Genomic DNA, 72,089 nt, shown 5'->3' on the forward strand with positions numbered 1-72,089 from the left:
GAAGAGGAAGGGCTGGCCAGTCAGGAAAGGAGGGAGGGGTGATGAGAAATAGATGGGGATGGGGTGGCTGAGAGCCTTCCGTCCAGGATCCAGGGGGTCGCAGAGAACTGTGTGTCTAGGGTCCTGGGCCATCTTTAGGAGAACTCAAAACACCTGCACATCTGATGGTGGAGGAGAGGGTGATAGAAGAGCTTATGGACTGTTTCCACTTTCAGAAAACTTTCCTTGGGTGCACATTTTGACAAATGAGGATCGGTGTTTAGGAAACATCCCAGAAAATCCTCATGTGTCTAGAGGGGGCTCGAACCAAGAGAAGAGCAGGTGGAGGCGATTCTTGCCCCAGGCAGGGCTGGTCCAGAGGTTACAACAGCAGCCTTCCCCTGAGCTGGCCCAGGGCCCCATCCCAGAGCCAAGAGCCAGTTCACTTCTCCCAGAAAACTCCTGGGAAACCAGATCCGGGCTGTGGTTGCCAAACACCAGCAAATGTAAAGGATGTGAAGGCAGAAACAACGGGGCAGGAGAAGATGTCAAAACTCAATACCCACGTGCGTGGCTGGGTAACGAGACAGGTACACACTCACGTGCATCATGGTGGCATGCTCAATTGCTCAGGCGTGTCTGACTCTTTGAGGCCCCATGGACTGAAGCCTGCCAGGCTCCTAGGTCCACTGGGGTGGGTTGCCATGTCCTTCTCCAGGGGATCTTCCCAACCCAGGGATCAAACCCATGTCTCCTGGGTCTCCTGCATTGGCAGGCCAATTCCTTACCACTGTGCTACCCGGGAAGCCCTATGTCATGGTTATTTTGCATCAAATGGCAAACCTTATCCCTAAGAGTCAAAGATGATGTTAAAGTCAGAACAATCATGGGAATTTTTAATTCTACGAAAGAACTTTCAAGAAAGAAAAATTGTTCCCATTGATGTATTTATTTTCATCTTAGGGCCATGCAAGGGCCATGACCTCTTACTATCAAATATCAGAAGTCAGAGTATCAGTGGAACTCAAGCAAAAGATCTTCTTCAAGGACCCAGTGTTAGAATGACAGACCAAAGGCAGGATGGTCAGAGGCTAAGGTTTTCACGTCCGCAGTAGGCGAGCTCGGGGTGGGGGTGGAGGGCAGGGGGAAGGGGTGAGTGTGGAGGCCGCTGCCCTGTGGTCTTGTGTCTCGGCTTCCTTCCCCTTTCTCTCCTCCCACTCGCTGTCCACGGGCTATATTTGTCATTCCTGCCACACCCATTCTTAGAATAACCTTCCATTGCCAACACCCAAGTCCCTCTTCTTCCCACCCTTCGGGACTCTTGAAGAGCTCATGGCAAACGCTTCTGTGTTGACAGCTGTTTTCAAATTCCCAAGCATCCAATATCTGTGCCCTAACATAGGTGGGCGACACATGGGTGTGAACGAGATAGGCACCTCCCAGCCTTGGAGAACGGCCAGGCCAGAGGAGGAAGCAGACAGAGGTCTGCATAACAGAAATCCAGGCTGAGCCCGCGAAGGTCCTAGAAAGGTAGAGGTAAAAATACTGGTGTGCAGGTGCAGCGAGGCGCCGAGATGAACTCTGCAAATAGACAGGGTGGTCCTGGAGCAGGCCTGGCGTGCTGCAGTCCATGGGGTCACAGAGAGTTGGACATGACTGAGCAACTAAACTGAAACTCCTGGGGAAGACAGAAACAGAGCAAAATGGCAGGGGCTTGCATTTCCTAGCTCTGAGGTTCCCTGTGAGGATGCTAAACGGAAAAGTTAGAGAACAGATGTGCGGATCTTCACAGAAGGTTGATGGAGAGTTTCAGCACCCACTTGCACAACTGCAGGGGCCCCAAGCTCTGCACACACCCCAGCTCACGCTCAGCTTCACGTTCTCCAGGATCTTCGTCTGGAGGTACAGCACCCAGCCCAGACATCCCCCGACAGCTCAGAGGGAGACGACCAGAAGGAGGGCAGAGATCTTAAAGATCTCCCTTCCCTGACTTGGAATCGAGACTCGAACCTCACCTGGGAACCCTCCTGGGCTCTACGGCCACCCCAGGCCCATCGGGGTAGGGCTTCCAACCAGCCTGTCCATCAGAACTGACTCAGGACAGAAGGGGAGGTGAGGAAGTGCAGAGAGAGAGAGAGAGAAGGGAGATGAGTCTTTCCAGGACCTGTCCTTGCACAAACCGCTTCCCCTCCCCGGGCCTCAGTTTCCTCATCGGTAAAATGAGAAAGGTGGCCCCTGCCGGCTCCCATGTGACAGCCTGAGCTCTGTTTCCTGCCCTCCCTCCTCCAGGATGTCCTTCTCTTCTGATAAGATGGGCTGTCTCCCAGTCTCTGGAGCCCTTCTCTCCATCTGCTGTCCTCCTCTCCACTCCTCCTCCCCTGCCCCCTCCTCTCCCACCTTCCCTTCCCTTTCGCTCCCTTCCTGGGGTCTCTGCTCTTTTCAATGCCCCCTCCTTTGCTCATTCTGTCTTGAAACACTGGCTTTTCTTCCCCTGCTTTGGCTTCACTGGGGAAGTAGCCACGACGGTGCACACAGCTGCTACTTTGGGGCCGGCTTTTCTGAGGTTTCCCTCCTTCCTCTCTGGCAGACTCATGCGCGCGCGCACACACACACACACACGCACACAGACACACAGACACACAGACACACACACACACACACACACACACACACACACACACACACGAGACAGGAAGTGGGCCTTTCAAACTGTCTGCTCAGCACTTGCCAGACAGCCTTCGGATTTCTCAGTGGCGGCAAGCAAGAGCCATTAACCCCAGCCTGACTTGCAAAAGCGAATTTAGAATCCCTGAAAGGCCGGCAGACCTGGGTGGAGGAAAGAGCCTCCTTTCTTTAAGAAAACAAAAACCTCTCCTGGCAGAGACATGAGCCGTGCTTGTTGTGAGACGGAAGCCAGGAGGCACCTGGAATAGGGTCTAATCAGCGGATGCAGAGTGAGAGTTGCAGCCGTCTGCTGCAGAGCCCGCTTGCTCCCTTTTAGAACCGTTGTCAGAGAAATGGGCTTTTTTAGGAGACACTCCATCTGGGAAGACAGCGGAAACAATGCTATGCATGTAAAGTACATCTCCCTTTGGATCTTTTTGATCGGAGCTTTCTTCCTGCCGTCTTTGTCCTGGAGTGGATCCTGGAAGAATGCAGAATGAACCCTCACATTGGAAGGGCTCACACAAGAGAGGAGGTGGCCTGAGGTGACCATGTTCCCCTTCACTCCCACTGCCCTCCTCCCCATGACCACCACCTCTTCTTCAGCCTCCCTGGAAACCAGTTTGAGGAGCCGCTGCCCCTCAGAGCCCCCATCTCCCATCCCCAGAGATATACCCCACCACACAGGAGTGGATGTTAAATGCATGCAATGAATTTATCTATTCATATCACTGAATAGATGATAGCTATGACAAACCTGCTTTAGCAGGCAGATTCTTTACCACTAGTGCCACCTAGCTCAGTGGTAAAGAAACCGCCTGCAATGCAGGAGATGAGGGTTTGATCCCTGGGTTGGGAAGATCCCCTGGAGAAAGAAACGGCTACTGGCTCCAATATTCTTGCCTGGGAAATCCTATGGACAAAGGAGCCTGGCAAAAGGAATTCATGGGATTGCAAGAGTTGGACACAACTTAGCTACTAAACCACAACCTTGACAAACCTAGGCAGAGTATTAAAAAGCAGAGACATAACTTTGCCAACAAAGGTCCATACAAGCTATGATTTTTCCAGTAGTCATGTGCAGACGTGAGAATTGGATCCTAAAGAAGGCTGAGTACCAAAGAATTGATGATTTCGAATTGTGGTGGTGGAGAAGACTCTTGAGAGTCCATTGGATAGCAAGGAGATCAAACCAGTCAATCCTAAAGGAAATCAACCCTGAATAATCACTAAAAGGACTAATGCTGAAGCTGAAGCTCCAATACCTCCAACACTTGATGAGAAGAGCTGACTCATTGGAAAAGACCCTGATGCTGGGAAAGATTGAGGGCAGGAGGAGACAGGGACGACAGAGGATGAGATGGGTGGATGGCATCATCAACTCAATGGATATGAGTTTGAGTAAACTCCGGGAGATAATGAAGAACAGGGAAGCCTGGGGGACTATAGTCACAGGGTCACAAAGAGTCAGACACGACTGAGGGACTGAACAATAGTGACATTCCTATCACCTATGTTAGTCTTGAGTTCTCCCTGCAGGAAGCACCTTCAGCCTTTGTGCTCTGGGGCACTTACTCAGCATTTCATAAACACGTTTATTACTTTAATCCTTCTAAATTGCATGTCCAGTCTCTCAGCCAAACTGCAAGCTGCTCAAGCCTGGGACTGCATCTCATCCACCTCTCTCATCCTGGTACTTATCAGTATGTCTAATTCATAGTCAGCGGATTCTGTGTTTATTTTTTATTTTGATCTATTACACAAATAAAACATGCTCACGGTAGGGTTGCATATTTATTGGCAGAGTAAATCACCACAGTACACAATTTGCAGGATCCACAGCAATTAAAGAAACACAAAGAGAAGATATTCTTATATGTGTATTGCATGGCTGTTGTTTAGTCGCTAAGTCACGTCTGACTCCTTGCGACCCCACAGACTGTAGCCTGCCAGGTTCCTTTGTCCATGGAATTCTCCAGGCAAGAATACTGGGGTGGGTTGCCATTTCCTTCTCCAGAGGATCTTCCTGACCCAGGGATCAAACCCCGCATCTCCTGCAATGTCAGGGGGATTCTTTACCACAAGGCCAGCTGGGAAGCCTGTGTATTATATAAAGACAAATCAATAAAGGTGATAAAATACTATGTGGAGACGATCATAGGAAAGGAGTGTGCTTAGACAGTATTGGAGGGATATTGTGATCTGGTTAAAGACTTTGGGTTACTACCTGGTGACATCTAACAGGATGTATAAAGCTCCTCATGGTGAGACTTCCCTGGTGGTCTAGTGGTTAAGACTCCATGCTCTGAATGCAGGGGGCATGGGTTTGATCCCTAGTTGGAGAACTAAGATCCTACATGCCTTGTGAAACCAGCCACACTCCGGGAATCACCACCCGTGTCCAAGGCAAGGTGGCTGTCCGGTCCTCTTGGGAGTGAGCATGTGCAGCAAAACCCGGAGAGTCCTCACAGGCTGAGGCTGGCAGCTGCGGTGTAGACTACACCTTCCTACATAGTGAGGTGGTTCCAGGGAGGACACCCCTGGACGGCAGGAAGGGTGTGGCCTTGGGAGGAGAGACTTGGACTCAGTTTGTTAAATTAAAACTGATGTTTGCAATTTACTTTTCTGATAATGAAATTGTGCATGTTTATTACAGTAAAATTGGAAAGTAGATACAATCAATAAATAAACAAATCAACAAACACCTATCACACCCCTTGATTACCTCTGTTATTACCTCTGTTATCATCTCAGTATGGAGTTTCAGGATTTCTTCTGTATATATAGGTGTTAGATGTGTGTGTCTCATACAACTCTACTAACCTGTACATTTAAAACTGGTTAAGATGGGGGACCTCCCTGGTGGTTCAGTGGTTAAGACTCTATGCTCCCAATGCAGTGGGTGCAAGTTCGATCCCTGGTCAGGTAACTAGCTCCCACATGCCACAACTAAGAGTTTGCATGCTACAACTAAAGATCCTGAGGATCCTGTGTTCCACAATTAAGACTCGGTGCAGTCAAATAAATAAATACATATAAATATTAAATATTGTTATGAAATATTTTAAACACAAAGATCAGTTAAAATAATAACAACCTACAGAATGGGAGAAGATATTAGGAAATCATATATCTGATAAAGGGCTAATATCCAGAATTTTTAAAGGGAATTCATACAGCTCAACAAAAACAATAAAGCACTGACATTACTTTGTCAACAAAGGTCCGTCTAGTCAAGGCTATGGTTTTTCCAGTGGTCATGTATGGATGTGAGAGTTGGACTATAAAGAAAGCTGAGTGCAGAAGAATTGATCCTTTTGAACTGTGGTGTTGGAGAAGACTCTTGAGAGTCACTTGGACTGCAAGGAGATCCAACCAGTCCATCCTAAAGGAAATTAGTCCTGGGTGTTCATTGGAAGGACTGATGTTGAAGCTGAAACTCCAATATTTTGGCCATCTGATGCAAAGAGCTGACTCACTTGAAAAGACCCTGATGTTGGGAAAGATTAAAAGCAGGAGGAGAAGGGGACAACAACAGAGGATGAGATGGTTAGATGACAAAACCGACTCAGTGGACATAAGTTTGGGTAAACTCCGGGAGTTGGTGATGGACAGGGAGGCCTGGCGTGCTGCAGTTCATGGGGTCGCAAAGAGTCGGACACGACTGAGCAACTGAACTGAACTGAACTGAATGCAATTAAAAAGGGGGCAGGGACTTCCCTGATGGTGAAGTGGGTAAGAATCCACCTGGCCAGTGCGGGGGTCATGGGCTTGATCCCTAGTCCAGGAAGATTCCACATGCAGTGGAGCAACTAAGCCATGGGCCACTACTACTGAGCCCAAGTTCTAGAGCCCGTGAGCTGCAACTACTGAAGCCTGAACACCTAGAGCCTGTGCTCCGCAACAAGAGAAGCCACCACAATGAGAAGCCCGTGCACCACATCTAGAGAGGAGCCCCCACTCGCCGTAACTGGAGAAAACCTGCATGCGGCAACGAAGACCCCAGTGCAACCAAAAAAACCAAAATAACTAAATGAAAATTTCAAAGGGAGGGAGCAAAAGATTTCAGTAGACAGTTCTCCCAATGAGATATACAAATTGCCCAAAGAAGCACACGAAAAGATACTCAACATCATTAATTATCAGAGAAATGCAAATCAAAATCACAATGAGGTATTAGCTCACATTCAGGATGGTCACTATAAAAAGAACAAAAGATACCAAGTGTCTGCAAGGATGGAGAGAAATTGGAACCTTCGTACACTGTTGATAGGTACATAAAATGGTGCAGCCATTATGGAAAACAGTAGGGAACTTTCACAAAAAATTAAAAATAAAACTACCACATGACCCAACAACCCCACTCCTGGGTATCTATCCAACAGAATTCAAAGCAGGATCTCAAAGAGATATCTGCACGTCCATTGCACATTATTCATTGCAGCACTATTCACAATAGCCAAGAAGAGGAAGCAAACTAAATATCTACTGACAGATGAATGGATAGAGAAAATGTGGTCTATACAGATATACATACATATATACATATAATGCGGCCTTAAAAAAAGAAGGAAACTCTGACATATGCTACAACATGGATGAATCTTGAGCACATTATGCTAAGTGAAATAAGCTAGTCACAGAAGGACAAATATTGTTATGATTCCACTCATATGAAGAGTCGGAAGCAAATTCATATAAACAGAAAGTAACGTGGTAGTTGCCAGGGATTGGGAGGACTGGGGAATGAAGAGGTATTGTTTAATGGGTTTAGAGTTTGTTTTTCAAGATGAAAAAGTTTTGGAGCTGTTCACACAATAAGGCAAATACGCTTAACACTATTGAAAACAGAAATGGTTCAGATGATAAATTTTTCGTTGTATGTTTTTTCCCACAATAAAAAAGTAACAAAAATCTGTGTACCCACCCTGGAACATTATCAAATCCTAACATTTTACTATGCATTCTTCAGACTTTATCCAGGAGCAAAAGGTGGCAGACAATGGTGTGGCGGGGACTCCTGTCTCCATGACCTGTTTCTCTCTTCAGAGGTATCTGCGTTCCTGAACTTTTTTTTTAATCTTTCCTGTGCATGTCTGATATTATGATCACATGTAAATATATCTATAGACAATATATAGCATTGCTTTGTCTACACACTACTTTTATATAAATGGTAACATAGATGGGAAGAAAATGGAAACAGTGACAGACTTTATTTTCTTGGGCTCCAAAATCACTGCGGACAGTAATTGCAGCTATGAAATTAGAAGACGCTTATCCTTGGAAGAAAAGCTATGGCAAACCTAGAGAGCAGGTTAAAAAACAGAGACATCACTTTGCTGACAAAGGTCTGCATAGTCAAAGCTACAGTTTTCCCAGTAGTTGTGTACAGATATGAGAGTTGGACCATAAAGAAGGCTAAGTTCTGAAGAATTGATGCTTTTAAACTGTGGTGCTGAAGAAGATTCTTGAGAGTTCCTTGGACTTCAAGAAGATCAAACCAGTCAATCCTAAAAGAAATCAACCCTGAATATTCATTGGAAGGACTGATGCTAAAGTTGAAGGTCCAATACTTTGGCCACCTGATGCGAAGAGCTGACTTATTAGAAAAGACCTTGATGCTGGGAAAGATTGAAGGCAGGAGGAGAAGGGGACAACAGAGGATGAGATGGTTGGATGGCATCACCAACTCAATGGACATGAGTTTGAGCAGACTCCAGGAGATAGTGAAGGACAGGGAAGCCTGGCGTGCTACAGCCCACAGGGTCACAAAGGGTCGGACACAACTGAGCAACTGAACAACAACCATGATGGACCTATCCTTTGTGCAACATCACATTTTAAAATTGATATACACTGATAAAGACCCAATTCATTATTAAAACTTCTGTACAGTATTGCAATGTTTAAATATACTGTGTTTACTTATCCACCATCCTTTTGGTGAGTAGTTGAGTCATTTCAAATGCTGTACTATTATGACAACTCAACACAAAACAAACAACCCAATTGAAAAATGGGCAGAGGGTCTGAATAGACATGTTTCAAAAGAAGACATACAGATGGCCAACAAGCACATGAGAAGATGCTCAATATCACTAATTACCAGGGAAATGCAAATCAAAATCACAGGTATCATCTTATACCTGCTAGAAGGACTGTTATCAAAAAGAAAAGGAGGAACAGATGTTGCAGAGGATATGGAGAAAAGGGAACCCTCACGCATTGTTGGTAGGAATGTAAATTGGTGCAGCCACAATGGAAAACAGTATGGAGATTTCTCAAAGAATTAAAGATAGAACTACCATATGATCCAGATATTCTACCTCTGAGTATTTATACAAAGAACACAAAAACACTAGTCTGAAAAGATATATGCACCTCCGTGTTCATTGCCACATTATTCACAACAGTCAAGATCCGGAAGCAACCTAAGTGTCCACTGATGGAAGAATAGACAAAGAAAATGTAAGATATATTCTCAGCAAAAGAAAAAAAAAAGAAAGAAAATGTAAGATATACACACACACGCACATACAACACAGCAGAAATACCACACAGCCATAAGAAGTAAAACCCTGCCATTTTCGACAACACAGGTTGACCTTGATGGCATACGTGAAACACTAAGTGAAATAAGTCAGATGGAGAAAGATAAATACCTTATTTCTCATTTCTCATCTGTAGATTTCACTCATATGTAGAATCTAAAATCATGAATAAATGAAATTAAATAAAAATAAACTCATAGAGAACAGATTCAGGGTTATCAGAGGGGAAGGGGTTGTGGGGTGGGCAAAATGGGTGAAGGGGGCCAAGCAAATGTGATGGAAGGTAACTAGACTCATGTGATCACTCTGGAGTGCATAGAGATGTTGAACTAAAATGATGTACACCAAGGAGTTATATGTACACCAAGGACTTATATGTATATCTTATATGTACACCTTATATGTACACTTATACATGCACTTGTACACCAAGGACTTATGTGATAAAATATTTAAATATATCAAATAATTTATTTAAATTTAAATTATTTATTTATTTATTTTATACATGCTGTTCTTTTGAAATATCCCACCCTCACCTTCTCCCACAGAGTTCAAAAGTCTGTTCTGTATTTCTGTGTCTCTTTTTCTGTTTTGCATATAGGGTTATCGTTACCATCTTTCTAAATTCCATATATATGTGTTAGTATGCTGTAATGTTCTTTATCTTTCTGGCTTACTTCACTCTGTATAAGGGGCTCCAGTTTCATCCATCTCATTAGGACTGGTTCAAATGAATTCTTTTTAACGGCTGGGTAATATTCCATGGTGTATATGTACCACAGCTTCCTTATCCATTCATCTGCTGATGGGCATCTAGGTTGCTTCCATGTCCTGGCTATTATAAACAGTGCTGCGATGAACATTGGGGTGCACGTGTCTCTTTCAGATCTGGTTTCCTCAGTGTGTATGCCCAGAAGTGGGATTGCTGGGTCATATGGCAGTTCTATTTCCAGTTTTCTAAGAAATCTCCACACTGTTTTCCATAGCGGCTGTACTAGTTTGCATTCCCACCAACAGTGTAAGAGGGTTCTCTTTTCTCCACACCCTCTCCAGCATTTATTGCTTGTAGACTTTTGGATAGCAGCCATCCTGACTGGCGTGTAATGGTACCTCATTGTGGTTTTGATTTGCATTTCTCTAATAATGAGTGATGTTGAGCATCTTTTCATGTGTTTGTTAGCCATCTGTATGTCTTCTTTGGAGAAATGTCTGTTTAGTTCTTTGACCCATTTTTTGATTGGGTCATTTATTTTTCTGGAATTGAGCTTCAGGAGTTGCTTGTATATTTTTGAGATTAATCCTTTGTCTGTTTCTTCATTTGCTATTATTTTCTCCCAATCTGAGGGCTGTCTTTTCACCTTACTTATAGTTTCCTTTGTAGTGCAAAAGCTTTTAAGTTTCATTAGGTCCCATTTGTTTAGTTTTGCTTTTATTTCCAATATTCTGGGAGGTGGGTCATAGAGGATCTTGCTGTGATTTATGTCGGAGAGTGTTTTGCCTATGTTCTCCTCTAGGAGTTTTATAGTTTCTGGTCTTACATTTAGATCTTTAATCCATTTTGAGTTTATTTTTGTGTATGGTGTTAGAAAGTGTTCTAGTTTCATTCTTTTACAAGTGGTTGACCAGTTTTCCCAGCACCACTTGTTAAAGAGGTTGTCTTTTTTCCATTGTATATCCTTGCCTCCTTTGTCAAAGATAAGGTGTCCATAGGTTCGTGGATTTATCTCTGGGCTTTCTATTCTGTTCCATTGATCTATATTTCTGTCTTTGTGCCAGTACCATACTGTCTTGATGACTGTGGCTTTGTAGTAGAGTCTGAAGTCAGGCAGGTTGATTCCTCCAGTTCCATTCTTCTTTCTCAAGATTACTTTGGCTATTCGAGGTTTTTTGTATTTCCATACAAATTGTGAAATTCTTTGGTCTAGTTCTGTGAAAAATACCGTTGGTAGCTTGATAGGGATTGCATTGAATCTATAGACTGCTTTGGGTAGAATAGCCATTTTGACAATATTGACTCTTCCAATCCATGAACACGAAATGTTTCTCCATCTGTTTGTGTCCTCTTTGATTTCTTTCATCAGTGTTTTATAGTTTTCTATGTATAGGTCTTTTGTTTCTTTAGGTAGATATACTCCTAAGTATTTTATTCTTTTTGTTGCAATGGTGAATGGTATTGTTTCCTTAATTTCTCTTTCTGTTTTTTCATTGTTAGTATATAGGAATGCAAGGGATTTCTGTGTGTTAATTTTATATCCTGCAACTTTACTATATTCATTGATTAGCTCTAGTAATTTTCTGGTAGAGTCTTTAGGGTTTTCTATGTAGAGGATCATGTCATCTGCAAACAGTGAGAGTTTCACTTCTTCTTTTCCTATCTGGATTCCTTTTACTTCTTTTTCTGCTCTGATTGCTGTGGCCAAAACTTCCAACACTATGTTGAATAGTAGTGGTGAGAGTGGGCACCCTTGTCTTTAATAAATTTAAATTATTTAAATGAACTATTGTTTATTTAAATAAAATAAACAAAATAGTTCACTACTGTGAACAATACTGGATGGAGTCATCTTGTGTACATCCTTGTCTATGCATCTCTAGGATGAAAAACTGTGCGCTGGAGGGAGTGAGTCTATCCAATATCACCAGGATACTGACAAATGGTTCTCCAGGGCGTGTGCCCCCAACTTCCACCCACAGCAGACGAAAGCACCAAGCGCTCCCACCACACCAACTGTGTCTGTCAGGCTCCCTCAAGTCTGCCAATCTGCTGGGTGTGAAATAGCATCTCACTGTGATTCTATGTGTCCCAGGTCATTAGAAGAGCTGACTGTCTTCTCACAAGCTATTGATGATGGGTTTCCTCTCCACTGATGTTTTGCCTGTTTCTCTGTTTTGTTGTTTGTCTTATGCTAATTGGGAGGCATTTTTATGAATTCTGGATACTAAGGCTTTTCTAGTTACATGAGTTGCAAATTCTTTTCAGACCATGGTTTGTCTTTTACATTTATTTATTTTTTGCTTATTTGTTTAACAAAAGTTTTTCTGCATTTTAATTAGAATCAAATACATCAACTCTTTATTTTATGTTTATATTTATTGTGTTGTGTTAATGAAATCCTTTCTTACCCTAAGGAGACTTTTCTGTCTTCCCTGGGGAACACAGTAATGATTCAGTAAATATTGACTGAATAAGTGGATTATTTCTAGTTTCTTGGTCTCTAGAAAATTTCACAAATCCAACTTTTAATTTATTTTGTATAAGCCCTATGCTCATATAAGTAATCTTTTATTGCAAAATTGGACTTACATGTAAAAGGTGGTGCTACCACTTGTCCTAATGAGGCCAAGTGGAAGCAAGCCTTTTTTTTTTAACGGGCACAGAATCTGAATAAATATTTCCACAGAATATAAACAAATGGCCAGCAGATATAGGAAAATGTGTTCCACATCACTTGTCATCAGGGAAATGCAAATCAAAAAGCACAATGGGATATCATTTCGAACCTGTTAGAATGGCTATCATCAAAAAGATAAAACATAACAAGTGTTAGCAAAGATGTAGAGAAAAGAGAACCCTTGTGCACTGTTGGTGGGAACATACATTTGGGCAGTCACTTTGGAAAATAGTATGGAGATGCCTCAAAAAATTAAAAATACAAATACCATGAAAGTGAAAGTGTTAGTCTCTCAGTTGTGTCTGACTCTTTGTGACCCCATGGACTGTAGTCCACCAGGCTTCTCTGTCCATGGGATTTTCCAGGCAAGAATACTGGAGTGGGTTGCCATGCCCTCCTCCAAGGGATCTTTCTGACCCAGGGATTGAACCGGCGTCCCCTGTGTCTCCTGAACAGCAGGCAGATTCTTTACCAGCTGAGCCATCAAGGAAGCTACCATATAATCCAGCAAGTTCACTTCTAGGAATATATCCAAAGGATTTAAATACAGGGTCTCAAAGATATATCTACCCTCCCATGTTCACTGCAGCATTACTCCCAATAGACAAGTCATGAAAACAACTATGTGTCTGTCAACAGATGAATGGATATATATATCTCTCTTATAGTTCAATAAAGCTAAAAAATTTTTTTTAATTTAACCAAAAAGTTTTTACTTCCTAGCTCCTCTCCTGGAAGCTTGCCTTTTGTAATACACCAGCAAAAATAACCATTCTTCTTCACAAGAGATACAGTTGAGAAAGAGGATTCTTAAACATAGCAATATTTAGAAAGCAGAAAGTAAGCCTTGTTAGCGAGGGCTACAGCAATAGAACAAGGCACCTAGAACAGCCCACACAGTCAAAAATTGTGTTGAGCATCTATTATGTACATCAATTATGTAAGGAGAGTTGTAGAACTTCTTTCTTTAAAAAATGTAATCATTGGGTGTCGCGGCACAATAAAGTTCTTAACGCCAGAGTTATTGCCATCTATGGCACCAAGTCAAAAACTCCAACTTATTAATGTCATCCCACTGCTTTCCCTTTGTAAAACCTTTATCGAGGAACTTCCCTGGTGGTCCAGGGATTAAGACTCCATGCTCCCAATTCAGGGGGCCTGGGTTGTATCCTTGCTTAGGGAACTAAGATCCTGTATGCCACAACTAAGAGGTTGCATGATGCAAATGAAAGAAACTGCAGGCCACAAAGATCAAACATCCCACATGCCACGACGAAGACCTAGTGCACAGACAAATAAATAAGTAATCAATATTTTAAAATCTCCTTTCCATTTTCCACCACCCCATCCCAACAAGGCTTCCTCATTTCACACCTGGTTTATCGAAATAGTCTCCTAACTAGGTTTCCCACTAGTTTCTCTCCTATTCTTTGAATGCCAGATTAATTTTCCTCATCTCCTTGTTATCCATTCTCTTTCATTCAAAATTTTCAGTTCATCCTCACTATATACATAGAACATACTGCTGCTGCTGCTGCTGAGTCGCTTCAGTAGTGTCCGACTCTTAGGGACCCCATGGATTGCAGCCTACCAGACTCCTCTGTCCATGGGATTTTCCAGGCCAGAGTACTGGAGTGGGTTGCCAGTGCCTTCTCCATAGAACATACTAGTTCAGACATTGTTCCTTTGATGAATATTTAAGTCATTTAAAATTTTCCACCATTATGAACAATACTCTTATGAACAATATTATTCATAATGCAAACTTTTGGAGGGAGGCTCTAGAGGGAGGGGACCCAAGTATGCATATAAGTGATTCATGTTGTATAGCAGAAGCTAACATACTTGTAAGGCAATCATACTCCAACAATAAAATTTAAAAAAATAATGCAAACTTTCTAACCGGGTATTTAAGGGCCTCCAGACTGGCACTTAGCTTTCTTCATGTCCTACCAAGGTCTGTGTAAATTTTCTTCTTTGATTGGGTCAATCATACATTCTCACAGTCCACACCCCCACTCCCTCTCCTCACCCTCTAAAGGATCCTGCCAAGGATCAACCCAGGACCCAGCTCCTCCCAAGGCTCTTTACTGATTGCTTGGTGGTTACCCTTGCCTCAGATGCCTTAAATACTTACCCCCAGTTCTCACTTACTGCCTTGAACCTTTTTAAAAGATCTCCTACTTGCCAAAGTAGATTAAAAGTGATCTGTCAGCAGGACTGTTGTCTTAGAAGGTCTCTGGAAGGAGAATCTTTGAAGCAACTAACCTGGTTCCTTATGAGATTCAATAAATAGCTGCTAACTTCCATGTAGCCCTAAATGCATTAAATATTTCATATTAAATTTACAAAATTTTAAAAGTCTTACTATTCTCCTATAAGTTGGATTATCCTTCCCAAATGAAATTAATTCGTTATAAAAGAAGAAAAAAAAATCAGTGCAAAAAAAATTTTTTTAAGAATGTAAAAGTCATCTAAAATCTCAAGTGCATGCATGCTCAGTTGCTAAGTTGTATCCAACTTTTTGTGACTTCATGGTCTGTAGCCCACCAGGCTCCTCTGTCCATGAGATTTCCCAGGCAAGAATACTGGAATGGGTTGCCATTTCCTCCTGCTGGAGATTTTCCCAACCCAAGGATAGAACCTAGTCTCCTGTGTTGGCAGATAGATTCTTTACCACTGAAGTACCTGCAAAGACCCTGATGCTGGGAAAGACTGAAGGTGAAAGGAGAAGAAAGTGGCAGAGGCTAAGATGGTTACCTGGTATCACTGACTCAATGGACATGAATTTGAGCAAACTCTTGGAGATACTGAAGGACAGGGAAGCCTGGCATGCTGCAGTCCATGAGGTCACAAAGAGTCAGGCACAACTTAGCGACTGAACACCACCACCAGCACTTGGGAAGCCCAAAATTTCAGGGACCAGTTCTTAAATGAAAGCATATTCATTACTAAAGAATTGCACATTGTAAAATTCCCCACAGGAATCTACATGTCCCTCAGACACTCTTTCTGAGGCAGGTGAAAGAGCTGGAGAAGAGAGACCAGCTGACGGGCATACAAGGCTTGGCAGAGACCCACGTGTGCAGACACGGGAACTTGCAAGTTACCACCTCACAGGCTGGCACTCCTCTGCCCCCAGATGGAGAAGATCAGCCAAGAATAACCACCTACCACCCTCTATCTGCAATTTAGGAAACTGCTTCTGCCACCTTTCATCACTGGCCCTTTATAAGTACTGCTTGCTGCAAATGCTTGAGGAAGTAATGGAAAGGGAAAAAGAGGAAAATTAAAATCACCATTCAGAGATAACCATAACTACTACTCATGTATAAACACACACACACAATTTGTGCTCATACTGTATAGGCAATGTGAGAGGCTGTGTGGGTCAAGTTACAAGTGTGACTGATGGAACGTGACTCTGGGTCTGGAACCCAGCTCTACACTCACAAGCTCTAGAATCCTGAACAGAAGCTCTGGGTTCCTGTTCCCTGCCTGCAAAATTAGAATAAGTAATGATGTCTGCCCCACAGGATTGCTATGGGCTAAAATGAGATGTTATATATAAGTGTGTTTAATAGCATGAGACACATAGAATATGCAGCTATGAATTATCACAATGACATTGTTCTTCATCTGACCTTTTCCTTTAACACTCCGTCATAGCCTATTGTCAAACATTCTTTGAAAATACTATTCTTAGAATTATAGGGTTCTGTAGCTTTTTTTTTTTTTTTTAACATAACACTTTACCAAGACCATGTCCTTCCCCAGTGGTGCAGCAGTAAAGAACCTCCTGCAACTAAGGAGATGCAGGTTCGATCCCTGGGTCAGGAAGATCCCCTGGAAGAGGGCATACTTCAGTATTCCTGCCTGGGAAATCCCAAGGACAGAGGAGCCTGGCGGGCTAAAGTCCATGGGGTGACAGAGAGTCAGACATGGCTTATTGACTAAACAGCAACTTACCATGACATACTATATATTTCAAAATATTATTTTTAATGTCTATATATTTAATATTCTATTTTCTCAATATACTACAATTTATCATTTTTTCCTGTTGCTGGACATTTAAGTTGTTTCCTGTTTTGCTGTTGTTGAGTTGCCAAGTCATGTCCAACTCTTTTGTGAACCCATGGACTGTAGCCTACCAAGCTACTCTGTCCATGGGATTTCCCAGGCGAGAATACTGGAGTGGGTTGCCACTTCCTTCCTATTTATCACTATTATAAATAATACTGTCATGATATACTTAAAACTTGGGTCATATTCCTGGTCACTTTTTTAGGATAGATTTCTAAATATAGAATTTCTAGAAAAAGAGGGTATAAACATTGTTCAATGTTTCTTTTACCAATCTACTATCCAGAACCAATAGCCCAAGTTTACCTCATCAGTTCTGTATAACAGTGGACCCTAATGATGTCCTTGATAAATATTTTAGTAATATCTCTTTTTCTGCTTTGCTATTTGAGAAAAGGAAATTTTTTACTTCATTTAATTTTGATAACTTGTAAGTTCAGAATCTTCTGCTCATGTCTCAATTTTTGTTTGTCCCCCCCAACCGCTTTTTTAAGTTGAGTTGTAAAGAGGTAGTTTTTGAGAATTCCCTGGTGGTCCATGGTTAGGACTCTGAGCTCTCACTCCCAAAGACCCGGGTTCAATTACTGGTTGGGGAACTAAGATCCCACAGGTCACATAGTGTGGCCAATAAAGAAATACATTTTTAAAGAGGTATTTTTCCATATTAATTGATAAATCTTCTTTATATATATTAGGAAGTTAATTTTTTCCTCATACTTTTTCCAGTTTCCTTTAGGCTTAAGTTTTCCTTTACTCATCTCTTCTGCATGGAGTTACTGAGCATCTGCTGTGTGCTGAGCACTGTGGCAGGTGCTGGGATTCAGCAGAGAACAAAGTCAACTGAAGTCTCTGTCCTTGGCGGCCCTACCTCTTAGTGGAAGCTTCTAGTTGAGGGTGTCATTTCAATGGACACAATCATCTACTTTCTAGAACACCTGTTTTCTAGTTAGATAAGTACCTATAATTACTTAAACATAATTAGTCCATTAATGCCACCTTCTCTTCAGAAAACCATTGTATTCACATGAATATGAAGCAAGAGACACCCCAGAGCTCAGCCTAATGGAGAAAATTTGATAATATTTTCAAACAAGTATGACTGAAAGAAAACCTTTAAACTTTCAGCTGGGACTTGAGCACATTCAGTGGTTATTTCCTTGTTTCCGTTCTATGCAGGTGCCTCTAAAATTTTAAACCAAAAAAAAAAATTTTTTTTTAAACATTGTACATCCCACAGTCTGGGGTTGGAGACATGGGGGTGTGTAGGTGGGGCTGATGAGAAAAGAGAAGTTTGGGGTCTTGTCTTAGCTCAGCCTTCAGTATTAAAGTACCATAACCTGGGTGACTTACAGACAACACAAATGGACCTCTCACGATTGTGCAGCCTGCAAGTCCAAGACCAGGATGCCAGCAGGGTCAGGCTTTGGTGAGGGCCTTCTGTATTGCAGACTGCTGATCTCTAGTTGTACGCTGACATGACAGAAAAAGATGGAGCTATCTTTCCAGCCTCTTAAAAGGGCACTAATCCCACTCATGACATCCCCACCCAAATACCTCCCAAAGGCCTGACCTCCAAATACCATCACAGTGGCAAATAGATTCCAACATGTGAACTTTGAGGCAACACAACATTTAGTCCATAACAGATCCCATAAGCAGACAGGAGTGCCAGGATTGTGCCAGGAGTGACTTTATGGAATGATGAAACAGTCAATTTCACAAGAGATTCTTTTCCCTCAATGGGGAAAGGAATGGGACCCTCAATAGTAGCAAAACTGCCTCTTCAGCAACCTGTGTGCACATGTGACTCAGGACCAAATGCAGACTGCCCACCAAATCCTCAGCATGTGGAAACAACTCCAGAGAAGGGGATAGAGGGAATCCTGAATTGACAGAGATTGTTTCTTAAGCAGCAGCAGAATAGGAAATCAAAAGAGAAATTTAATGGAATCATAGAAAGATAGAGTTCTAGTTCTTATACATCTGAAAGGTATCACTGTGTTTCTAAGAGGAATCACAAGGGGGTGGTGAGGGATAGGGATCATCGTTTAAACACTTAAATTAGAATTTCCCACAGTCCTGGGGATTCCCTGGAGGTCCAGTGGTTAGGACTGCAGGGGGCACAGGTTCAATCCCTGGTCAAGAAACTAAGATCCTTGTAAACACTACAAGGTGGCCAAAAAATGTCCCACAGTCCTTGAGGAGAAACTGAAAGTGCAAATGGAAAATTCCATTAAATTAGCCTAAGTTAAAGCTAACTTTTAAAGGTGCAGGTTGGAAAACCTAATCTGCTCCAATAATTCCAACATGGAGGTCATCAATTCCTTCTTCAACTGTAGGCCACACATAAGTACCATATACATAAATGAACTCCAGATTAAACATGACTGCAGGCAGTTATGCTTACCTAAACAGAACCAGATCAAACATAACTGACTCCAAAAGTTGCCCAACACAGACAAGCAAAACAAGGTCTCTAGAAAGTCCTACTCAGCAGATTCCTCCTTCATTTCCTCTCCTTGCATAGCACAGGCTCAACTCTGCAGCTTCCCTTAGCCTTTCCCTACCCTCTTTATCAGAAGCCAGGCTGTATCACTCAGAGCTTTCTCCTAAGAGAAGCAAAGCTGGCTCTAGCTAGGAGGAAGCAAGCAGAAGAAGGGTCAGAGAACCCAAAAGAAGTATCAGAAAATATGCTCAACATCACTAAGCACTAGGGAAATGCAAATCAAAACCACAATGAGAACACTTCACATCCATCAGGATGGCTATTACCGAAAGTAAGGAAGGGATGGAGGAAGGAAGGAAGAAGGAGAAAGGAAAGAGAAAGGAAGGAAGGAGGGAGGAAGAAGGAGGGGGGAGGAAAGAGGGAAAGAGAAAGGAAAAGAGAAAGGAAGAAGGAAAGAAAACAGCAAGTGTTGGCAAGGATGTGGAGAAATAGAAATCTCTGTGCATTGTTGGTGGACAAATATGAAATGTGCAGCTGCTGTGAAAAATGGTATGAAAAAATAAAAACAGAACTGCCGTATGATTCATTGATTGTATTTCTGGATATGTTACCCAAAAAGTGAGAGTATGGACTCAGAGAGATACATGCACATCTGTGTTCACTGTAGCATTATTCACAACAACAAAAATGTGGGAGCAACCCAGGCTTCCATCAACTGAGGAAGGGGTAAAGGAAATGTGGTGCATACACACAACGGAATATGATTCAGCCTTAAAAAGGATTAGGGTTGAATTCCACCTTGAGAGGGAAATTTCAACTTATGCAACAACGTGAATGAACTCTGAAGACACGCTAAGTGAAAGACAGGACAAGTACCACCACATGAGGTACCTAGGGTAGCCATATTCCTAGACACAGAAAGTAGAATGGTGGTTGCCAGGTTCGGGCTTCCCAGGTGGCTCAGTGGTTAAAAAAAAAAAAAAAAAAAAAAAAAATCAACCAATTCAGGAGAATCAAGAGATGCAGTTTCAATCCAGGGATCAGGAAGATCCCCTGGAGCAAGAAAGGGCAAGCCACTCCAGTGTTCTTGCCTGGAGAATCCCATGGAAGGAGGGGCCTGGCGGGCTACAGTCCACAGGGTTGCAAAGAGTCAGACACGACTGAGCACACAAGTACTCCACGGGAGAGTTTATTGGGTGCAGAGTTTTAGTTTTGGAGATGGGTGATGGTAATGGTTGACAGCAGTGTGAGTGTATTGTTGTCACTGAACTGTGTGCTTTAAAAAAAAAAAAAAAAAACCAAGCAAACACCGTTAAAATGATGAGAAAAGAAGAAGAAAGGAAGGAGGGATGGGAGGGGAAAGCAGGAGCCAGAGTTGGAGGAAGGCCCCTCCCAGGTAAACCGAACGGAAACAGGGACACACACTAGACTGGATTTGGCACGTGGAGAGCTAGAGTGAAATCTCCTTTTCTGAGGGCTGAGGGCACAGGGGAGCTGAGCCCAAGGGAACTCGAGAGATCTGACTTCGGGCAAAAGTAGAATGAAAACCAGGCAGTTCTCAGGGTGTGGCACCAAGCTAAGGCCCCCACTCCCCTCCTCCGTGGATCTGGGAGCGGAGGTGGGGGGTGGCCTTCCAAGGCCTCAGAGTAGAAGTCAGGGACAGCCGGGAGCCTGCAGTGACCACTTCAAGCATCGGGGCGTATCCGAATTGCCACTCCGTCCATAAAGGCCGTTCGGATGTCCCCCAAACCATGCATTCTCAGCGCGGGCCCTAGCCTCCTCCGCAACCCAAAGGGGGCAAACACTGCTTCTTGCAGGTGGAAAAATCTTCTTTCCATGCACCAAGCACAGAAGTGCATATGGCAAATTCACACCGCGGATCTGTGGTGTCATAATTTGGGGGGGGGGGGGGGGGATGGAGGTGATTGGGGGCAAAATGTCCCGTGAAGAGGGAGAGGGGCCGTGACGCAAGCACGCCAAGGCTGAGAACCACGACCCTAAAGTTAGAGGTGGAGCTGAGGGATGTGACCCCCCAATTCCCGGGGTCCGCACGGCCCTCCATGGTCCTCTCACAGCTCCGGCGAGGGAGCACGGGCGACCTCACCCGGTCCAGCCTCTGCGGCCGGGTGCCCTGTCGCCGGGGTCGCGGTCACGGCTACCGCGCGCGGCCGCCCCCTTCCCGCGCGCACAGGGAGAGGGATGGGGGCGCGGCCGACCCCCGAGCCGCCGGGGCGGGGCCGGCCCGCGGGAGGGCGGGGCCGGCCCGCGAGAGGGCGGGGCCGGCTGCGGGAGGCGGGGTCCGCGGGCGGCGCCCGGCCCGCTAGGAGCCCCTGCGGCTCCGCCCGAACGTCCGCCTGTCGCCCGGCTCCTCCCGCCGCCTCCTCAGCGCGCTTCTCCGAGGTGCCCGCGCGGCGACGCCCGGGGCAGCTAGGGAGCCGCTGCGGCCGCGGAAATCTGTACACACCGCAGCGCAGCCCCGGTAGCTGGGTCTCTGTGGCGCAATCGGTTAGCGCGTTCGGCTGTTAACCGAAAGGTTGGTGGTTCGAGCCCACCCAGGGACGACAGCGTTTTTTCCTCTACGGGAAAATTCATTTTAAAACGGCAACCGGGAGATTTTTTAATGGAGCAATAGTACGATACTGCGACGCTTCTAGGACAGAGGAAGACGACGTCCAGTTAATGGTGTTCGGTGCCGGTGAATCTGAGAGCGATGCTGCTGCGGCGTGGTTTGCTCATTCTAGTTCAAACGAGTATGTGGGGGAAATGTGCACCCATGGTCCAGGAGACCTGCCCGACCTTGTTCATCAACAGCAGACACTGCAATGGCAAAAACAAACCCCAACACGCAATTGCTCATTGGCAGGTGAATGAATAAATAACCATTGGTTTCTCTAGGAAAACCTGATACCACCCGAAAGCCAATGTGGTTAATGCAATTTTGCCTTATGTGCAGCCAGAAAGATTGGAGGAGTCGTGCAGATGCAAACAGGCAAGAGGCACTGTGGGCTGAATTAAGCTGTGTACTGTCTAGCTTTTGGACCCAGCACTTCAATCTAGGCAAAGGCCTTAACTGTTCACTTTGTTTAGACTCCCAACAGAACTTTTCCAGAAATTAGAACGGGTAGAGGTTCCTGTTAAAAAATCTCAAACGACGTGTTTTCAACTCATCGCACAGAAGACACAAATATTTTTCAAGCAGACGATTCACACACGATTTCCTCTTTTTTCCTGATTTTATTGAGAAATAATTGACATTATATCACTGTATACATACGATTTTCTATAAAGATAGGAAACCACATGACAATATGATAACATGAGGCTGTAATTCATTCCTGCCAAGATTGAGGTCACCTGGTGTTCAGTAGGTAGGTGCTTTTTCTCTGGGATGTACCTACCATGAATAGACTTTAAAGACCCAGAAGAAGGAATCATTAAACTATCTCACTAGGGTGTCTCTTAGGGAATGCTTTGGCAAATGCTGGCTGACAACTATTTATCAAGTTACTGTTGATGATAAAATATCCTCTACTGCCTTGTTAGGAGCCCTCAGGAAGAAGACACAACATTGCACTTTTGGTGGAATTCCAGGCAGAATAACAGTAGCCCGTCCGCCCCCTCCCCGACCCTTACCCCCCCACCCAAATGTTCTTAGGTAGGAGCCTTTCTGAAGTTCCTGGAAATTCCATACTTTCCACCTACACTTCAGGATAGCTTACAGTGGAAACAAGAGAATGGGGGGTGGAGGTGGAATTATGTCATAAGATCACTTACAGACTGTTCAAATTGAGTCTCACATTTTAAGATGAAGAAGCTGTAATATTTGCTGTTAACTGAAGTGACAGATCCTTCCACTTTGAAGCTGAGTATATTTACACTATGCTCTAAGCTTCTCAAAGGAAGAGACCATATTAATGATCATTTTAGGATCCAGAGGATTTCCTTCACCCTGTTTCCGCATGAAACCTTTTTAGAGGTTATAAGCACTTACCAGGAGTTCTTTGAATGGCCCAGTCTGCCTTACACCCCTCTTCCTGACCAGATGTCTGTCCATCTGCCCAGCGTGCCCTCCATCTCTGCTTACCTGGGTCATATCTGCTGAGAAGCTACCCCTGGAGAAGCCTCCCCTGACACTGCCTCCATCTGATATAGATGCCTGTCCTCCACGATTCATCATAGCACCCTGCAACCAGGGAGTTACTTGTCCCCTGAACAGGACCATGATCTCTTTAGAGTAGGAACCACACCTTCATCAACGCTGCTTACTCACCTAGCACAGGCCCGTCCCATGGCACACACCCAGGACCAGAGCCATCCCTGCCTTCCTGCGTACGTGGTTCACAGAGGCTGACAGTCACATAAAAATGCATATGACCGAGTCAGCATGAGGAACACAGAAAAATGTCCCCTGGTCCTGAAGAAAGAAGTCAACTTAGATGGGCTGAACTGTCTTCATGGAGGACTTGAAATGACCCTGCAAGATCTGGACAGGGCACAAGGCAGGGGAGGGACATTTTAGGCTGGGGAGATTTCAGGACAAGATGAGGGGGTGGCTGGGGTTGTGGGTAGGCTATGTGTATTTAGGGTGCAGTGAAAATGTTCTTAGCTTGCGAAAGGGCCCTGAAAACTGAGGGAAGAGGCTGGGCTTGACTTTGTAAAGGAGTCACTATTAAAGGTTTCTGTTTGAGGACAGAAGGAAATCTATTTTTGGTGGTCAGGCTGACAACAGCATCAATAAGAAATAAGAGATCAGAGGACAGTTGAGACGCAATTATATTTCAAAGGAGAAGCAGTGAGGCTCTGGGCTAAGGTGAGTAAAGGAAAGAAGGCATGGATGAATTCAAGGGAAGACTGGTTGAGACTTTGGGACTGAAACAGGAGGGAAGTGTGAGGGTGAAGCCCACATTTAAAGCTTGTTGTGTTCAGACCCTAAGTCATGTTTGACTCTTTTTGACCTCATGGACTGCAGCACACCAGGCTTCCCTGTCCTTCACTATCTCCTGCAGTTTGCTCAGACTCATGTCCATTGAGTTGGTGATTCAACCATCTCATCCTCTGTCGTCCCCTTCTCCTCATGCCTTCAATCCTTCCCAGCATCAGGGTCTTTTCCAGTGAATCAGCTCTTTGCATCAGGTGGCCAAAGTATTGGAGCTTCAGCTTCAGCATCAGTCCTTCCAATGAATATTCAAAGTTGATTTCCTTTAGGATTAAAGCCTGGGGGACCCAGAAAAATGGTGATGCCTTTGCTTGATGTGGTACTTTGGAGGATTCTTAAAGAAATCTTGAAATTCAAAAAATTATAAACTGTCCATATTTTTAGCTTATCTAACCTGTGGTCAGTTCTCCACTATAGAGTTCATTGAGAACATAGTCTCAGAAACAGTCATTTTTTCTTTTAAAGTTTAACTAAATTTTAAGTTAAACTTCATTTATTTAAGATGGGCTTCTCTGGTGGCTCAGCTGGTAAAGAGTCCACCTGAAATGCGGAAGACCTCAATTTGATCCCTGGGTTGGGAAGATCCCAGGGAAAGGCTACCTGCTCCAGTATTCTGGTCTGGAGAATTCCATGGTCTGTATAGTTCATGGGGTCACAAAGAGTCAGACGCGACTTGCACTTTCACTTTCATTTATTTAAGATCATTTCCAGCAGACCACTTGGGGTTTCACAGAGCCCTGTGAAAATCTGAATGGGAAGCTAAAGCTCTTCTCCCCAGAATGTACACATTCACTGAGAAATTTTTATTTACAGCGTCCAAAGGAGTCACAGAGCCTCTGGAGCAGGTTCTTGGCCCTGTTTTGTATTTTATTCAATTTGTATTCTAATTACTGATAAAAGTCATAAAGCCTGTCAAATCCAAAATGTTTAGGTATGGAAAAGTTACTAAACTGAAGATTTTAAAGTAACACAAAGAATTAGAAGAGTCTAATAGTATTGACAAGTCACAAAGAGAAGCCAGTTCCTTTATTTTTTCCTTGCTGAGAAATTAAGTACATTTGTAAAATTAGTAATAAAGGACTTGAGACAAAAAGAGCTGCCTTGAGGTTTTAACACTTAACATTTTATTGTTGGGGCTTCCCAGATGGCTCAGGGGTAAAGAATCTGCCTGCCAATGCAGGAGATGCGGGTTTGATCCCAGGGTCAGGAAGATCCCTTGGAGGAGGGCATGGTGACCCACTCCAGTATTCTTGCTGGGGAAATTCCATGGACAGAGGAGCCTGGTGGGCTACCTACAGTCCATAGGATCACAAAGAGTCGGACATGACTGAGCATGCATGTTTTATTGTTAACACTCTGGAATCACTGGATGTACTCTGTGAAGGGCTTTAATATACTGACGCTTTCAGGGTCCCTTCTGTAGGAATTTACACCATCACCAGATACCAATTTACATTTCTTTCCTTGGGAGTTACTTTAATGACTCCCAGCAAACTGTCATATTTGCTGTAGAAATTGAACCTTTTATTTTTTTTGGTAGTAAAAACAAACCAAAAACTATTGTCTGTCAAAGATGACTCAAACTAGTTATTCTGAAACAAGTAAATCAAATACACACTTTAAGGAGATCCTCAACTGCCTTAGTAATAAGCTGAAAAAGTAGAGCATAGATTATTATATGCACATGTTGAGTGTAATGATAGTTTGTATTTAATTATCTAATATATTCACTTGTACTAGCATATATAGGCCGACCTGATCATTGGAATTCACTATACTACTACTACAGAGGTGACAATCTGCAATGGATAAGAACTCAATATAAAATTAAAGTTTTAAAGATAGAATTGTTCTATTAATGACCATCCACAGAGATGCTTTATGGTAACGACAAGGTCTGTATCCGTGGGACTCCAGATTACAACTCAAACATTTTGCCATCCTTCTGAATAGGCCTGGCTTACCTCGCCTTAGACCTTGGGGGAGCTTTAAATATCAGGTGAGCTGTAGACACACTTGAACTTCTCAGCATATGTAGATCGTCTCTGCTTCCAAACCCAGTGGGAAGGTTATAATAAAGAGAAAACTGGCAAGAAGGGTGCTTGACCCAGTTATTAAGTGCCTGCAGTAACTAAACAGAAAATGATTTTCATTTTGAGATTTGAAGTATTTCATAGAAACCTCTTTTCTCCCAATGACCTCTTGCTTCTTGGTTACATTTAATCTCCTGATTAAACTTCTCCAGTACCAGATTCCTTGTCACTTTGGCACTTGGCTGTTGTGAAGAAGTTATTTATATAATAATAAGTGCCTTTTGTGGGTCTGCTTTACTCAGAAATGTCTTGGTGTACCTGTCAGCCACCTGTGTCTCTTTTGTGCTTCTTGAGGGAACATGGATGGGAGAAAGGGGGGTGAGGATCTCCTGGAGGCAAAAAGCAAAAAGAGGGCCAGAAAGACAGTCTACCATTTAGATGCCTCTACCAGCTACACAGACTATCCACACACCATCTTGGCCTCCTGGTTCCTGTGTCTCCTCACTTTTCCTCAGCTCCTCACCCAACCTTGGCCTTGTACCTCCCTTGTCATCCTTCAGACCCTGTCATCACAGATCAGTGCGCTGTGTCTGAAAGCTCAAGTTCAAGCACACCACTTTCTAACCAGCTTACTTCCTCCATGAGTCCCACTCTGGCATTCTCTGAACCCACCTCCAGTCCATGGAGGTTTGCCACCACTTTTTGAATGACCATCCCTTATCCCATGTCCCTCCTAACCCTCCCTCCTTATCCTTTACTATAATCATGTTCTTGCCTAAAACCTGAACTCCTTTCTGTGTCCAGTTTGTCTGACAAAGCCTCTAACTTCAGCTAACTCTTTAACTTCCCCTCTACTCTCTCAGTCCTGCACCCGAGCCCCACACACAGTTGGAGAAAAATAAACAACCATTTTAGCTGGTCTCAGTAGAGTTTACAACCATAGACTTCTGGAGGGTTCTGAGCACTGCCTAGCGAGCCTACTGCATGGGCCTGTTCATTTAGCCCCGGAGACTCAAACCTCTCTTTTTCCATCTTCAACTCTTTCTCCCCTCAGGCCCACAGCTTTTACTGTCTCCTCGAGAAAAGAATCACAAGACCTTCCTCATCCCCGAATCTTCAAATCTTCTGATGACAGTACCTATATACTTTGTTTTCTCTGGTAATAAAATGGATAAACTCTTCTAGCTCTTAGGGTCACACCCTCTTCCGATCTTGGATCTCATCCCAGAGAAATCTGCTCCTGCAATTGTCCGTTCTCTCATTTACAACATCCATTTGTCTTTCTGGAGCACTCGGGCTCTCACTTAAACATGTGATAACATCTCCCACTTTAAAAACATGAAAAACCTTGACCTTGCATTTCCCCACCAGGTATCAAGCAAATGGTTCAAAAGAATGGCATGTGTATCTGCCCTTTCTCACTGTCCCTTCTCGTTTGAACCCATTCACTCTTGTCCTCACAGCTGCACTGAACTGTCCTGGCTAAGTTACCAAGGGCGTCCCCGGTACCAAGGCCAATGTCGGGTCTTGGTCTTCATGTTTCTCTACTGCTCAGCGGCACCTGGCAAGTCAGCAGCCTTCCTTTGACAGTTCCTCCCTTGATTTTCAGGACACCACTCATCTGGTTTTCCTCTTAAATGCCCCTCTTCTTTCCCCGGAGCTGTTTTAACTCCCTAAATGACCCCACCCTCCAGGTGGTGCTGGTGGTAAAGAACCTGCCTGCCAATGCAGCAGACAGAAGAGATGCGGGTTCAGTCCCTGGGTTGGTTGGGAAGATCCCCTGGAGGAAGGCATGGCAACCCACTCCAGTATTCTTGCCTGGAGAATCCCATGGACAGAGGAGCCTGGCGGGCTGCAGTCCATAGGGTTGCAGAGTCAGACTTGACTGAAGCGGCTTAGCAGGCAGGCACTACATCATGGCATCAAATAGGATCCGTGCACTCATCATTCCTAGATGGGTATCTCCAGCGGTCCTCTCTCGAGCCCCAGTGCTGTAGATCCACTTTCCTATTCTCCCCACTTGGAAGTCTAATAGGAATCTTACACTTAACACATCCCCCCCCCCCTTTTTTTTTTGGCATTCAAGATCTTTTTAATAACAAAGTAGAGTCGGGGGTTAGTTCTTATAGCCACGGTTGGCCTCTGCTGCGCTCCAACTTCCAGCCCTTGGCGTGTACAAAGGGTTTGGTGTGGCTATGCAGGGTTCCTGGGGCCTTGCCGAAATGCCTGTACACCTCTCTCCGCCCTTGAGAGGACCAGAGAGGACAGGGCCATAGCCCTTAGTGGAGTCCAGGGCCAGCCGGTTGAAGGTGAAGGATCTTGCTCCCTGGCCTTGAGGATACGACTCCAGGTACAGCTGCTCACTCGGAAAGCACACACCTTCATTTTTTGGCACTTCCTGGACATGCACATCAATGATTATAGTTCCCACGATCACAGATGTTTTGCCTTCCCAGCTAGGAGACCCTATCTTCTGATAACCCAGGAAAGGGAATGCATCCAAAATTGAATAAATGCTTTCCTTAAAAGGTTTTCCTTCCCGAGTCCGTCCCATCTCAGTAGACAGAACCACCCATGTGTTCAGGCAATGAAATCTGAGCTCCCTCTTTGCATCCTCTTTCTACCTCCCAGTTAACCATCAACTCCACATGTTGGCTCCGCCTCTGAAATGCAACAGTGGTCCAGCTATTTATCACCTCCACAGCTGTCTGAACTGAGAGAGCGCAAACTAGCACTTCCATTCTGACAACTGTAGTCAGTGATCTTTAAAAACCTCGACTAGATTGTGCCAGTCCCTTGTCTGGAAACTTCTGGTGGCTTCCTGTTAGTCTCGGGGACCATTTGTGATCTGGTTTCTGCCAACCTCTTTAACCCAATGTTCTAATTTTCCTTCCATTGCTCACTCTGTTCACACTGGCCTCTTCCCTGTTCTCAACCATGATAAGCACCCTCACGCCTCAGGGCTTTTGTTCTTCCTGGATAACGCCCTTCCTTCACATGGTCAATTCCCTAACTTCACTTAAGGACCTGCTCAAATGTCACCCCCCTCCAAGTCCACCTGGTCTAAAAATAATCCTCTCATCACTTATCTCAGTTTTCTTCATAGCATTTAGTACTGACATTAATCAATTATTAGTCTGTATTTGTGAATTTGCCTACTTGATAAAATCTGTAACCCTAAAAATCAATACCTGCAGTGCTTTTGTGGTCATTTGTGGATGTGTACACAGCATTGAAAAATCTGAACAGATTTTGCAGAACATCTGGTCTGTGCCACAAGGTCCTCGATGTGTGGTACAGATCTCTTGGTGTGAACTGAACATGCTCATGGACATCTTGGATAGGACCAGACTTCAAGGACTGCTGGCATGGACTCAATGTCTTATGGACATTTTTTGTGCTTTTTGTTGGTTATTTTGTGGTTTAAAAGAGCCCTGAAGTGTGGTGCTCAAGTCCTAGCTCCTGTTCCCAAGCTCAAAGAAGTTGTGATGTGCCTTATGGAGGAAAATATGTGTGTGGGACAAGCTCCATTCAGGCATGAGCTATAGCACTGCTGGCCCTGTGTTCAACGTTAGTGAAACAATAATATCTATTACATAAGGTATCTTTAAACAGAAAGACACAAAAAACATCATTTGTTGATCAAATGATGAAGATGTTGTGAGCAGAGGTTCACAGGAACCTAACTGTATTCCCACCAGGAGCAGTGGTTCAGTAATTGTTAATGCAGTGTTCACGGCAACTTTACAGAACTACCAAATAACAAGAGTCAACCACATCTATTTCCTATTGCCACCTAACATTATAGATTAACCTTCTTGTTTAAAAGGCAAATGACTGAAAGGCAAGAATTTCCTTTTATTATTTTTTTATTGCCTTACATCTGAGGTTTACAAGAATGCTTGACATTCAGCAGAAACCTAGAAATATTTGAATGAATAATTAATAACAAGTAAAGGATGGATAAGCAATGCCTCAAAGACACTCAAATGGCTAAGAGTTACTGAAAATATTCAGCCTCACTAGTCATCATGGAAATGTAACCAAAATCAGCCAAGGTTCTCCCTCCCCCGCCCAATGCTACTTTCTAGAGCTGATGAGGATTCAGCAAAACGACTCGTCATTATTAAAAGGCCAAAAATAAAAGTGCATATTCTTCAACCCAGCAATTCCACTCCCAGAAAATAAAACCTGGACCTGTGAAAATTTTTGTCAATAAGTATAAACAACAATAATAAAACAGTACAAATCACTTCAAAATATAAATTGATGAAACAGTGGTAATACAATGTAACATTATGTAGCTATCGGAAAGGTGTCAAAAACTAAAGATGGAAAAAAATGCTCATTAAACATGAACACAGATCATTAACAAACAGACACAACAAAAGCTTTTATTTCTTAAAAGTCTAAGAAATGCATTTATGGTGCATAAATGCATAAAAACATGAAAATGTCTGCAGTAGTTATTATCACTAAATGTTAAGATGAATACTCTGAAATCTTGGTGTTTTCTTGTGTGTTCCCAGTTTCTCCTTATAATAAACACGTGTCACTTTTGCAATCAGAAAAAAGGGAAGGGAGGGAGGTTTGGAAGTAAATTTGACGAATCAATTCTGAAGTTCTAAGTCCCTAGCAAAGTATTCTTTCCCCAAGATGGCCACCCTTAAACCTTAGTAACTCTGCTACTAATTCAAATCAACACAGCAGGAGGTGTTGTTTGGGCACCCGAAGTTTAAATGAAGCTACAGGTGGAACATGTAAGTTCTGCACCTTTTACTGCTGTAGTGACCACTCTACTCATTCCCAGCTCTACAACTTACTAGCTCAATGGCGTTTCCTTAACTGTTAAAGGTGGTTAAGAGTACTCTGCTCATAGGAACGTTGAGGTTTAAATGAATTAACATTTCATTTACAATAGAACCCAACATATGCAAGCCTTATATGTACTGGCTATTTCTGCCAAAACATAACTATTAGATGGTGTGTTCCACTTTGGCTACAGAAATAAGTGTCTTAGGGGAGAAAGATGATATTTATAATCTCTTAGCACATCAACACAAACATACATTACTTTTTCCTTTTATAGATCATTTTTTGATCACAACATTATGCAACATTCTAGTTAGGAGTTTCCTGCCATCTTTTCTAAGGACAGAAAGAGGCAACAAATTGTATGGGGGGGGGGGGGCAGTTTACATTCTATGCCACTCTACTGGTACTAGAAACATGCTTAGGCTCTTATCTAAGACCACAGCACCACTAGCAAAAACAGTCACATGTTCACATACCATATACAGTCACTTAAGTTTGTATCAACTAGTGTTTTTCCTGAACCAACAAAACTAAAATTTGAAATGTAGAAATTTAGTGTACCCAACTGTACAAATTGCTAGAAACTATACACTACTTATCATTTTTAACATTTTCAAATCCTCATTCACCTAAAACCACAAAAGGAAGCCAAAAAGGAGAACACATTCAGCATCTTTTAAACTTATAAAACAGATCACAGGTTTCATGGGCATGCCACTACTACTGCTAAGTCGCTTCGGTCATGTCCGACTCTCTGCAACCCCATGACTGTAGCCCGCCAGGCTCCTCTGTCCATGGGATTCTCCAGGTAAGAATACTGGAGAGGTAAAACCTTCAGTAGCTTACATTTTGTTCGTGACAAGGCCAGTGTGTCAAACATTACCTAGAAATACAGTACATTTTTCCAAAAGTGGTAATAAATATTAAACTAAAAAGAGCCAAAAGCACTCAACAATTCTCAAACAAATATTCATCAAAATGAGGTAAGTCTAATGCATCATTTGCTAAAGAATTAAACGCTGAAGCAGAAAAAAACTCATCAAAAATATCAGTCTTCATGGGACTTTCCGAGTTCAATGTTCTAATAGAGGCATTATTTGTGAGTGAATCTGGCTGAAGTTCACTCTGGTTTTTCTTGGTGGGGCTACAGTAATTATGCTCCTGCCTCAGATGTGTGTTGTGGGGAATACTGTTTAATCCATTGGGAACTGGTGCCAGGATGTGACTATCTCCCATTTCTAAATATCTGAAGTCAGCCTCCCCGTTTTCTGAAAGCTCTGTTGAAACCACACTGGTCGGGGACAGTAATTCTGCTAGAATTTCTTCATGCGTCTGACCACCATATGGGGAAACACCGGGAGCTGTGGCACACCCTGATTTATTATCGGCAATGTCAATTTGACGCTGCAGTTCTTGCAGCAAGCCTTCTATTGACTCACCGTCATTTGGAGACCCACAATGGGATACCTGTTCTGAAGGTTCACTTGGAAGTGTTCCATTTTGGGGGGAAGACATCAGAGCGGCTAATTTCTTCTTTTTTGCCTTAAGTTTTTTAAGAAGTTTTAGACGGAGTTTATGAATCTGACCCTCAACTGTGTCTCCATGGTTTGGTGAAGAAACACCATTTTCATTTCCATGAGAATTGTGGTTGAGGTGAGCTCCACAGGAGGCGCTTTCACATCTCTTCAAAACTTGCAAATCACCAGTGCCATCAGCACGGGGAGGGGAAGCTGTGCTGGCTGGTGACTGATGGCTTGGAGGAGAGTTCCTCACCAGAGGCGGCTTAGCTGCCCTCCTGTGAGCTTTCCTGGAGGCCTGGCTGGCCTTTTGTTTCGAACCTTTAGTTTTAAAGCCACCAAAATTACTTGCCCCCTTAACTGAAGGCTGCAAATCAGTCACAGTGTTTCTGTTATGAGTTGAAACACATGATGGCATAAAAGAAACACCCTTGCTTAATAAGCCTTTAACCCAACTTCCCACAAATGGTTTCTTATGATTCTCTTTCAGAGGTGGATTCTGTAACGGCTTAGCTATTACAGTTTGAGAAAATGCTGTGGTTTCTTTTTCCTTCCAATCAGATACCTGAGATGTAACATGCTGTTCTGGATGTAACTTCTCAGTTTCTGGTGCAAGAAACTGTTTCAATGAAGCATTCCTCTCTAGGGCAACTGTACCCTCAGTGTCTACTGACTTTACTTGCTGTGTAAGGTCAGCAGCAGGCTGAGTAACTACAGTATCTTCTGTAGTCACCTGTACTGATGGCATAGTTAACAGTTGGGATGAAAAGTTTAAATCCATAGACTGGTTGTGGGTAAGCTTGTCCTCGGATGGGGCCACTAAAAAAGCTGTGAGTGGCTCCTCTGACTGCAAAGTGTTTGCTTCAACAACCCCTGTATTTTCTGCCACAGGTTTGTGTTCTAATAAAAAACCTTCAGAGTTGGACTGTACTTCTTCAAGTGTCAAAGGTAAGATACTGCTGTCAACTGAACCTTTCAGATCTGGAAGGGAATCATGTCCAGGAGCTACAGCTTCATCCTGTGAGAGGGTATTAGGAACCATGGACACATCTATGGGATGCATTCCTGAGGATGGTTCAGCTGAGGCAGCTTCGCCTGCAGAACATGCTGCTGGAGATGCTTGCTTCTCGTCGCCGAAAGTGTACTGGTCACTAGTCTTTTTAAGTGGATGGCAGGCAGATGCTTTATCTGTCATCTGGGATATTTTTCTTTCCCAAATAACAATATGTATCTCCGAAGCAGGAACCTGAAATGTCTCATGCCTTTCAGAACACAGGCCTTTTAAGTCATCACATTCTAGCCAACTTCCTGGGGAATGGGGAGTCAAAGTGAAAGAGGTTAGACATTCAAACAGACCATTATCCTAGGTTAACTTTCTTCTGGCCTTTTTAACTGCTATTATTACTGAATACCTACCAAAAGAGAACTTGAAAACATGGCCTTATCCTTATGTCACCATTTTTCTCTGCTGAATATCAAGTCCTTGGCTTTGGATAACAAAAGTTATGGACTAACACGCAGAAATGTGAAAAACTGAGGCAGTGTTTACTCTTTTCTAAAATGCTCATAAAAATCAAGACAGAAGTATCTTCAACTTCTGGAATTGAGAATGCAGTATCACCTGATATATCTAACAATATCAGAAAATAGATTAAGTTTTTCATATATATGAATTTTCAAGATAAATGAAGCTTGTTACCTCAAGTACCAACATTTAATTTGATTATTTTATTGGTGGGGGGCGGGGGGCAGTTAGGAAAAAAATAAAAGCTTAGGTTTTTGGGTGTCTGCTCTTTAATTTCTGAGCTCCTGTTTTCTCATTTGTCAACTAGGGATGAGGTGATCAATGACAGGGAAAGACATTAAATACCCCCTCTAAAAGACCAAAAAATCCCAAACAAAACTATCTGCTAAATATGTTTATGTCGATACAGTCTTATAAACAATCTGAACCCACTACTTCTTATCCTATACCCATTAAAACTTTTGAGAATATTTTCTTTGCCTAGGTCAGTGGATCTCTACCACACACATATGTTAGAACCACCTGATTACTATTTGGGCTGAACCCTCAGAGACTGATTCACTGCTCTAGAGAAGAGCCAGGACACTTTTTATAAGCTGACCATACAATTTTTATATATTTGTCAAAGTTGGAAAACACCCAACCTCTTCTCTCTGAAGAGGATTTTTCATTCTGTAAAATGCAATTAGAAAACTAAAATTTTTTTTCAAAGTTTTTTTTAAGTTATTGAGAACTAATGCCCCCCTAAATTCTGAAGTAGGGTAAAACTTTAAGGTAATATCTATATTTATGAGTTCCCATTTGCAAAGTGCTTTATAAGCATATTGTGATATGTATCCAAACTATCCCCAGGAAGAACATTCAGTGAAAAACAGCAAACTATAAACCAACAGTAGTCTCTCACCTCAATCTCTGTTTAAAAAAGCAATATGCATATGCATGTGCATACTCATAAACATGCTGATATAAACAAGCAAAGGCAGCCATGAGGAGTGATTCTAAAGCAGGGTGATAAGGTAGAGGGTGGGGTTATAACAGTCAAGGACGAGAAGAGAGAAAAGAATGTCAAGGCAACGTTTGTCTTAAAAGAACAACAAACTAGAATTCAGTCCCTATGCCTATTATCATAAAAGAAAAATGTTTAAGCACTTACCATCAGCATCTAAAATCCATGTTATAAAATGATTATTTGCTTGGTACTGAATTACAGAGGTTACTTGATAAAGACAGCCTTCAGAATGAAATGAATAGCGCTGCAAGTCATTATGGGGTAAGCCTTCCACAAAGTGCAACATGAATACGAGAGAGACTCTGCAGGGAAGAAAGGCAAGAGAAGTCAAATGAATGTGATGCCATGTGTCTGGCTGCACAAAAGACGGTCTGAGGCAAGTGAGTCACACGGAACACTCCCAAGGCCAATTGCACTGCTTTTTCTTGAGAACCTCCAGATGTGTGCCTTAATTAGAAATGGAGAACTCATTCGAAGACGTGTGTAACACTACACCCTTCTCAGAATGGTGTCACTGACAGTTGGAGGCCATCAAGCAGTAAAGCTCTAACACAGGCCATTAAACAAAACTTGCTCTGTAAGCCGCAACACCGCTTTGGCTTACAGAAGATCTCTTGAAAACTTCTTCACAGAATCAAAAGAAAAAAATCTAGACCTTTGAGAATTTTCTTTGGCACCAAGTGCCCAAATTAACTGCTTTTTTGTTAGATGGGACAGGTAATATGAGAAACAAAATAACAAACCTAAAATATTCAAATAAACATTTAAAAAAATCAAATAAGCTAATATAATTTGGCCTATTTCTCTGTTTTCTCAGGAAGTAGACAGACCCATCAAGTTAAAATTCTACTTACAAAAAGTTTACTTCTAAGGAAGTAGAAAAGATAACATACTGGTTGATTTACTATAAATTTCAAAACATCTGTAATTTCAAAAATACATTACTATAGTAACATGACAAACCAGAGAACAAAACCCAGAATAGGCCTTAAATAACTAAATTTAACAGAACTTTCAGGATTTACAAAAAATGTTGAGTATCTCTTTCCCCAATATTTAAACAGATGTCAAAACTTACTTAGCTTATCAACATTTATTCAGCTGAAATAAACTTGAATCAGTGTCCAAAAATGTAGATTATCCAAACTGACAAGGGATAATTTGGGATAATTTGTAAATTATCCCTTGTCAATCTTTCTATTAGAGAATAATCCAGTCTTTACATACCTATAAATAAAAAGTCCTGCAAAACTGTCTATGTCAATAAACTCTGTTTTTTGCCACATATTGATCTGCGATGACACAAGTGGGGAGGAGAACTTAAAAACTGTGAAGCATTTGAGTGTTTAGAAAATTAATGGGCATTTAAAGAATTTGGAGAAAATTCACAATGCATATATAACAAAGCAAATGAAAACACAGGCAATCAATAACTCTAGGAAGAATAAAGAGCTATGAAAGAGATGAAACATAACCACATATACTCCTTGGCAGGAAAGGAATGTAAGTATACTCCTAATAAAAAATGAAGTACTGATTTAACCAAAAAATGTAGTCATATTGGAAGGACAGGGAGAGGTTAAACACAGGTAGGAACCAGGTGGTGGTGTGAGAGCCCCAGTTCTCAATTATTTTAAAAGGAGAAGATTGTATAAAGGTGGCAAAGGTACACTGTACTGAAATGTCAAAGTGAACGCTACCTTAAAGGTTTAAAGCAGGTGCCTGGAGATGGACTCGGAGGGGCGCTGTTCTTTTCTCTTTTTAGGTCTTGGCACTAGTAGATTACCTGAGATTTTGTTACTTGGATGAAAGCAAAACCTTTAGGAAAGGTTCTGAGAGATTTCTTGGCACATCCAAGGCCATCGGAAAAAGGGAGGAGAAGGTTAATGTCACTGGTTCTTTACCATATCAAATGAAACCTCAAAACATGTCCTTTATGTAGGGACAAAGTTACAGAGGAGGTACGTGTGTGAGTGTATTAACAAAAAGAGAGAAACTGCCTAACGTGGAATTGCTGCTGCTGCTGCTAAGTCACTTCAGTCGTGTCCGACTCTGTGCGACCCCAGAGACAGTGGCCTACCAGACTCCTCTGTCCCTGGGATTCTCCAGGCAAGAACACTGGAGTGGGTTGCCATTTCCCTCTCCAATGCACGAGAGTGAAAAGTGAAAGTGAAGTCGTTCAGTCGTGTCTGACTCTTCGCGATCCCATGGACTGCAGCCCACCAGGCTCCTCCGTCCAGGCCAGAGTACTGGAGTGGGGTGCCACTGCCTTCTCCGAACGTGGAACTGATCTGTGAGTTTTTAGAGATGGGGCTTCTGATAACACTAAAAAAGAAAATTCTGATCAGTCCACCCACTGAGGAAAAACAGAAGGGTTGGTGATATACAATGAAGATACATCTGCTCAAGGGCAGCAGAAATCTTACAGAAGGATGAAGAATTAGCACGTTGAAGTCTGGGAGAAGATGGAAACTCAGACAGATGAGCCTATGGCTCATTTTGAATCATCTTAATTCTTGAAATCAGGTTAAGGAAATCCCAGAATTCTAATGACTCCAGGCACTTGATAGAGGTGAAGAAAATGGAAGTTTAATAAACTTAAAAAGAGAGAGAAGACAAAGAAAAAAAGGAGGAGAGATAGTAGGTGTGGAGAAAGATAATTACCCTAAGTCAGCTCTGCAGTGGTGTGTCACTTGAACAGCTTACGAGAGCTCCTGACAGAGAGAAGCACTTTGGCAATTCATAAACCTATGTTAACTCAAACTTCTGAAAAGCAGGTTGCAGTCATCACTTTCAATACTACACACTGGAAAAAAAAAAAGTAAATCCACATTCACTTTGTTCTAAAAATAGTAAGGCAGTTTAAACTCACTTTTCTAATACCATTTTTCTTATTTGTGACTTATTGTTGCAATTGTTACACGGACCAAAATGGGCAGCCTTAAGTGGGTGCCACTCAGGGATGACATTTGTAAAGGTGACCAGATTCTTCATACATCTATTAAAAAAAAAAAAAAAAAAAAGACATAATTTTGATTAAGTTAAATTCATTCATGTTACCTTAAATCAATGTCTAAAACAGAAGGCACTTTCCTTTATTTACTCATACTTTCCTATTCCCACAAATCTATGTAAATGTTCTTTCCTAACCCTCCCTAGTAAAGTTCTCTGTAAGAACTCTCCATATTAATTATCTATAGTTTCTCAGCTATGAGATGAAAATGTTAAAGGCAGGGTTTCTCAAAGGTAATACTGCTGCTATATATTTTGCACTGGGTTATTCTTTGCTGGAGGGCACTGACCTGTGCACTGGAGGATGCTGGGCCTCATTCCTGGCCTCTCTATACACGAGAGGCCATAAGAGCCTCCAGCTGCAGCAACTAGCTATCTCCAGACACTGCCAAACATCCCCATGGGGCAGGAAAGAGCCCCGAGTGAAGGGCCACTGCTTTAAGGCTTTCAAATGTATTAAGAGTTCATCCTTACTCAAAAAATTCACCATCTGACTATCTGTTACTAACAACCAAAAATGAAAAGGGGCACTTACAAAAACATATTCGGGAATAGCAACAACTTAATTATTTTGATCCTTAAAAAATATAAGAATATCAGTTGTGAAAACATTAGGTTTTCACAGTTTACATGAGTTCTAAATTTTGCACTTAAGCCTGAATATTTGATAGCAACAGCATCTGCAAACATGTTTACAGATGCACACTACAATTCAACTCGATTAACAGTATCTTTAAAAGAGCAATTATTTATTATCTAAGAGACACCACCTTCTTTTATAAATAACAACTTAAATAACTTATGTGTGAGGTAAGCACAGGCTGTTACAAAGAGATCAATTCTCAGGGAAGCTAACATTTTAAAGGCAAAGCCACATAAAGGTATCAACAAACGCACTGACTGTTATTTCTGCTATATTCTCAGTTTCCAAAGATAAATATTACGTAAAGGCTCCTATTTTTCATTAATAAAAGGAGTTTGTCTCAGCAAATAAGCATTAATGCTCCACATGACATCTCACATTCCTTAGCACGTACTACATATAAGGCACTGAGCCAAACACTCATCTACCAAAACATCCCTGTAGCAGGTGCTCTTTTCATCCCCATTTTAGAGATGAGGCAAATGAGACACATCAGATAATAAACCCAACAGACACGAAATGAGTTCAGGGAGCCCAACTCCAAGGTCTTTAACTGCCTGCAGAAACTATCTTCTGAATCAAGTCAAAAGCTCTTAAACTAGCACTAAAAACAGCAGCACACAAATGAATGAGTTTGCTGATATTCTTCCACCAGATTAAGTGAAAGTAAGTTTCAATGAAATGCCACTTCATTTTAAGCTTTCCCCCTTGAACTACTTTTACTTTTAGAGCAAAAAACTTTAACCAAAAAAAAAAAAAAGGGAGGGGGTAAGTGGTTGGATGATTCTTTCCCTTGAGCTCTCAGAGTTTTTCTATACAGCTCCAAAATGCACTTTTCACTTTGTATTCAAAGCCAACAGATCAAAATAACTGCTAAGTCACTGGCCCTCTGTTATGTTTCCATGTTACTTCCCTAACTAACTGTCTGAATTTGGCCAGAATAAAGATGATTTCTGCTGAGTTCCTGGCACAGAGAATATGCTCAGTGAAAAGCTGTCAAACAACTGAGATACAGATTCTGGAAAAGCTATCATCAAGTTGACTGTCATCTTCAGGCTTGTTTCTGTTATTTATATTACTTAAGACCCAGGTGGAGATTAGGCAGCATATCTCAGTGAGCAGGAAAAGTCTGAGGGAACAGAAAACCTAAGCCTGAGTTGTTCCACTTACTAGTCTGTCACCTCAGGCATCAATTTAACCCCTTACAAGTTTCAGTTTCCATACATGTCAAACGAGGAGAAAGTCAGATAATTTATAAAACTCAATGCCAGGAGACCTAGAAGCAGATGTTTGTTCTAATACTCACACAAAGTTACTTAAGTCCTAGGTATAAGTGAAATGCTAAGTCTTACTCTGTTCCCTGACAGACAGGGAAGCCTGGTGTGCTGCAGTCCACAGGGTCACAAAGAGTCGGATACAACTGAGTGACTGAACTGATTAAAAAAAAAAAATGCTTCCTGGTTCTACAGCTTGGATTTCCTAGAGCATTCTCTCACACTCAGCTCTCCTTGACTAATCCCTAAATAGTCTCAATTAAGATAATGAATATCCAAAGTAGTATTTTTTCATATACATTTATTCAATAACTTGGAGACTCCAAATTTTCTAGTTTACTAACAGGTGAATTCAAGAAAAGAGGAAAGGATTTACCTCTATTATAACAGTATAAATGACCAACAGAACCAGCATGGTCATATTTTAACTGCCAGCCAGCCAGTGACTTTCTCTTATGTGGACACAGCGAGGGTGTTGTGTCTGATAAATTTTCTCTCCCTGACTCCTCTTCCAAAACCTAATTTCTCTATTTTTTTTAATATGGTAGCTGTATGGAAGCAAAATAACTTTGCAGCTTCTTTCTTCTCCATGTTTCGTCCTGAGTACCAATCTCAGGGTCATGTACAACAATCGTGATCTCTCTAATCCTCACCTAGAGGCAGCAGGGAAGTAGAAAGCATGGCTGAGACAGTTCACGTGTAGAAGGATTCTGGTGGTGGCTGGTCTTTCATAGGACTAAGGGAAGGAATGGGAGAGCATAAGTTACCTCTAAGATCTGCTGCCAGACTCTGGGAGCCTAAAATCAAGTTTCCACAATGTTGAAAACAAGCAAACAAAAGCCCTAGTCTCTAATATAGGAGTAAACAAAACACATATGGTTTTGCAAAGAATTCTAAGAGGTGTACTTACTCAGCAGGGAATCCAGGGGAAGTGGGGGAGGCAGGGGACTGTGCTACTTCACCATTAGTCCCCACTTCCCACTAAAGAACTTCTTAACAAAATTCCTTCTAGTAATCTATCAAACCATTTATTATTATTATTATTGGTACTCTTTTAGTATGAAAAAGCAAGTAAATAATGCAGTTTCTGGGGCTCAACTGTCTCCTTTTAATCTTAGCAGTGGAGAAACTTCAATATACAAAAGGAAATTTTATCAAGGGTAAAGACAGCAATGCTACAAGTGGAAGCAAGTTTTCTTCATATTTCATTACTTGGAGACATTTTCAACAGAATGAATCCATTAAAGAAAATAGAAACACTAACCTGTTTTGATATTTGTGCCCACAGTGTGAACATTCAAAATTCCAAGAAAAAGAGTATGTGAAGAGCTGTTCAATGTGGGGTTCTATTTTTAAGAGCAGGGGAAATGCAAACACAGGGCTTTCCATATCACCTTGAAGAAGAAAAAGAAAAATTATTGCTCATAATGAACTGAAAAAAAATTACAAATCGTCATCTTTTCTCACTATATTCACAGTATGAATATATGGGAATATGTATATATGACAGAGTAAGTTATTCACAGTTGGGCAAGAGAAGTTTTCGAAGCACTTTCTAAAAATGTCCATCATTTTAATTAACACTCACTATCTTTCATTTGTCTTGGTGACACTTATGAAAACACCTAAGACAAAGATACAGAAGACTCATATGGCCCCCTAGATAGCTTTCTTGGGGAAAAAAGAAATCCTCAGAACTGTGACAGTTCTAAAGCATCATAAAAACAAAGCAAAAATATATAGATTTGTTTGATACAGATGCTAAAAATAATATAACTGGAGAAACACTGTAGGATAATAATTTCCGAGTTGGACAAAAGGCCAACTCTACTCTGACTCTTGTTCTACAAAGTGGTAAGGGCATGACACACCAGGCTCAGAGGACCAGACTCTGCAGCCACTACTCTTCTTAATCTTTTAACAATTAAACTTCAACAACTTTAAAACTAAAGAACATCTGAATTTTGTTGTCATCAAAACAAAAGCTGAACTGTGGATTCTGTCTTCCGACTTGGAGAGCAGCACATTAGGAGGAGGATTTAGATTCTCCTCACATTCATCCTTCAATTGCTTTCCCTCCTTTCTATCCTCCGGGGAGCTTAGATGCTGCCTTACTGATTTGGCCCAAGGACTAATCCAAGCCCTGCCATTGCCTCCCTCCCCAGGGACAGCCTCACTTCCGAAGTTCGCTTCTCCCCAATCCTGGACTACAGCTGTCTGGAACATAGTCGAGAAGAGTCATCTCGGCTGTACTGAAAGGCAGAATAGTGGGTCTTCCTGCCTAAGAATCAGTGGTCTTAGGCACCACTCTATCAGTATCAGTGGTCACAAAGGTTATTTTACAGTCCCACTGCTATTTTTGAAAAAAAAAAAAAAAAAAGAGAAATCCAAAACAAAATGCTTTTCATAAACAGAAAGAAATAACAAATTAATCTCCTAAAAATGAACATCAATATGCATAGAGTGTGTAGTATAGCATGAGTTTGTAATTAGTTATCAGCCTTTAAATGCTCACTCTGTTGAAACTAATATCAAGTGAAAAAGTAAATAATTTATATTACATTATGACAACATAATCTTTAGCTCGAAAAATACATAGTTCTCAACAAATCAAAATATCACAAAAGAGCTCAAAACACAATTGAATAAGTTGTATGATTACAGACCATTTTAGATAATGTACATAGCTCCTAAAATGATCTTAATTATTTTTCCTTTGATTATCAGTTTTAGGTTTCTAAAGCATCCTACTAGAGAAACATACAATACCAAAGCTTATTTCTAATTTTGATAACCTCCTGTCTAAATTAAGTGGTCTCTCTGTCTCTACTGCCTTTAAGCCCAACTCCAGCTCAACTATAGATCTTCCTCAACTCATGACAGGGTTATGTTCCAATAAACCTATACATTTTAAGTGGAAAATATTATTAAGTTGAAAAGGCATTTAATCCTCCTAACCTAGCAAATATCAAAGCTTAGCCCAACCTACCTTCAATGTGCTCAAAACACTTAACATTAGACTACCGTTGGGCAAAATCACTGAATACAATATTTATTTTATAATAAAGTACTGGATATCTCATGTATTTTATTAAACACTACACTGCAAGTGAAAAGCAGGATGCTGGTCTGGATCCAGAATGCTTGTAAGCATATTGGTTGTTTACCCTTGTGATCTCATGGCTGGCTGGGAGCTGCAGCTCACTCCCACTGTCTAGCATCACAAGTGAGTATCATAGGGCTTATCACTAGTCTAGGAAAAGATCACAATTCAAAACTCAAAGCACAGTTTCTACTGATTGCATTTCTCTCTTTAACACCATTGTAAACTGAAAAAAAATCAAAAGTCGGACCACCGAAAGATGGAGGCCACCTATATCTCTAGTTTGCCTATTTCCCTGAAGTATCTTGTTCATCAGGATGCAAACTTTCCAGTGACTCCTTGCTGTCTAGCTATTCAGGTTTTCTCTTCTGTTACTGGCTCATTAATGTGTCTGGCCACTTTTCTATCAGGTTTTTTCTTTTTTTTAAAAACTGATGTACAAGAATCCTTCATAAGATATCCTGGATATTATTTCTTTGTGCTATCTTTACACAGAGGTTTTAAACTTTGATGTAACTGTAGTCACCAATCTCTAGTAAAGTAGTGACCTATATTTTCTTCCAAAGTTTTACAACTCTGCTTTTCATGTTTAGGTCTTTAAATATGTGAATACTGGAAGTTTCTTTCTAATTATGCTGTGAAGAAGGGCTCTAATCCCACCCACACCCTCTCCACCCAATCAGGAACCAACCATCACCTGGGAAGAAACCAAACTCGGGTGGAGTGGGGGGCGGGCGGGTTTGGATCTGGACTTTCTATTCTGTTCTATCGGTCTGTCTCTCCTGACACTGGTACACAACACTCAAAGACTAATTTACTCTCTACACTTACATAAATAAGTAGACACCATAAAATACTGGCTTTTTCCTTAAAAAACAAAAAACATACATACAATGAAGGAAAAGAAATATCAAATTGAAGATAGCAGTTACCTTTGTGGTGAGGTAAGGAATAATTGGGAAAGACCACAAAAAGGGTATTAGTTGTAATATTTCTTAAACTGTGAGGAGGGAGAGCAAAGAGGATAGCTTACAATGTGTTTTTTTTTAAAAAAACAATAATGAAAATGATGAAGTGTCTGGCTGACCTTAAAAATGTAACCAACATTCCAAGCCAGTATGGGTTCTACTTCTCTTTCTTTAGTGGTTTAAAATACATGTTAATATTCAGAATGAGGACACACACACTTTAAGATTCCGACGTGCTCCCAGAAGCAAACGTCAGGTTTCATTAGTCAGACCTTAAGCACTAACGTAGCCCCTCTCACTGCTGACTGAGTAGTGCAGACACAATGAGAGGATGCTACTGTACCGGAAAAGCTACATCCCTGCCCAATTGCTAGGAGTGCACAGTTTTCAGACATCCCTTCTCTGTTATACAGAAATCCACATCCAAGGTAGCAGCAGACCAAGACACAATCTTCCAAATATTTATAATGAGCAGGGATAAGCAGGGTGGTGATTCAGACTGGGGAAGAAACCACTCTTTAAAATTCAACTGGGAACTGGAGTAGGGAACCTGAATAAAACATCTCAGGTCACTCTATGGGGGAACTGATAGCCGCAAAATGCAACACAGGAGCCCCTCAGTCTACACTCTGGTGATCTTATGGACAAGGCTCCTTTAGGATGAGTTCCCACTCAACAGATGAGTGGCTGGAGTAGTCTACTGGGGGAAAGGACAGGGAAAGCAGCAAATGGTGTAACCCCTGAGTGCTGACCTGGCTCTGAGGACTGCATCCACTCTGAAGGCATGGAACACACGTGTGCATATTTATATAAAACAACTCCATCCTTGAATGATTTAACCAGTGATATGTTTCTACCCAGATTCTCCCTTCCAAGAATCTGATCATTCCAAGTAATAAAACAGTGTTGTATTTCCTTATAAGTATGTCTTTACAGTAGATGAGTAATACAATTAAATTCCACAAATTACTTACCTAATGTACATCTAAGCTGAGGTTGAAGTCTAATAAAAATTTCATCTCTGACTTCATTCAGACAGGTCTCTATCTTTGCAAATATTTCTGAAGGAAGCTTTTTACAATCTCCATCTAATAATAAAATATAGAACATTATTAATTTCTCATCAACCTGTATCTTTCTATAGACAACACATTATCAAAAATGAAAGTTTATCAGTCAACAAATTTTCCAGAGAAAATGGAAAACTACAAAATTCCTTAATTCTTCTTCTCTTTGTAGTATATCATGTGTGTAAGTGCTTAGTCAACTCACTTGTGTCTGACTCTTTGTGACCCCATGGACTGCAGCCCACCAGGGAGTGTCCATGGGATTCTCTAGGCAAGAATACTGGAGTGGGTAGCCAATTCCTTCTCCAGAGGATCTTCCCGACTAAGGGATGGAACCCAAGGTCTCCTGCACTGCAGGCAGATGCTTTACCATCTGAGCCACCAGGAAAGTCCTATAGTACACCATACATTCCCTCAGTCTTTTTTAACAGCACAGTATCGTTAGTACTGACTGATTGGCTCAACATCATTCTACCCAAGTAAAATCTCAGTGAAAAGTTTTTCTCACTGAAATAATCACAGGCCTAGCTAAAGAGCTACACGTTAATGTTCTGCCCATCTCTGAAACATCTGAGGCCATTTCTTTCAATGCAATTGTTCCTTATGCTAAGACAACTTCTAATCAGTTAATCTTCTCTGTATGACTTCTACTGAACTTAACTAGATCACAGAACAGATAAATTTATAAGGAGTGTTAATATTATGATTACTTCCCAAACAAACATTTGGTATGTTTCCCTCCTTCTACATCTTTTTTTGGGAGAGAGGAAGGAAGGAGGGCATGAGGGGTCTTCACTGACATCACTGCATTTTGTACATTTCCACACTCTGCTTTTTTTAACACAAATGTGCTTCAATAAAAATTTTGCAGGCTAGTTATTACACTCCAACTGAACCATAGTTTTATTGGCCATTCCCTATTGCTGGACATTTAAGATTTTTCTTTTTTTTTTTTTTTTTAACTATTATAAATACTATTATCATGAACATCTTTGGCACATACCTGTCCATGTTTTTGACATTCTTTAGGGCAAAAGTCCTCAAAATTACTGACAGAAAACGAAGATTAACAAAATTATTTTGAGTAAAAGTCTCCATATGCACCTGAATCTAATTACTCTTAGGCTACTAGATTTTTTCTCTTCAATCTCTTACAAGTAAATAATTCATATAGCCTGATCACACACTGCTTGTGCGCTTCACTATGAGAACATCTGGAGTATCCTATAATATGAAGTGAGCACTGACTAGAATTTTTGGTATCTGATCACACTGGGAAAAAAAGAGAAAACTTACAATCAACAGTAATGCAGCTGGAACAAATGTAATTACAACTATATGATAAAAACGACAATTATCTTATAAAAAATAAATAAAATATTGAATAACCAAAGTCAAACTGCATAAAGGTAAGGATTCTCCCCTACCAGATACCAAGACCCAAAAGGTCATAATAATTAAAACAGCCTGGCACTGGTACAGCAACAGGAAAATATTCAAGGATGGGGAAACAATGTATAAGATTTATATAAAAGATTGCAAGATCAAAGTCAAGCTGAGTAAAGATGAGGATAGCAAGACCTAAAAAGCCCTAATAATTAACATAGTGTGGTACTGGTACAGAGATAAAGTGACTAAGAGGATAAAACTGGGTGCTAAGGAACTGCTTACACAGATTGTAATATGACAAAGGGGGCATAGCAGATCACTTGAGAAAAAACGTGGAGCTAGAAAAACAGGCTATGCAATGGGAAAAAAAATGAACCCTTACCACACACCATACCTAACTACCTCCCATTGAATTAAGAATTTCAAAGTAAAAAGCAAAGCTCTGTGACCTTTCAGTGAAAACACAGGTGAATGACTTTCTCATCTTGGATAAAGGAAACATTTCTTTTTAAAGCCACAAACATTACTAGCTACAAAAAGAAAGATGAACAATTTCTGTACATCAAAAGACATCTTTAAAAAAGCAAAAGCACAAGATACAAACTGGGAGATGTAGCAAGCTATCTGACATAAATAAATAGAGCAACAAGGACATATAAAAGCTCAAATCAATAAGCATATGACAACAGAACAAAGAGGTATAAGACACAAACAGGCTTCACAGAGAGAACAGAGGGTCAATCTATATAGGAAGAGCTGTTCAACCTTTCTAAAATTGGGGAAAAGCAAATCAGGACCATTTTATATCATTCAAATAGCAAAAATCTCCAAGTCTGAAAATAGCCAAGGGAGGAAATATGGATGAGGAAGATCTCATCTACATTGCTAATGGGAGTATACACTGGTACAACCACTCTGGAAAACCATTAGCCTTTATCCAGTTTGTGTGAACTCAGAGTCTATCCTGAGATAGATCCAAGGGAAACTCTCGGGCCCCAAAAGATTGGCCTAAAAACAGTCACAGCAGCAGTATTTATGATGGCAAGAATCAACCCAATGATAGATGAATAAATGCACTGCTATACTTACAAACTGGTATTCTAACAAACTGGAAATATTACATAGCAATTAAAATTGGTGAGCCACAGATACAAGCAGCTTTACAGATAAATCTTTATAGAAAAAAAGGTCCCAGAAAAAATATACTGTGTCTTTTAAAATAAAGTTCAAAACATTAAATTTGGCAATATCTTACTTAGCCATATATATGTAGGAAGAACTATTTAAAAAGAAGAAATGATAAAATACATTTTAGGATAATGATACCTTCGGGGGGAGTAGAGATGGCATGGGGAGGAATACATAGGTACATGTAAAGCATTGCAAATATTTTATCTTGGGTTGGAGGTGGTTCCTGGGTATTCTATTTTATAAAAAAATAAAAATATATCCCTATGAAGTGATTTTTGGAGAGTTGTGGGATTATGTGTGATCGATTTACTTGCTTTATTCCACTTTACAGCAACTCAAAAACTTAGAAAAGTTTTACTTTGATGGACTCTATGTTGACCACCATTGACCAAAAGATAAGATACAGCCACAGACTCTTTACTCTTTTTTTTGTGTGTGTGTGAAAAAGACTGTCTTTTGGGCAGTCATAACACAACTGGTATTATCTCAAGCTTCATGATATGGTCCCTTTGGTCCCTGCTCCAAGGTCTTGATACAGAACAATGGGTATTAATGGTATCTTTTTCACGTGCTATGAGCCAAGTTCAACATTAGTCTCTCTAAAAATTAAAGAGAAATAAAATGTTATTACTAACCTTTAACCCCATCCAGCTGACTGGTGTGCAGGAGCACATTGGCGTGATTATACCTGGTAAACAACCGCCTGAACATGGACTCCTCTTCAGAGCACAGGTCAGTCACAGTGCTTTTCAGCCCTTCCAAGTGCACCAGTGCTGCCAGGATACAGTCTAACCAACACAGAGCATGTGCATTTTTCCACTGGACACATGAAGTCTGGCAAAATGAGGTATGTTTGCTCTCCAGTGGCTTTTCCAGTTCAGATGCACATCTTTCATTTTGAGGATGAGTCCCTTCAGTTCCAGAAACATCAACCATGGTAGCGTCTTCCTCAGGAGCCACGTCAACAGTATCAGCTTCCAAAGCCTCATTCTGCTCCCAGGAATCAGCTGTCCTAACTGGATTCTGCTGTCCATTGTACAGTGAACCAGGTAAGCCTGGTGAGGTTCCATCATATTCTCCTCCATTATGGTTACTGTTTAAAACCTGTTCACTGTCAATATCTTGAAGATTTTTAGTCTTTTTGGAAACTGCTAAAGGTGACTCTTCACAGTTGGCTTCCAAGATCTTTCTTTTTTGAGGCTTATTTGGAGTGTGACAATTTTCCAAACCAGGAGAAATTAAGTTATTAAGTGATGTAGAGCCCAAAGGATAGATGCACTAGAAAGGAAAAATAAAAATTCAAATAAGCTCAAGCTTTACTTTACCATTACTATGTCATGAAAAATATGTATAAAATGTTAGCATTAATTTGATATGAGAGGATATATGATATTATCAATCTAAATTTGAAGGAACAAGGATAAACTAATCAAAAATTTAGTCCTCAAAAGAGTAATTTTTTCCTAGTTAATTTGAATAGTCAAGGGTTTAATCTAAACTACACCAGGGTAAGCTTACAAGGAAAACATACATATTTTTGCTTTAACAAAGAATCCAATGTTGAATGAACTAAAAATTCTAAAATTTTATGATGAGTGTACTATTCTTTTGGGGATAGGTATACTGTGTGGAGAAGGAAATGGCAACCCACTCCAGTGGTCTTGCCTGGAGAATCCTATGGACGGAGGAGCCTGGTAGTCTATAGTCCACGGGGTCGCAAAGAGTCGGACACAACTGAGCGACTTCACCTTCACTTTATAATGCGTGGCATTAAAAACTAGAAAAGTAGTTTCAATGTAAAAAGTTGCAAAGAGTAATGTCTGTTTTATAGTTTTTGAAACTGAGTGTTAACCCAAGAACACATCAGTGGATCAACTTTACAACCACACTGGTTCTCAAAATTAAACTGGCTGAATTTTAATGACTTCACCATGCATGAACACAATTACAGCCAAATAGCAAAAGTGTAAACAAATCACTCAAATAACCAACGAATTTTCCCCAAGCTTGAACACTAGCAAAACATTTTATAAGACAGATGCAAGAAACCTACATCCTGTATGCCTTCACTTAAAACATGCCTTCTTCTATACATGTATGGTAGACAGCCACCTCAGTGGCCTCTAGTGAACTAAAGAACTTTATCTCCAGGTAGTCGGGCCCTAGAGTCAGCCCCCTGCCACAGCCTCGGGTTTGGCCACGTGACTAGCTGTGATGGGACATGAACAACCAGGATGCACACGGAGGCCTGATGCACTGGCTGACTGGACTTGTCCTCTCGCAGCCCTCTTTCTGGAAAACACTTTCTTAGTTTCAGTTATTGCACTGTAAGGATCCCAATTAGCCTTATGGAGCCTCGTGGAAAAGAAGTGAGATCCTGGCTGACTACCTGAGTTGAGTTCCCATTTGGGAGCTGGCATCCAAAGCCTGCCACACAGACTAAATTTAGCTGTACCAGCCAACAAAATGGGAACTTAAGAACTGCCTTGACAACCCACAGAGTCATGAGTGAAGTTGTTAAATCACTTTGTCACTAAGTTTTGAGATTTCATTTTACAGCAACAACTAACTGAAATCCACTAAGAAAGAAAGAAAGAAAGATGTCCGACTCTTATGATCCCATGAACTGTTGCCTGCCAGGTTCCTCTGTTCATGGGATTCTCCAGGCAAGAATACTGGAGTGGATTACCATTTCCTTCTCCAGGGGAACTTCCTGACCCAGGAATTGAACCCAGGGCTCCCGCACTGCAGGTAGATGCTTTACTGACTGAGCTACGTGGGAATGAAATGCACTAAATCCTCCATTTCAAAATACAGCATCTTCTATACAAGTGAACACTATATTCCTAATATTGCACTTATTTAGAAATTCTTTAGTTTAACAGGACAAGTTCTTCATTTTTCCATCACTAACTAGTTGTGTAGTCACCATTAACTAACAACTTGATCCTCAACTTTTATACCCTGAGATTACTTCCTTAATCCTACCACATGTCAGACAACATAGGACACTTTAAAATCAATAGTGGTAATTTTGTATTCAAAAAGTTCTCCAAAGAAATTGAAAGTAAGACCTTGAAGAGATATTTGCACACTCATACTCACTATAGCATTATTCACAATAGCCAAGAAGTAGAAGCAAAGCAAATGTCCATGTACAAACAAGTGGATAAAGAAATTGCGGTATATACATATTAACACAATAGAATGTTATGCAACCTTAAAAAAGGGAACTCCTTTCATATGGTACAATATGGATAAACTTTGAGGTCATTACACTACGCAAAATCACAAAAAGACAAATGCTGTATGATTCCACTTATATGACGTACCTAGAGATAGTCACATTCATAGACAAATAAGAATGGCAGTTGCCAGGGCTAAGGGGAGAAGTTGTTATTCAATGGTTACAGAATTTCAGTTTTGCAAGATGAAGAAGTTCTAGAGTTCTTAAGTACATAACATTTAGAGGTTAATAACTTTCTCAGTGAGTCCCAAAGTTAATAAACCAACAGATGAGAGTGACAACATCTAAAGGACCCTCAGGAGGTTTAAAAAAAAAAATCTTGAAATATATTCCCTCCTCTAACAAGTCTAACATCTTCATGTAATAACTCAGGAAACTGAGTGGAAAAATAACAGAGAATATTGAAAATTGCATAGCAGACAGATCTAGAGACTTTGATTATCTATATATTAAAATACACACAGTCTAAAAACTACAAAATGAGCACAAATTTAAACAGTGAAGAAAAAAGCAAAACATTAAAACTTTGATACCATCTAAGATTAATACTTTACCTGCAGATCCTCACACAAAAAGACAGATTCTTGAAAACTAATTCGGTAAGTCTTTAAGGCTTTTAACTTTCCCTTCGCCCTACAAGCAGGGCAATACTCATCTGACAAAACTTTAGCTGAATCATAATTCTAAAAGAGAAAAAAAAGTAAATTAAAATAGAGACACTCACAGATTTTTATCAAATTACAAAAAGTAAAATGGAAAAGTAACCAGAAAATTTTTTTTATAATTTCCACCTAGAAGCATCCTGGCAAGATATCTTAAAAGACAGCAAATAAAAGAAATGCATACAGGCTTTAATACAGCTATTATTCCAAAAAGTATATATTCTAGTTTTAAATATTAAATTAGGTGTTAAGAATAGCATTAGTTTTATTTGCAAGAAAAAAAGTAATGTCAGTTACCACTGAAAATAAGTTCAATATTTTCAAACAGTAAACCATAAGGTCTATGTTTTCTTTATACTTTCACATATCAATGAAACAGAGAGGTAAACAGAAAACAGTCTTTCGCCATTACTGTAAGATTTCCGTGGAAGATACAATTTTTTAGAAATTAATTGGTAAAATTAAAACCAAATTTAAGTCTCAAAAACAGGAGGGAAAAAAACCAACTTTGCACTGAGGCAAAAAATAAGTGCACTAACTTTTCCCAAGTACCCCACCATGTGGAGTGAAGATTTCCCTATATCAGCCCCTGGTCCAATCACTGGCAAACCATTTCCACTCTTCGGGGAATCCGTCATTCCGAGTCATTGGCTAATTTATGTCCCTTGAAACATGTCAATAGCACTAAGGATTTCTCAATGAACCCTGGAAAAAAAAAAGTCAATAGACAATTAAACAAAAATCCTATTTACTTTGAAAAAGAGCTATGCTATCTTAAAAGATGGATATACATTAAGTATATTTTGAGAACTCTATATCCTAGGTTAAACAGTTTCTAAAATTGTTATTTTGAAGTGAAAGCAAAATACCTAAATTTATTTATAAATCTAGCAAATTTCTGGGAAGAGGGCATAAAGCAGCAACAGGACCGGTCTTCATAGTAGACTCATTTAAAAGCAAACTTATCAAAGCTTGTAGTAGAGTAAGCTATTATTTAACTATATAGATCAGAGTTTGGAAAACCTAAGTTTTTAGTCTATATACAATTTAAAACAAATATATATATAAACATTATATTAAGAAAGTACTTTACAAAACCCAGATACATTGTGCTATTACCTGACAAGGACAAAAGAACCCCCTACATTCCTATTGCTTTCAACTACCAAGAATACATCACCAGCAGAGAACAGTGCCACTTCTTAAAAGCTGACAATAATGTACTTAATTTTATATTAAATAATTTGTAACAGAACAAAAATATAAAGACTATATCATAGTACAAATTACACATGTAATGAGTGTTTTTTGAGTGTAGTCCCCTGGAGTAGAATCCCATTCAGTCAAGTCAAAATCATGAGACTGGAGCTCAGTGTAAGGGAAAGTAATTGTTAACAGTAGTTTAGATTTAAAATACAAGGAAAACTAGATAAAGGAGAACTCTGAGCAGAGTCAATCACCACTTCACAGGGATGTTGTAGAACACTTTCAAGAAAAAAAATTTCTCCAAAATCTAAGAATCCATGATTCTATGACAACCACCTCCTGGGAAACTGGGGCTCACAGATTCACTTTAGAAACTAGTTATGCTATTCTGTTTCAGAGGAATATACTTTACACAGCTTTCAAGCCAAGGAATAATTCCAAAAATAAAAATGCTCTTTAGAAACGCATCCGTGGATCTCAAGTTGCTATTCCTAAAGAAACATCCATAAGCAGGGTTTCTCAACCACAAGATTATAGACATCATAGACCAGATCAATTTGTTGTGGAGGCTGTCCTGTGGGTTAAGGGGATGTTCAGCAGCATCATTGACCTCTAACTGCTAGATGCCAACAACAGTAACCCCTCAGTTGTCACCATGTCTCCAGATGTTGCCAAATGTCTGTCAAATGTTGCCAACCAAGGGGGTGGGGTGGGGGTAGGGGGCCAAATTCAGTCCACTGAGTATCACTACCAAAAGGGTAAAAAAACAGGCTTGGTGCTTTATCCTTTTAAGTTCCTCAGGGACAACACCAATTTGTTAACTCTGGCTGGTTCTGTTTATAACCTACTCACAGAAGAGAACTATACAGAAGAGTCAAACTTCTAGGATTCAAGAGTGGCTAAAAGCACGGGCTTTAGGTTCAAAACTGTATTTGGAAAATTAGATGATTCTAAGAATTAAATGCAATGCGTGTAATGTTTAGCAATGTTTAGCACCTGACACACAGCAAACTTTAACTACTATTTAGTGCTATTTTATACATTATGCAGAAAAAAGGCAGCATAGCTTGGATCATTTTGCAGTATTCTCAAAAAAAGACTGGTAAGCCACGTATCTGGAACAAATCTTTCTTGTTGAAAATTTCCATCTGCCTGAGGGATTAAGAAAACTTTTCCGGCTAGTTCTCTCTCTCTCTACTAAAGTAAAACACGGTAAGAATTCAAATTTGCTCTCCTGATCCTATCACCCAACAATTTCAATGGAAGAACAGGTAGGTTGGTGGTTGAAATCCTGAATATGCAGAAGCCCCAAAAGAAAATTCATTAAAATAAATAAATAAAAATACCAGAGATAGGCTATTCAAGTCTTTCAAATACAACTTACTTGGTCCTAGATAGGAAACACTGGGGTAGGTCTTATAACTTTTCCCTGAATAGACTGCCTTCATTGTCCTCCCTTCAAAAAACCACCTGCTCCTGCTCTTTTTGCTTGTATTTCTCCTAGACTTTGGCACCTCTATGCTTACAAACACACATACTAGAAAATTTGAGTGGTTCTCTAGTCAAAGTCATCAAATTCTGAGGACAGTTCTTTGGAAGCATCTCAAACCCCCACCTGTTTTCATCTCCATCTCCACTCCCTATCACTGCCAAAGTGACGCTTTTATTAAAGAAAAACAAGTCTGAGTCTGTCATTGCTCAGCTTAAAATCAAGTAATGACTCCAATCTGATTACAGTAAAGTCCGTGCGTGCGTGTTCAGTCGTTCAGTGTTACCTGAGAGCAATGCTAAGACCTAAATACCACAGCACTGTGAGACCATTGGCTTTCCAGTCTTTCCGTCTACTCCATTTCACCCTCCGCATTTTTTTTTCGGAGCCGCACCACATCCCCCCCGCCACCGTTTTCATTAGTTCTGTGAGCCACTGACGCTCCAGAAGCCCAAATGTCAAGTACTAACCCAGCACGGACCCAGTACAGCAACAAAGCGTCAAGTTGGACCTGGAGCTAGAGAAAGCAGCAATTAAGCTGAAATCACAGCCCAGCGCAAAATGGGGAAACCTAGAGAACCAACTGCTAGAAGAAGGCCGTTTAAGCTTTCCCTCCAAGGAAGCGGGCTCGGCACGCGAGCTGTCAAAGGTGAGGCCACAACAGACTTGAAGCTGAGAGCTGGGGCTGGCTTTCGGCGCCCAGCCCTGTCTGGTACCCAAGCCAGCCGTCCTGAATCACAGACCAGGAGACGTCAGTTTCAAAACCCAACCTTGGAAACCCGAGAAGGTGCAGTGTTCCGTTAATTCACGCTCCTTATGAAGGGGGGGTGAGGGGAAACCTCTGGTTTCTCTTCAGCATTTACCTCTCTGAGTCCCAGCGAATGAATCTGTGACTCTATTCTAATACCTTACTCACCAAGCCTTTCCCCCTCCCAGCCTAGCCCCTCCTTTCAAACCAGCGGAGTACCCCCACAGATCACCCCAGCTCCGTCCCCTTTTCCTATTTCAGAAGCTGAAGGAAGCTACTCCGTCTTCTCTTACCTGCCGCCGGCCCGGCCTTTCCTCGCGTCCGGGTCGCTCAGAACTCCCGTTCCAACTGGAGCTCCCACGCCAGAGCGCGACGTTCAACCCACGTTCTCCTCGGCCCGCTCCTCCCCTCCAGCCCCTCTGCTAGGAAAGCAGCTTCCGGTTTGAGTCCTCGGCGAAACACTTCCCCTTCCGGCTCTGCGTGGGGGCCCTGACAGGGCGTAAGCCGGGCAGGGAAGTAGGCGATGGGAGCACTTCCGGTCGGCCTCCGCAGAGAGGCGTGGCTTTCCGCTCGGCCGCCGCAGCCGCAGTTGTAGCTGCGGCGACGACTAGGGGCGGGGCCGGTGTCTGCAAGAGCCCGCCATATGTGAGTGGCTGGGTTTGGGGAGGCGACGTTTCTGGAAGCTGCTGGAAAGCGCTCGGGTGGCGGAGGTGACGCCGGCGGCCAGGCGGGGGAAGGCGGGGGAGAGTGGGGCGTGATTAAAACTAGTGCGCGGCCGGCAGCGGAGGGATTACTTTGAGGAAAGAGCCCGTGCGCGTCTCCTTGCGCCTTGGCCGAGCGAGCCTGGGTCGAAAGCCGACGCTCCCTGAGTGACTTGGGTGGGCCGGCGGGCGGGCGAGGAGCGAAGGCCCCCACAGCTGGCGGAGGGTGCGATGGAGGGGCTCTCGGTCGCGCCCGCCCGCAGCGCCGAGGTTTCCGCGTCGGGGCGGGCGGCGCGGGGCCCCGGTAGTCCGCGCTCACGAAAGCCTCGGTCAGAGCCGAGCTGTCACAGAGCCTGTTCACAAAGGGTCACCACACACGGGCCTGCCCCTCCCTGTCTCCCCAAACCCCCGTGTGCGAGGCAAGGGCCTTTTTCACCAGGATTCTGGGTGTTTCTCTTCCTTTCCTCCCTCCCAGATCTTCTCACGGTAAGGGGAGTAGCCGCAGCACTGGGACCCCATTCTTGACTAATCAGGGGCCGAGATGTCCTTAGCGCGCTCCTGTCAGCTGCCCTGCCTTGTTGCAACTTCAGAAAAGGGGGGAGTTCTCCATGAGTCGATGAGTTTTCAGGCTCTGCTTTCGTAGGAAGGTCATGTGGCTTCAGGGACATCGTGACCGCGCGTGCTTTTCTTGAGTCTTGCATCCTGAATCTTGGGAGCAGCATATTCCAGAAGTCCTTGGCTCGATTGATCCTGCGTCCTAGAATAACAACATGTTTCTGACCCATTTCCTTACAGAATAGTCACTACTGGCATTTTGGACTGTGGGGCTTTTTTTTTTTTAAAGTGGTCTCAAGCTAAATAATTTAAATATTTAATTCTGATCGTTTTGATAAGATAGTATAGAGGAAGTCAGTCCCCTGTACCAAGAAATCCAGTGAGAGGGATTTTAGATTTCGTTACTACTGAATGTAAACAGCCAAGAAATGGAACAGGGAGTTTGTTTTTCTCCAGACTGAAAAATAGTCTGGTTTTTGTTCACCTTTTTTGTTATTGTACTAGGTAAGTAACGTGCTGCTATTATTTGTTGTTAAGATCTAGCTTATTAAGTTTTCTTTTTCTTATTTTAACGAATTAGGAAAATAAGAGAAAGTAGTATTTCGTTCTGAAATAGTAGCCAAAACTCAAGAAGATTTATTTCATCTTCACACTTGGTATTTCCATTTTTAGAATGGAGTACACTTTTATGTAATAAACACTTGCTGAATGTTAATGTCATACATTAAACGAAGTAATTGATTCAGTTAAAATGTCCATACAATTTTAAGATTGAAAATCAACATCCCCAGACTGAATCGTATCAAACATTGTTGTCTGCAGAGTTGGTTTGTAGTCTTACAGTGCAAATTGGGTATTTTGCTGAGGAAAAAAATCTAATAGTAACAGAAGCAAAGTGGAGGTGGGGCTTGAGTTATGAAAAGAAAATAATAAATTTTAGTGTGCTCTGTTTTGATTGCAGAGCTTTTTCCATTTGTAAAAAGCAGAAAAAAACATGTAAGACTTTATATAAGGTTGCTAATAATATAAAAGTCAAGAGAGGTTGACTAGAAAATTTCCCTTGGTTTATATTAGAGTAATTATAATTAGAGAAAAATGTGTACATTTCTGCTTATTTCTCACCATTATATTTGGAATCCTTCTTTCTATGAACATTGGTCCCCAAAGAGTGCAGTTATCTTCCCATGGAATTCAAAGCTGATTGCCTCCATACCCTTGTTAGCCATATGGGACAGGAGTTTTATTTACCCATTTTCATTAAAAAATAACTAATATCTAATCAAATGGAGCTTCCTTATTAAATTAATAATTAGTGAGCAGCTCCGATAAGAATACAGTATTGTACAATTAGGATTCCCCCCCACACACACACACACACGTTGTCATCTTTTGATCCCCTCTGCTAGGTTGGATTCCTTAGTGATAAAAACAAGTCTCTCCAAACATGGGATATAAAAGCTGCCTGGTATAACTGCTTGTTCTGGTCTCATCAAAAAGATGAGAGTCGAAGTGATTAATCACATCTTCCAGCAGCACTATTGTGAATACAGTCCATAATATCTCTAATACCAACATTCAAAAGGCTTTGAAAAGCAAAAACATTTTAGGCTTGGAGATAGAATTCATTTGGGAGCAAAATGCAACCTGAACTAATGAAAAGGTATATATTGACTTCATTTATCCATTATGTTTTGCTGAAAAAATAATATGCTTGATTATGAGGTGCTGCTCTTGGCCACTGGTATGTAAGGTGTTTTGAAATGGTTTGTGTGCCTTGTGACATTTTTTAATTCACAGAAATTCTTGTTTCTAAAACACATCCACCCCCTGGGTTTTGGTTAAGCAATGTGAACGTATATTAATATTTTTGGCAGTACACTTGGGCCAGGTATTTGCATATTTAAAACCATAAGAAATTTTAGTTCTTGCACTCAGTGAATTCAGTTCAGTTAGGAGGATAGTTAGCATACTGTAATATGTGCAGTGATAGAGATGTACACAACCTATTTGTGAATACTGCCATATAGTGATCACACAAGAAAATGAAAGTTTGATGTTATTTTGTACTTTTAGACTATAATTTAGACAGAAGGTGACAGCCCATTATGTAACCTAAACTTAACTTGGCTCTGATTTTCACTCACAAAATGAGAAGACAGAAGATAAGGAAGAGCCCTAGAGCAGATGCTGAAATTTTGGATTTCTAATCTTAATTCTTCTGCTATGTGACCTTTTATTCCAAAGCAACATACAGTTGCAAAAGCCAGCAGTGCATTTTTTCTGATGACAGAATAACGTTCTATAAGTAATTGTTGAAGTAATCATACAACACGTTGATTAGCAATCAGGAGGGCTTCAAATCAAAAAATGAAAGCTGATATAGAGGAAACACTCTTTCCTAATTGGGAAAGAGTTGTCACTTTGAGGTGAATCTAATAGTCATAAGGACTGAAAGGAAATTAGTATTATTTGGAAGAAATCTTGCATTCCTCAGAGTTAATGCTGCCATATAATTTAGGCAAGAGAATCTGCCTAAATTTAATTTAGGCGGGAGAATTCTTATCAGATAAGAAGTGTTGGTAGAAACAACAGCAAAAGAATTGGAAAATAGATGGTTGGGGAATGTGCTGTAATAACTTTTCCCCTGAGGCTGGCATTGCAGCACATGACCCACACACATCTTTAGGCCCTTCAGTTCAGTTCAGTCGCGTCTCACTGTTTGCGACCCCATGGACTGCAGCACGCCCAGTTTCCCTGTCCATCACCAATTCCAGGAGCTTACTCAAACTTGGGTCCATTGAGTTGGTGATGCTCTCCAACCATCTCATTCTCTATCGTCCCCTTCTCCTCCCACATTCAGTCTTTCCTAGCATCAGGGTGTTTTCCAAGGAGTCAGTTCTTCACATCAGGTGGCCAAAGGTGGAATGTCAGCTTCAGCATCAGTCTTTCCAGTGAATATTCAGGACTGATTTTCTTTAGGATTGACTGGTTGGATCTCCTTGCAGTCCAAGGGACTCTCACGAGTCCTCCAACATCACAGTTCAAAAGCATCAATTCTTCAGCACTCAGCTTTGTAGTCCAACTCTCACACCCACATGACTACTGGGGAAACCATAGCTTTGACTGGATGGACCTTTGTTGGCAAAGTAATGTGTCTGCCTTTTAATATGCTGTCTAGGTTGGTCACAGCTTTTCTTCCAAGGAGCAAGCATCTTTTAATTTCATGGCTGCAGTCACCGTGTACAGTGATTTTGGAGCCCCCAAAAATAAATCTGTCACTGTTTCCATTGTTTCCCCATCTATTTGCCATGAAGTCTTGGGACCGGATGCCATGATCTTAGTTTTCTGAATGTTGTATTTTAAACCAACTTTTTCACTCTCCTCTTTGACTTTCATCGAGTTCTTTCATCACTTTCTTTAGTTCTCTTTCTGCCATAAGGGTGCTGTCACCTGCGTATCTGAGGTTATTGACATTTGTCCTGATTTCAGCTTTTGCTTTGTCCAGCCCGGCATTTCTCATGATGTACTCTGCATATAAGTTAAATAAGCAGGGTAAGAATCTACAGCCTTGATGTACTCCTTTCCCGATTTGGAACCAGTCTGTTATTCCATGTCCGATTCTAACTTGCTTCTTGACCTGCATACAGATTTCTCAGGAGGCAGGTAAGGTGGTCTGATATTCCCATCTCTTTAAGAATTTTCCACAGTTTGTTGTGATCCACGCAGTCAAAGGCTTTGGAGTAGTCAAAAGCAGAAGTAGATGTTTTTCTGGAACTCTCTAGCTTTTTCGATGATCCAACGGATGTTGGCAATCTGATCTCTGGTTCCTCTGCCTTTTCTAAATCCAGCTTGAACATCTGGAAGTTCACGGTTCATGTACTGTTGAAGCCTGGCTTGGAGAATTTTGAGCATTACTTTGCTACTGTGTGAAACTGCTGACTATTCTCCTCTTTGCATAACTGATTCTCACCCTTCAATTTCAGCTTAAATTTTGCTTGTCAGGCTGTGCACCTATGTAAGTTGCCCTCACCCTCCACCCTTACTCTAATTCCTCATTTCACCTACTGTTTGTTTTCTTCGTAACATATATTTATATGTTATTGTCTGTCTTCCTACCAGGTGTAAGCTTTGTGAGGGCAAGAACTATATCTGTTGTTTTTTTTGTCCCCATTGTTGTATATACATTGCATGGTACATACTGCATATTTGTTGATAAGTAAATTATTTTGGTGGTTCCCAGTTCTCAAATTACATGGCTGACCAAACCTGCTTAAAAATGGAAATGTTTTCAACAGTGTATTTCCCCGTGTTCCTCTATTTGTTAGTTCAAGGTTGATAGAGAAAATGTGTTGATATATGTAATTTATGTGCTCATCTTCTTGAGCTTTTATTGAATGTGCAAGGCACTGTGCTAAATGCTAGGTGAACACAGAGGTGGATAATGCATAGTCCTCCCTAAAGAGAAGTAGAAACGTTTTTAAACAAAACAGCTTTAGTGCAAAGCAAAATGAAATAAATGCTAAATTTGTACAAGCAATGATGTATAGCAGCAATGAAGGAAGAAATGATTAATTTTAATTACAGGAAGGGCCTTACAGAGTTGAATTTTTATTTTGGTCTTGAGATAGAAAAGAGGAGCTGAAATCCCTATAGAGATAAATATTTTAAGGACTTATCTTCACTCCCTTTCACTTTAAAAGTCCTTAAAATTGTAACATGGACCACAACGCATTCTTATAAAACATTGTCACAAAGCAATCTTTGAACTGCAAGGAATCAAACCAGTCAGTCCCAAAGTAAATCAACCCTGAATATTCATTGAAAGGACGGATGCCAAAGCTCCAATATTTTGGCCACCTGATGTGAAGAGCCGACTCATTGGAAAAGACTGATGCTGGGAAAGATTGAAGGCAAGAAGTGGGTGACAGGGGATGAGATGGTTGGATGGCATCACTGACTTAATGGACATGAGTTTGAGCAAACTCCAGGAGATAGTGAAGGACAGGGAAGCCTGGAGTGCTGCAGTCCATGGGGATCGCAAAGAGTTGGACATAGTGACTGAACAACAACAACAAAGCAATTTTTAATCAAATTATTCTGGCCTTAAAGTTATACTTCTAAAGTTAAGGCTAGCTATACAAGTAGTTTGACTGTTTTGACTAGTTTGGTGCTTTCCAACTCGTTGATAAGTCATCAGTCTTAACAGTTGGTTCCTGACTGACTGCTAATGGCAGTAATTATTTAGAAAACTAAACGATTGAGACAAAACCATAATGATTAAACAGTTATTTTTTGAGTGCTTTTTCAGCCATTGGTGGCCTTTAATATATGATTTTCTGGCTGTATTACAAGTTAAAATGTCTGTTTTGCAATGGTTTAATATTTTTTTAAGTCTGATTTGCTTTCCTTCTTTGTGTGTTTTCCTAAGCAAGATAGACCTTCTTCCCCACTTATTAAAATAAAAGAAGCAGCAATAGCAGATCCTTTTAGATTCACAGACTTGATTTCAGCTTGGCCACTTCACTTCTTTATCACAATTCTGCCCCTTTACAATTTTGTTACTTCTGACACGTTTTACCCCCTTGAGGCTTAATTTCGTCTTCAAAATGAAAATTTCTGCTAATCTCATTCTGCCATTTAACTAGTTTCATGAGTTCAGGCAAATTATTTAATCTGTCTGGGCCTCAGTTTTTCCATATATGAAGTGAAATTGTCTTAAACGAGGTAATATGTAGGAGAGTGTCTGCAGTTAAGAAACCCTCAGCAGATGTTTTCCCCTCATCCTATTCCACCTCATCTAAACTCTGTATATCTTTCAAAGTTTGCTTCAAGTTTTGTTTGCTATCATTTCCTTTGCTATTCATAGCAGGCTTCTTTTTTTCCAAAGTCATTGCACCTGCCACGTATATCTTGGGTTGGGGATTCCCTTGGTGGCTCAGACGGTAAAGAATCTACCTGCGATACAGCAGACCCAGGTTCAATTCTTAGGTTGAGAAAATCCCCTGGAGAAGGGAATGGTAACCTATTCCAGTATTCTTGCCTGGAGAATCCCACGGACAAAGGAGCCTGGAGGGCTACTAATCCATGGCATCACAAAGAGTTGGAGACAACTGAGCAACTGACTTTCACTTTGACTAGATCCGTATGGATCAGCATTGTTTTGAGAACTTATTAAAAGTGCAGTTATTTAGGTCCCATTCCTGAGTTTATAGGTTTGGCATGAGGTGAAGTGAGTGAAGTTGCTCAGTCGTGTCCAATTCTTTGTGACCCCATGGCCTGTAGCCTACCAGGATCCTCAGTCCATGGGATTTTCCAGGCAAGGATACTGAAGTGGGTCGCCATTTCCTTCTCCAGGGGATCTTCCTGACCCAGGGATCGAACCTGGGTCTCCCACATTGTAGGCAGATGCTTTACCATCTGAGCCACCAGGGAAGCCCTGGCATGAGATAGGTCTATGTTTTTACCTTTCTCTTTCAGATGTTCTGGTTCTCACAGGTGATCATAATTTCTCACGTTTGGTGGTAATTACATGTTTCTTAAAGTTTATATTTGTTAGGTAATTCTTGTATTATTTTGTAACCTTTCAGGTGTTCTAGTTTATATGCCAAATAGACTAGAAACTGCACAAGGGCACAAAATACCTCTAATAGTAGTTTGTATTTAGTTTAGAAGTTGATAAGTTGCCCCCTCCCCTTTGTTTCCCTTACTGAAGTTTGGATCCAGTTTAGAAATAGGACACAGAAGTCAGGTAGATGAAGATTCAGATATAAGTTAATTACTGAAAAAGTTGTTTGGGAAATGTGACTGAGGTTTGCAGAAACAATGAACTCCCCAGTGTGGCACTCCAGAATTACACAGATTTAAACCTCATGTTTCTCTGTCTACAAGAGCAGAGCTTGTCCCACTATATTTACTGTGTGACAGAGGGCAGACCAGAACAAACAGCTTTCTTCGTTCAGACACGTCCCAAGTGGAAAGGAGACAAGTAGGTGAGATTAGACAAGTAGGCTTCCCTAATAGCTCAGTTGGTAAAGAATCCGCCTGCAATGCAGGAGACCCCGGTTCAATTCCTGGGTCGGGAAGATGTGCTGGAGAAGGGATAGGTTACCCACTCCAGTATTCTTGGACGTCCCTTGTGGCTCAGCTGGTAAAGAATCTGCCTGCAATGTGGGAGAGTTGGGTTGATCCCTGGGTTGGAAAGATCCCATGGAGAAGGGAAAGGCTACCCACTCCAGTATTCTGGCCTAGAGAATTCCATGGACTATACAGTTCATGGGGTCGTAAAGAGTCAGACACGACTGAGTGACTTTCACTTTCACTTCACTTTTAGGTGAGCCTCAGAATTCCTTCTCTCAAACTTGTTATCAGACCAGTTACTCCCTCCTACCTAGGGAGGCATTAGCAAGAAATTAAGAGGTCAGCATGATTACCCTAATGAAGTTTCACGTGGAGTATGAGAGAGCTTTTTTGCCCTCAGTGGTACTCAGTAGGTATTTGTTAGTGAGTTTTTTTTTTTTTTTTAACTACCTTACATTTCATCAGCATAATGTGATTTTTAATACCTAAATGAGAAGTTAGAGACTTAAAACTTCAACTAGTTAAATCAATACATTTTATTATATATTATCCTTGGCTCTGTAAGAAATTTTCCCAAAACTGCTTAAAAGACAGCATTTATTATTTCATGCAGTTTTTGATGGTCAGGAAATTGGGAGTGGTTTAGCTGGGGGTTCTAATTCAGGGTCTCGTGTGGTTGCTTGCGTGTCCTCCCAACATGGAAGCTGGCTTTCCTCCAGAGCAGGTGTCTGAGAAAAAGGCAGAAACCACAATATCTTTGATAATACAGCCTTAGGAGTGACATCCCATCACTCTGTTGCACAGACCCACCTTGATATAATGGGAGGGATGAACACAGGGTGTAAACAGCAGGAGATCAGGCCCACTGGAGCCCACCTCATACCGGCTACTGCAAATATGTAACATGTTAGTTTGATTTTGTTGCCTCACATTGCTTCATATGAGAGCAAGTAATTCAGTAATGTTTAATATCCCATTAAAATTATTAAAGTACTAAGGGAGTTGTGTGGAGGAGTTGTATTTTTTTATATATTACTGTATAATAGCCTAGCTGGAGAATTGAGAGGATGATTTTCTACTGGTTGGTCCTGCCCTCCTGTCTAGCTCTGTCTAAAGTTTACTTCGTATGATCATGGTCTTCCTGCTAGTCTGTGAAAGTTCCAGTGATCTACAGGCTGACTTACTATATGATAATAATAGCTACAATTTTTATCTTTATATGATTCGATAGTTCTGGTCTTAGGAAAAGTGCTTCTTGAAGTCTGATTCCCAACTTCTGATTTATTCAAGTGAAGGTTTTTTGCAGTGGTAATCTGGGTGAGGTGGACTAGATGACTAGTGAAGGTCATTTACCTCACTGAAATAGTCTGTAGGCCCAAAGGAATTGAAAACCACTCTAAAGTGTTGGTGATTTGATTAATATTCCAGTGTCAAAGCACTAAAGTCCAAGTAAATGAAATAAAACCGTTAAAAATCATTAACCATTCTGTTTTACTCATTTCATCATAATTTAAATCTCATATAACATGCTAAATACTTTCAGTTTTGTAAGCTAACAGAATTGCAATGCAAGGTAGAGGGAATTTATGTTCATTGAATTAAAGAGTATAAAATTCATTTGTATAAAAAATTCTTTTAATGCTTTCTGACACTATGAAAAAGATGATAATTTGAAGATTATGCCAGAAAATGTTTTAAGATGAATTGACAGAACACCAAAGAATTAATGCCTTCGAACTGTGGTGCTGGAGAAGACTCCTGAAAGTTCTTGGACAGCAAGGAGATTGAACCAGCCAATCTTAAGAGAGATCAACCCTGAATATTCACTGGCAGGACTGATGCTGAAGCTGAAGCCTCCAGTATTTTAGTCATCTGATGTGAACAGACGACTCATTGGAAAAGTCCCTGATGCTGGGAAAGATTGAGGGTAGAAGAAGAGGGGGTCAGAGGATGAGTTGGCTGGACGGCATCACTGATGCAATAAACATGAACTTGGACAAACTCCAGAAGACGGTAAGGAACAGGGAGGCCTGACATGCTGCAGTCCATGGGGTCACAGGTCACGAAGAGTCAGACACAACTGGGTGACTGAACAACAGCAACAACAAATCTTCCTTGAAATTCTAGCTGTAAACATTGTTGTGTCAATTTGCATTTTAAGTTGCTTAAAGAACATTCATTAAGTTATTTAAAGAATCTGTACATAAATGACCAGTTAAAGAAGCCAAATATTATTATCAAATTTTTCATCTGTATTTAACCTGTTTACTACTTCGACAGAGGAACATACAGAACATACCAGCACCAACCCAGTAAACTCATCTGGCTATTATAATTTCCAGTCATGTAGGCATTATTTGACAGCAGCTTTCACCCTCAAGTATAAGGAGGCACTATTTTGCTAATCAGCAAAGAAATTTCAGAGACTTCATTTTACTTTCCAAATGTAATTTGTCATGATTAATCAATAAAGTGATATTTGGTTTGGGTACTGATTAGCTTTAAGATGAGATCTCCCATGAATTCTTACAGTAAATGGAGATGATAGTATATTTTTTCTGAATATGGAGTATATAAGCCCTGAAATTTGCTCAGTTGAGTGTGAAAAAAATCTTGGAATAAATTGAGAATTTTCTGAAACTAAAATACTTTATAGAGAGAGATCAGAAAGTTGGGAAATGTTAATTTTAGGATATTGTGCCAAAAATAATAAATACACTTACTGCCCTCAAAACCTTCCCTTCCAGGGCAGAACAAGTTAAATGTCATAACGGAATCATCCAATCCATTCTGTAAAACATCTTTTCAAAAAGTCTTTGAGAGAGACCAAAGAAACCTGATACCCAATTGCAGTGCATGGACTTGGATTAAATCTTGGTTTGGGGGTGGAAAAACCTGGTATAAAACACATTGGAAAATTCAAGTATGCCTAGCTATAGAATATATTTTGGGAATATATTTTTCTGAATGTGTTTATGGTTATTAAAAGAGCCTCTTGATGAAAGAGGAGAGTGAAAAAGTTGGCTTAAAGCTCAACATTCAGAAAACTAAGATCATGGCATCCAGTCCCATCACTTCATGGCAAATAGATGGGGAAACAGTGGCTGACTTTATTTTTCTGGGTTCCAGAATCACTGCAGATGGTGATTGCAGCCATGAAATTAAAAGACGCTTACTCCTTGGAAGGAAAGTTATGACCAACCTAGACAGCATATTAAAAAGCAGAGACATTATTTTGCCAACAAAGGTCCGTCTAGTCAAGGCTATGGTTTTTCCGGTGGTCATGTATGGATGTGAGAGTTGGACTATAAAGAAAGCTGAGCGCCAAAGAATTGATGCTTTTGAACTGTGGTGTTGGAGAAGACTCTTGAGAGTCCGTTGGACTGCAAGGAGATCCAACCAGTCCCTCCTAAAGGAGATCAGTCCTGGGTGTTCATTGGAAGGACTGATGTTGAAGCTGAAACTCCAATACTTTACTTTGGCCACCTGATGCGAAGAGCTGACTCATTTGAAAAGACCCTGATGCTGGGAAAGTTTGAGGGCAGGAGGAGAAGGGGACGACAGAGGATGAGATGGTTGGGTGGTATCACCAACTCAATGGACATGGGTTTGGGTGGACTTCGGGAGTTAATGGACAGGGAGTCCTGGTGTGCTGCGATTCATGGGGTCACAAAGAGTCGGACACTACTGAGCGACTGAACTGAATTTATGGTTATTACTTTTGCAGGAGAAAGGCCTTTTGTAAGGAGGTGTATCTGAAGTATATTTAGAGGTGAAGTTATCTTCAGTATTCAGATGTGTGTATATGTGTATGTATATATATGTATATAGGGAAAACTAATGTGAAAGTGGTAAAATTTGAATCTCTGTGGTAGATATAAGGGAATTGTCACACTATATACTTTTCTATGCATGTGCATATATAAAATAAATTGGTAGAAAAGAAAATCCCTTCCAGATATTATTGTTTCTTTACTCAGCTTTACAAAGGCTTCAAAAGAGTGGATCATTGTTTATAGCTAGTATCGAGTCCAGGCCACTCAGATTTTCATTCCTACAGCCCCACCAAAACTGTTCATTTCCACACCAGTGTTGGCTTCCTTGTGACTGGATTTGATCGTTTCTTAGCCCTCATTTTTCTTTTGATGTCTGAGCGGCATTTGACACTGTTGATCATTGTTTTCTCTCCTCCTCTTACCTCAAGTTGTCTTCTTTATCTTATTAGTATCTTTTACTGGTTCCTCCTCCTGACATTTGAATGCCTCAGAGCTCAGATCTTGTCTCAGTTTACATTTGCTCTCTAAATAATACTAGCCTGTCCCATAGCTGTAAATACTGTACAGATGCTAAGAGTTCCAGGTTTATTTCTCCAACCCCAGCCTTGCCCCTGAACTTCAGACACATATCCATTTGCCTGCTTGATAATTTTATTCACTTGGTGCCAAGTGGATAGGTATTTCAAATTTAGTTTATCCAAAATTTGATGCTTGCATTTCCATCTGTTACTTCTCACTCCCAAATAAAAACAAAGCTCTTGTTCCCCTACTTGCTGCTCCCACCACCCTCCTCATCTTAGTACGAGGCACTTCATCCTTTTAATAGCTCAGGTGAGAAATTTTGGTGTCATCATTGATGCCTGTTTTTCCTTCATACTGTCCATTTAATCTCTCAGCAAATATGGTCAGCTCTGCTTTAAAAATACTTAAAAATACATCCAGAATCTCAGCACTTGTCCACCTCTCCCCGCTACCATCTTAATCCTAGCCACCATTCCATTACAGATAACTGAGTTTCAACCTCAGTGCTATTAACATTTGGAACCGGAATCCTTTTGGGGAGGAGTGGGCCTTCCTGTGCGTGGTAGGATGCTTAAGTGTCTCTAGCCTCTGTTGTACTCTGGATTTCCAGAATGCCTTATCATTTGTGCTAATTCTGTAGGTGACTGAAGTTCTCTTGGTCTCACCTGGATCCACTTGTGCAGGCGCTGTGAGTTGGCAGCTGGCCTAGGGTGAAGGATCTGAGGCCAAGGTGCTCTGTGTCAGCTGGGCCTTCATCTCTGTCTCCAGGCTATCTCTCCTCATTCGTAGTCTCCCTTGGACTTTTTAACAAGGCAGTGGAAGTGTTCAGGGGGACAGAGCAGAAGGTGACAAGGTCTAGTCTCAGAAGCTGTACATCAGTTCTGCTGCCTTCCACCACACTGTTTTATGTGCACATCAACTCACATAAACCTCACAACAGTGCTATGAAAAGTAGGGTTATCTACTGTTATCACCTTTATTTTTAAAAGGAGGAAACTAGAGCTCAGCACTAGTAGCTTGACCACATGTACCCACCAAACAAGCCACAGAACCAGACATGGGTTTTAATCTCTCCTTACCTATCAGCAAACTCTGATGTTACTGTATCTGAGCCCGTTTCGTCATCTGTAAATGCAGTTAATACTACTATATAGAATTATTTTTAAGAGTGAATAATTTGCTTTCTAAAATTTATAACAGTACCTGATACAGAGCAGGTACTCAAAAATGTTAATTTCATCACCTTCCTCTTACTCTTGTCAGGTTTCTTTATTAGGTGAGGGAATGTTTTTATACAGATTTGTCTCAGTGTCTTTAAAAAAAAAAAATCATGAATGGCCTAGACTAGAATTATCATTAAAGAAGACTGTTGTTAACATTCCTGTAGCAGAGCAGTAACAAAATTCCATTTGATGGAATTCATAATATTTTAAGACTGCAGTCTTAGTTGTTCTACCCTAAGATGTTAGTGGCTAATGATCAGTTAACATATTACTCTTCCAGAGATTATTTACATTTTCAGAGGAAACAAAGTGCCACTGAACGAATAGAAGGATTTTAGGATTTGTGCAAGCCAGTGAGGAAGCTTCGATTAGGAAAGAGATCTTTGGTGCTCCTTGTGGTCCACCCACCACCTTGGGCTGGTCAGCCCTGGCACGTTATCAAGTAAATCACCACACTTTGTGTGCAGTTTATAGATTTGGGTTTCTGCAGAAAAGAGATGCTTTTTAATAAATTCAGATCATCATGCTGTGTTACTTTATTTACATATGTGACATGTAAATAAATAGAGATGCAGTCAGTGCACTATAAATGCAAACAACAGTGCTGACAATGTGTGGGCCTGTTAAGAGCTGAATTGGGCTCCCCACCTCTGCCAAAATTCATATGTTGACACTTTTCACCCCCAGTACTTCAGAATGTGCCTGTATGTGAAGATAAGTTCTTTAAAGGCGTGATTAGGTTAAAATGAAATCTTTAGGGTGGATCCTAATCCATTATGACTGGTGTTCTTATTCTTATAAGAAGAGATAAGGAAACAAATGTGCAATGTACAGAGGAAAGGCCATGTGAGGACCCAGTGAGAAAGCAACTCTCTGTAAACCAAGGAGAAAGGCCTCAGGAAACCAGCCTGCTGATACCTTCATTTTGGACTTCTAGCTGTGAAGAAATAAATCACTGATGTGGTATTTTGTTACTGCAGCTCACATAAACTGATACAGGGCCCTTTTCCCACCTTTATAGATGCTGTTTTTAACATTTCAAAATCAAAAAATTTTTGCTATGGGAGAAATCAGGAATGGGTTATAGGAATCTTTTCTTAGTAAGATTTTCCTTCCACTTTTCAATCCTTTTCATCCAACCCTACATTACTCTATGCCATTTCAGCACTCACGCATACCAGATAACTGGCTTCTTTCATGTTGTATTAGTAGGTACATTCTCTAAACAAGCTTTAGTTATTTTTCCTAAGCAACAGGAAAATCTTCCATTTTGTTTTTCTGTCTTCATAAAACACAGGAGAAGTCCAGTTGAAAAAGAAGAGAGGGCCTTAGCATTTATGGAGCACCTGTTTTATGCTAGGTACTACTATGTTGTTCACTTTGCAGAAGCCAGCTCCTTTAGTGAGGAAACAGCAGTGGCCCAATTTAGAAAAAGAGAAGGAAAAGCAATAGCCTGTGACATAATTTTGGAACTTCGTTGCCTTTGCCCTGCTTTTTTTTTTTTTTTGCCCTGCTTTTTATAGACTTAGTCCTGCTATCAGATCCACAATGCCTGTGATGCCTGGTGATTATGAAAAGTACCTTAACTATTTAACACTGGATGTAAATCATTTTGTGAAAAGCAGCATATCCTTGGGGGTATTCACGGGGAATGTCCCAGGAAATAACATGGGAGGCACTAGTGCTTCTCAGTACTTAATTGCCAGTCACAGGTAATCTGCATGTGCATGCCGCCTCCTCGAAAGTGAAAGTCACTCAGTTACATCTGACTCTTTGCGACCCCATGGAATTCTCCAGGCCAAAATACTGGAGTGGGTAGCTATTCCCTTCTTCAGAAGATCTTCTCAACCTAGGAATCGAACCCATGTCTCCCACATTGCAGGCGGATTCTTTACCATCTGAGCCACCAGGGAAGCCCCCTCCTCTTTAATGGAGAGTAACTGAAGGAAAAAGGGGGAAAGATGGCGCTAACCCATCTATAATCAATTGTGTTCTATGATGTAATGAGGTTCATATCAAGTATAGTACTTGTTTATGCTAGCTGCGTTATTCCAGTCATCTTTTATGTGCCTTCTACTGATCACAGAACAATAAATTGTAGGTGGATCAGACTTAATCCAACATTTCCGTTAGAAAAACAAGCACATGATGCACTATTTTGGATTGAAGCCTTTGTACATTTGGTGGGGAAACAGTTTGCTAAAGGTCAGTGGTTACTAGAGAGAATGGAAGCGTATGTGTTCAGTATACCTTCATGGTGGTGGTTGGAACCTCATGGGGACGTGCCTTGGTCTGGATTTCTGTTGCCTGTTTCGGTAGCATTTATGGGCAGATGATGCATCCTGCAGTTCTCATCACAACTCTTCTGCAAGTCTCACTCCCTCTTTACCATTGACAATCCACTTTTTAAAGTTTTCATCCCATTTCTTTAAAAGAAGAGATGAAGTTTTCTAAAATCTGTTGTGGAACTTCCCCCAGTGATCCAGTAGTCCAAGACTCCATGCTCCAAATGCAAGAGACCCAGGTTTGATCCCTGGTCAGGGAACTAGATTCCACCCATGCCGCAACTAAGAGTTCACATGCTGCAACTAGTGATTCCACACAAAGTGCTCCAGCAAAGGTCAGAGAACCTGTGTGCTGCAACTAAGACCTGGTGCAGGTTAATGAATAAATATATAATTTTTAAACAGTAAAATCCCCCGTAATTCTAGGATTCTGAGCTTCTAATTCTGTGAATGGGATAAGATTCTCTTGCATTTGAGGTATCTGTTGGTTGGGGGCAATTCTATATTTAACTTCAAGCTAAGGAGTATGTAGCAAACATCTGTACAGGCTGAGACCAAGATGTGCAGGTCTGGAGTGGAATAAGTGTGGGTGGTGGGTTCCCAGTACCTGAGTATAACAACCGAGAAGCTTTCTTTGGATACATTCTACCATGTGCCCAGGTAAAAGAGGGAGGAATATTGCCAGACTGTCACATTCTCTGTCACAGTTACGGCGTACTTTCTGAGTGAAGAACTAAACTTAAAAGACTATACCCCAGAGATAATCACCTAATAGTTTTTTGTCATTGGCAGCCAAGGGAATGGAGTTATTTGCACCTTCTCTGTCCTCCCTTGGTATCTTCTATCTTTTGTGGCAGTTAGTGTCCAAGACAGCCCCCAGTGACCCCTGCCCCGTGTTACTCATGCCCTGGTGAAGTCCCCTCGTGTACTAAGTAGGGTTGACCTGTATGACCAGTAGGACACTGGAAATGTCAGTGTGTGACTTCTGAAGC

The 72,089-nt window shown here is 41.2% G+C and overlaps 1 protein-coding gene and 1 non-coding gene across 2 annotated transcripts; one reads left to right on the top strand and one right to left on the bottom strand.

Moving 5' to 3' along the window:
* The first annotated feature begins 21,611 nt into the window (after positions 1-21,611).
* On the top strand, positions 21,612-21,685 carry TRNAN-GUU (transfer RNA asparagine (anticodon GUU)). The gene has a single exon. It is a non-coding gene; the product is annotated as a tRNA-Asn (tRNA).
* An 8,775-nt stretch (positions 21,686-30,460) lies between these two features.
* USPL1 (ubiquitin specific peptidase like 1) lies at positions 30,461-55,388 on the bottom strand. Its single transcript, XM_061133485.1, has 9 exons — positions 55,252-55,388; positions 52,055-52,220; positions 51,408-51,536; positions 48,242-48,884; positions 44,934-45,047; positions 41,153-41,282; positions 37,832-37,957; positions 35,104-35,261; positions 30,461-33,733 (listed from the first exon to the last, which is right to left on the bottom strand). The coding sequence occupies exons 2-9, from the start codon at positions 52,151-52,153 to the stop codon at positions 31,857-31,859; spliced, it is 3,276 nt and encodes a 1,091-aa protein (XP_060989468.1). The 5' UTR covers positions 52,154-52,220; positions 55,252-55,388; the 3' UTR covers positions 30,461-31,856.
* Positions 55,389-72,089: the final 16,701 nt, after the last annotated feature.

Source organism: Dama dama, chromosome 30 (assembly GCF_033118175.1).
Source record: "Dama dama isolate Ldn47 chromosome 30, ASM3311817v1, whole genome shotgun sequence".
Taxonomy (NCBI): domain Eukaryota; kingdom Metazoa; phylum Chordata; class Mammalia; order Artiodactyla; family Cervidae; genus Dama; species Dama dama.

Coding starts and splice junctions, on each gene's coding strand:
- USPL1 (XM_061133485.1), bottom strand. CDS start 52,153: ATGACGGATTCCCCGAAGAGTGGAAATGGTTTGCCAGTGATTGGACCA. Junction 45,048..48,241: donor TCAGCTGGATGGGGTTAAAG/GTTAGTAATAAC, acceptor TTTTATTATTAG/ATGGAGATTGTAAAAAGCTT. Junction 37,958..41,152: donor GGGCACAAATATCAAAACAG/GTTAGTGTTTCT, acceptor TTTTTTTAATAG/ATGTATGAAGAATCTGGTCA.